We start from the raw sequence: 72,089 nt of genomic DNA, 5'->3' as shown, positions 1-72,089 counted from the left end.
AGAATAGCGTGCTACGGTTATGGCTATAAACATCAATTCTGAAGATACTTATTCATTTCGTGTGCTGGACCGTGCTTGTCCAACTAATTAGCGCTAGATGGCGAGAATTCGCATTAGACTAAAAGGTGTCCTGGGTATGGCTGCGGATAAGCTATAGAATGTCGCGAATGTAGGTTATAAAATGCGAGTTGATTTTTTTTTGGAATTGAAGAGCATGATACAATTGGTTGGGAATGGGAGGCAGACGTCCTGTTACTACCGAGAAAGTACACGACACTTAGCCGGTGCTTACGCCTGTCTGCCAAAAACAAGATAAAAAAAAAACCAAAAAGGTGCCCGTTAGTTTGCGCAGTGTGTTCCGTCTTGCCCAGAGGAGATTTAAAGAGGACATCCTTAGGCAGGCTCAAGGTGATCGTCCAAACAACCAGGATATTTGTCATTTACAAGTACTAATATGTGCCTACGCGAGGAATAGTGAAGCGACACGAACAAAAACGCGTACTAACCTGATTAAATACTTTACTGAACATGAAATTGTGATACCCCGCACAAGGTCTCCTCAGGGCAGCAGGGCATGGCACACAACTTTGGAACTATCAGTGAGTGAGCGAGACCGGCGCGGCATCCACACAAAGAAAACGAACTCGTAGGCATTTTGTAGGACTAGCATCATGCCAATAGTATATTTAAACACACCAAGAAGCGCCTCACCCGCATCCCCCCCCCCTCCCCGGAAAAAGAAACTCGTCCCAGTTTCAATAGCACATTCACGAACATTCGTTGAACTATTCATGTTTGTGTCTGAAAAGCATTCCTTCCAGTATACCTCTGGAAAATAAATGTCACTTCAGCGAACAACATCAAGGCAAAATATGGCAAGCGCATGTCCTCAACTGCGTTACCCTATAAAACGGATACGATTATACCTTGATATTTTTACGGGCGAAGCTCCTTATAGCGGCACCCGTTCCGTCCCCGTCGTAGTAGTAGTAGTAGTGAGTAACCAGTCTGAGAAAAAAATTCCGAAGTTGTGTCCGTAGCGCGGAATCGAACCAGGGACCCCTCGCTTCCGAGCGCGCGGCGTTAGCCCACTACGCCACGAAGCGGACATGGAGAAACGCACCACGATGGCTATAAATACCCAACATTAACGAAAGGCCGCGTTTCTAGCGCGTTTCTAACGCGTTTGTGCTAGCGCGTTACGGCCCGTGTAAGAAGCTGGTGTAAGACGCTGTGGCCTCTCCACCTTACCTTCAACGCGTTTCGAACGTGCTGCCCAAAGCGTTGGCAAGTCAAGTTCAAGTATATATATATATATAAGTGGTTCTTGAGGGAAAGGGAAAGGTTGGCGCTATCTTCTGCAGCCCTTGAGGGAGCACGGTCGAGGAGCGTTTATGAATACGGGGGGTATACTCTCTCAGCAGTCATGTGATGGCGTCGGCAAACGCGGTGCGCGTTCCGGCATGTGTAAATGGCTGCGTAAGACGCTGTGGCCGCTCCCCCTTACTAGAGAGTACTGCACGTTTCTAACGCGTTTGTGCTAGCGTCCCCTTAAGCGGGAGATCCGATGATTCCCTCCGGAGCTTCGCCCACTCATCATCATTCACCCCGTGGATATGCTGTGATTTTTTTTTTCAAATGTGGAATTACAGAAGCGCACATACTTTTTCACGGAAGACAATATGCCGTACGTCGGAAGTGTCATGTTGCCTTTGAATTGGTATGACAACTTATCCCACTTTCATAGCCACAGCCACTGCCATGGAGAGATTAAAGGGCTGTTTCAGGCGATGTGCCACAGAAGTATTCGTCCATAACACGTGAGGCATCCGTAAGCGATAGCCATTCAGAGCTATGCATTTTGTAGCGAAAGTGCTTGTGCTACTTTATCCGCTCCAAAACGGAACATGCGTGTTTTCACCGTTCCCTGTAAGAACTAGATCACACATCTAATGTGTATAAGAGGAAAGGCGTGGCAGGTAAGGGGCGATGTGTAGGTCTGTGCGGTTTAATTAGAGGCTAATGATAATAGCTAAGCCCTCGTTTTCTGCCTGCCCAAAGGCGTTATATAAAAAGCTTACAATGTTTCAACGCTGCCTTGGGATAGGCAAAAGTTTCAGCAGTTTATATTTGGAGACAATGGGGGTCATGATATACTTGATTTACGACGAAATTTTGAAGTGTATATTCTAAATATTTAATTTGTGACGAATCACTTATTACCCGCTTCTTTCCCTATTTTCATGCTTTATACGACGCACGTAAGTGGTTTTCGTGCTCTCATCGGCGAACTAGACGAGAGAAATTATTCTTATCTTGTTAAAATAGGGAGCATGTCGAGGCTCATGTACGATAAAAATTACACTGTGTAGATTTCTTGCAATGCTTGTAGAAAAGTACGCATTACGTAGGGGGGCACTATGGCTGACGTGCATGCGAGTTGAATTGTGTGTTGCTTAAGTGCGGCATTTGCTAAAAATGTCCTAAAGAAGTTCTCGAAAACTCCGTATGCAGGCAGCGTTTTCAATACGTGAGGCATACGTGAGCAACATTTTTAATGTTTGTTGTGTTGTTATTGACCACTAATATTCCTAATGCAACTGCTCGAATGTAATAGTTACGCTAGAAATTTGACTGTAAGCCTGTAAGGCCTCATAATTCCTTTTTTTTTTCTAAGTGGATGGCAGTGGCACAGGACAAATATATTTTCACATATCCAGTCAGCTTACTGCTTATCTGCTTGTGTGTGCTGGAGACAAACTGAACAAAAGGCATAATTTCCCGTCTGGTGGTGCGCTTCTGCCATTCCTGTAGAGGGTCAAATGAGTATTCTCCGCGAACTTGCGATTCGAGGGAAACAGATACTACATTCAAAAACCAGATACTGCATCGACACTTCGCTTCAATGAATAAGCAATGAACGCTAAAATTGCACCGGTTACCATCACCGTTGGTGTATCCTGCATGTAGCGATGGCTGCCAAAATTTTAATTTTCACTCGCAGCATCGAATTGGCACCGAAGAAACTACGATAGAACTGTATCAATGGTGATTAATCCTTATTGCGATGTCGCTATCACACTACGAGTAAATGGCTCTCAGAGATGATGCATATTTTTAACTTGTGAGGTACGAAGTTGTAGCGTGTAGCCATTGCTTCTTGTGAATAGGATTTACGGACAATGACTACACTCAAAATACTAATATACTCATAGGCCATTTCGACGTGTTGTATAAGATACACTTCAGTACTTCTCAAAGAAAAAGCTGACGTTAGGCTATGTGAAACATGCATATCTCGAAATGTGCTTACGAACCTCGTGATAATGGTAACACTAGAAAAAAACGAGACACTTAAAGAACACAGCAGAATCGCTGTGTGTGAAATTATTTCTGCACTTCATACATCAGAAACGCAGGGAACAGAGACAAAAAGCTCGGTAATCATTGCGTTCTGACACTCTTTCACGGGCTGAATGACCAACCGCACACATTCTTCTGCGCAAAATCAGTCGCTTATGCTGCAAGTGGCCTCTAAGCTTGTTGAGGAAACCAGCCTTAACTGGAAATGTGCGCCGGATCAAAGAGAGCCAGGCGAGCAGCACCTTCAGGCTTTCATGGCTTCATTGTTCGCTATGACAGCGCCAGCTTGACAGCGTAACTGTTGAGTTCCCCTCCGAACAAGAGGCCGCTTAACCTCCCGCCCTTCCTCTCACACGCACCTCCTCCCCCGCTGCGTGGTATGGTCCCCTGAAAGCATTACTCCACGTCTGTTTACTTCTCTTAACAACCGTCACTCTCTCTCTCTCTCTCTCTCGTTTCCCTCCTCATGCAGAGCGGCACCGGCGTGCCTCGTTGCTGTTGTGACAGTATAGGGCGATCATGTCCGAAATGCCATGCTCAAATCGGCGTAAACAGCTGTCGCTAAGTCGCTACACTGGAAGTAAACTTTCCCACACTGTTATTTTCCCGACAAAAGATGGCCTATTGTACCCAATAGCGATACCATTGAACCGAAGTTAAGCTTGCAAACAGAGCGAGCATGAAGTAGTAAAGATGAGATGGTGGCAAGGACAGCGGCACGAACTTATGTGCTTCTACTTTATTGCCACTTTTATGGCTACGAATGCGTTCATGTGGAGGTCAAACTAAATGTCTGAAGCGCATTTCCAGAATTTTGCATACCTCCCCTATTACAATAAACAATGCATGATTACTTCATCGGCAAGGGCATGTAATTGCGACATGGCTAAAATGCTGGCATGGAGGCCGCTCCAGTCCACAGCTACAGCTGTATACTTGTTAAAAAAAAGATGATGATGTAAAATATTGGCGGAAGAATTAATTACGTGTAATGATTAAATTAGCAGGTGTCCCTGCCCAAGGCCGTTAATAAAAGAAATACGCAGTAGATGACGGGGCGAGCTGGCCTTGTCATCTTCCACTGAGTTCCTCCCATTTTAATTATGTACGAGCTGACCAAGCCCTCGAAGTTGTTGCTGGGCATTTTCTAAATGACTAGCGGGATGCGATCTGTGTGCGGGGAACAAACGTATATGGCACATAGTTCAGGAGACACCGATATACCAGCTGAAATATTAAAAAGCTCGATCAGGAAAGCAGTATAAAAAGGAGGACAATTATTTTTTCCCTCAAAGGCTCCACATGGTTTCGCGCCATAACATAGGAAACAGGTACCTGTAGCCTGGTTTACTGAAGTACTATGAAAGCAAAGATGACAGAACTCCTTTAGACATAGTTTTCCCATAACGTCGGCTGTGACTTGCGAGAAATACACATAAACAGAACAAAATTATTACGATTCCAATGTGATCGAAATAAATAAATTTCGAACTTTATATGGGACATCATACCTGTTTACCTCTGTAACCTGTAAAGTCAGTCACGAAAAACCAGTACTGTATCATAACTTCACCCTAAACGCATTACCCTTCATGGGATATGAGCTTATTAGAGATATCAACATGACTTGATGACGATGATGATGATTTATTGGCATCTCCTTTGAAACGGGGCGGTGACAAGTAGTCACCTAGCCTGCATGGTTTAACCAGGTGTGCTATATATGCTTTTCATCATAGAATTTTTACATCCGCATAAGCAGCTATCGTTAAGTCGTTATACTGGAAGTAGGCTTCACCCCACTATTATGTTCGCTGCACAAGATGGCCTACGTACCTTACCCTAGAGCACTGCACGGTCTGGGGCTTACCCGAAAGCCCGGGACCGGCCCGGGCTTTTTGAACTGGTCCCGGGCCGGGCTCGGGTATTTCGACGCGCGCCCGGGCGGCTCGGACTTTCTGCTGGTGCATGTAACGTGCAGCGAGTTATGCTCACGCGTCTCGACTCTGAAAAACATGCTGCCCCGGCGCAGCTGGAAGCTAGCAGTGCTACTCCTGCGTACTTCCCTTTTCTTCTTCCATCATATTTTGCGCTGTTTTCAACAAAATGTAAAAGTCCAAAAAGACTGAAGTTCGCCTCAAACCAAAGGATGCAATTGTATTCCTTACCTAAATCAATGTAATTAATGCTTTCAGCGCGTTGTAAGCGCGTTCGCTACTTGCTGATTCGTCAAATGCGAATTGGTAAAACGATGACTGGTAAGATAAGATCATTCGTCACGCGGCTGAAATATGGCACAGCGTCCATCCATGATTGCACGCATGTTCTTAACTGGCCGCCGAGCAGCAGCGCATTACGCTGCACCATGGAGGAACGAGAAGCTTTCTTTCTCCATTTGCTTCATCCATACGCTGCACTCACGACCTGTCGTGGCTGCGCTTCGGCTAGAGTGTACTACAATACGGTTGAGTGGAACGAGCGGCTGGGGTGTCGCATGCTTTGCACTGAGGCGCCCGACGTGGAAAAAACACTGTGGCGGCGTGGCGATAGAAGTGGATTAAGCGGTATCAAAGTCACGCCGTTGGAAACTGCTGGCGATACTGATCGGCAGGGAAATTCGTACTACTTCGCACGCTGGTATTAGCGTTCAAACCACTGAAATTGTGTTCATAATTGCATATTACATGTAATTATGCCTTAAGAATAAATTCCTTTCATGCTATTCTTTATTGTATTTTTTTAATGCCACTCGGTGGTCTTTTTTGGTCTCGGGCTGGGTTAGGGCTGGGTTCGGGTCGTGTTCGAGCAGGGTTCGTGCCGGGTTCGGGCCGGGTTCGGGCCGGGCTCGGGCCTAAGGTAAAGGGGTGGCGGGCCGGGCCGGGCGGGTAAGGTATATATTTCCGGGCCCGGGACGGGCCCGGGTCTCGCCATAAATCTTTTGGTCGGGCTCAGGCGGGCCACCCGATGTAAAATCGGGCCCGCGCCGGGCCCGGGCTGAAAAAATCGGCCCATGCAGTGCTCTACCCTACCCAATGACAGCACCACTGAACCGAGGGTAGGCTTACAAACAGCTGCGATCATGAAGTAGTAAGGATGAGATGGTTCCAAGGACGGCGGCACGAATTCGTGTGCTTCTGCCTTATTGCGACGTGTATGGCTAAATGACTGAAGCAAATTTGCAGATTTCCACACCTCCCCTATCTGAATGTATATTGTGTGGTTGCTTCATCAAAAAAAGCATGTAATAGTGGCGTGGCTGTAATGCTGCCAGGGAGGCCGCTCCAGCCCACAGGTACAGCTATATACAAGGTAAAAAAAGATCATCAGCCCTTCCCCTGTCGATAAAATGGGGGTAAGCTTGCGCAGCTTGTCATGTGTGTCGCGATCGCCAACACAGTCGGCGATCGTCGAAAATCTGATCAACCGGCGGAACGCGTCGTCTTTTATACACGAGTCATCGAAGGTTCGAGATTAATCCCTGGTACCCGGGGGTCTTCCAGAAAGTTCTAGACAACTCGCGTCGCTCATACAATCAGATTACATGAGCGTTGGTCACAGGAGACAACGGATAGAAGCATCGATAACGTTCGAGAAACTACTGACACCTGCAGGCGCGTCCTGCGCCCAGGGATAGCGTTTAACAGATGGTGAGAAGCGGTCACCGGTGAAAGGATAAACATGTATACGTGTCAATATTAACATATGACAGTGACGTCGCGTTGATATATGACAGAAGTTAGTTCTATTTGTTGAAGTAATGCATACCCAGTTAGACAAATATAACGTATTAGCCGTAGTATTACAGCAGCAAAACGTACTGTCGATTGCCGACTCGAACATTCGAAGCAATTAGCGGTCGTTGATTGCGCATAAGAAATGTGTGATGAATACAACCTGTGTTAACGCGAGCTTGTCGCACATAAAACAGTGAATTTTAGCGACGTACCAGCAGCTAAATTTTAGGCACCGATGACGCTTTAGGGCATGAAAAACCATCCTGGTTTGGCTCCGCAAGAAGGGGAGACATATTTACAGTGGTGGGTATGTGTTTCCGATTCTTCTCTGTTAACATCCGAGTGATATTTTTCACTGTCTGTGTCTTACATAGTCGCCCAGAGACAGACTTGGTCCTTTAATGAACATGTCCATTTGGATGTGTGGAGTTTTACGAGCGCAGCCAGTCCACCGCGGTGGTACAGTGGTTACGGTGCTCGGATTCTGACCGAAGGTCGCTGTTTCGATATAGGCGAAATGCTAGAGGCGCGTGTACAGTACGATGCCAGTGCACGTTAAAGAACACCAGATTGTCGAAGTTTCCGGAGCCCTCCTACGGCGTGCCTCATAATCATATCCTGGGTTTAGCACGTAAAACCCAAAATATTCTCATTGTTACAAGCGTAGCCCTCGCACGGGGAGAAGAATTTCCAGTCTGACACGGCTATGTTTGGTGGCAGGAGGGTGCGAATGGTCCTCAGGCGCCTTTATTTTTTTTCTGTCTTTGTCAAATGAGCAGGGCAGTAGGGAAACTTCATCGGCACGGCGTCTTTTGTCAGAGCCGCCTTTCGCGGGCACTCACAAGAACGTGTCCTTTGTAGACTGCTTCCGACGTCTTCGTCTCGCACCTCGGCTCGAAGTGCTTCTCGCACACGTAGTCAGTCGACTGCAACACGCAGTCCTGGCGCGGAATCGCATGGCGCCATATCTTCAGGCGGTCCGTTTCTCGAGGTGCAGCAAAAAGCGACACTTTTTCAGTGCAGGTCTCGTAGCCAGATTTGCACCGTGGCAAAAAAAGACTTCTTGCCCATTTCACGGCTTCTTCACACGAAGAGCACAGCTTGGCATCGCACACAAAGAATAAAAACAAGGGCGCAACGTGGCGACAACTGCTTCGACTAGACGGCGACCGCTCGTCCACAAATGCGCAAGTAGGGGCCGGCTCGCTCGGATGTCGGCCACGCGACCGCTCCTGCCATCTCGCGGTGTGATGGAGTGGAGGTACCGAAGTTCGACGCAGCGAGTGCACGGCGGCGGCGCTCCGTCGTTCCACCTGTACTTCTAACACGGTGTACCTGACCTACTACTTTTCCTTCCCTTTCCTTCTAATTTTACTTCCCTTTCGTGCAACTCTTCCTTCTGGAACGTTGCACGATTCTCTGCTCGTCGCTGTTGTCGCTTCCGTTCGATGTGTCGAGTTTGTTCGGCAGCGTGGTTAGGAGCATTCTCCCGCCCATGGCCGCTTGCGATTCTTCGAAATTACATTGCTTCAAAATTTATTCTGTCCGTCACGTAACACAATCAATGGCTCATACTTCCTTAAGCAATGGCTCATACCCCCGCAAATACGGCTTCCCCATTACGACGACAGAAGAGAAGTGAAAGTCTGCGCTGGAATGATGAGCCGCAAGGGAGCCAGTTGTGGAAGAAGACGACGACGACGACGAACGCGGGAGCAGTGGCACGAGCGCGTGCCGGGCACGAGCGCAACCATAGGGGCGCCAATCAGCCAGCTGCGGAGGAAGACGATGACGCTCGAGTGATTGCTGATGATGATAGCTTTCCGCGTACACCAACCCCGACACAAGTGAGTCATAAAAGCTTCGCTTAATAAAAATAAAAGGAAAACGAGCAGCCACGTTGGTCGCGCCACCTGGTGACGTAGCGTCTAACTAGAGAGGACACCAACCTATTACTGAGGCAATCAACCATATTCTACTTAGTGGCATGTTGTTAAAGCTTGGCAGCAACGTAATAGTTAACATAGAGCCAATTTTTAAATATATTTCAATAGAAAGGAACAGCTACGCAACACGAAAGCGTGCTTACAAGGTTGTAGTTTGACAAAGCGTCAAAATAGGTAATTACCAACGTTTTGGCTGCGACCCACACTTCCGACAACGGAGCGTTCTATGAATCTTAATAAAGTTACGAATAAGGTAAAGCTCTGTAATGAAGTGCTACGTTTCACCACACCACACAATACCGAACCCCGAGAAGTGAGGCGAAGTGATCGCGGGGCTAAGAATAGCGCGGCCCAAAGGTCCGACAGACCAAGCATCGGGAAAACGTTTCGAAACCAAAATGAAAGGCGACGGCTGAGCGTAAACAGCGTCGACAAGCTTTGCGATCGGATCCCACAAGACCAAAGGGGCAGAACGTGCGCTCGCGGGTTTCTCGCAGGTTGTTTTGTGTCGTTGCTACCTTCGGCCGCGGCTTGTCTTGAAACTAGTCAGGCGTGCTTTTGTTACGCATCGCCAACGCAGTGACAAGCAGGACTTTTCCGGAAAGGTAAACACCCCGGCCGGACACGAGGGTCGCGAGAACGTTGCCCGTTTTCCTATATCGTTTTATTTTTTTTTTATTTTATACCGCTTTCTTTCACTTGCGACCAACAGAAACATGCGAGCCCCCTCACTGTTGAAGAAAACTGGGTCGCAGGGACTTTCTTTTGTCCCTGCTTTAACTGCTACGGTTTGTAAGACACTGAAGCCTTCAAAGCTCGCTTGCCGAAAAACTTCGGCGGCCGCATCGCCAAGTAACAATTCGCAAGGCTAGGGCAGCTTGCCCAGGAGGCATCCCCTTAACAAACCCCGATGCGGAACTAAAAATAAAAAAAAAAATCGGGAGAAGGCCCTGTGTCCGGAGAAGTACAAGATGTTCTTTAACGCTTACCTACTTTAAAACTTTCTTCATGTAGCTTGTTTGCAGGTTTTACATGAAAGGAAACGCTTTCAGAGTGGTCCTTTTGTCTGCGCCCGATGCTGGAGGCCCTTCGCGCGCGCGGGATTATAGCGGCCGCTGTTGCGAAGCGAAGATTGATGCCGCATATCGGGTTATCCCGACACTGAAGGAAGCGTTGGGAAAGCCTTCGCATGTTAGGGCGAACTTTGTTATGATTCGTCGTTCGTTCTTGCCTCTTGTTTGCACACGAAGTGCTCGCCGTTGATGGAATAAAGTTGGATGTTACCGAGATAGTTCCCCAATGCATGCAAACAAGGGTTCCCCAAAATTTGAATAACTGCGATTTTGTTTTTTTATTCGGTTTCCTTGAGGCATGGGCTGTGCTCAAGACGCTTTGAAAGGAAGGAGATTGCAACAACTTGCAAACACTCTAATATGCTTATCCTTTTTTCGTGCCTTATACGAAGTTCTTACTTCTTGCTCCGACGATAATAAAGAGTTTTTGGTTGGTTGTGAAAGCTAACGGTGAAACAAAGCATTGAAGCAATGAGCCAATAGACAAAGCTTGCTTCTGTGCACATAAATCCGCACTCGAAGATTTCATTGAGTGCCTGAATAGAGCCACAAAATTGAGGCTAAAGCAGTTATGTATGTCGTCTGGTCAGATACTTATCATCGGTTTATTTACGTCCAGTGCCCGGTGAAGTAATTTCCTAATGATTTCCAATTACCTCTCTCTAGCGCTAACCCATTCCAAGCTGCACCTGCAAATTTCCTAATCTCATCGTGTTGCTTTTCCGGTGTCATTCTAGAATGTATTCTTAGTGAACCGTCAAAATTTATAGACCATTTAGCGAACTGTATTGTGTCCAAAATGCAAAGCGCGCCACGATTTTGTGCACAATCATGGCCGGCGCAGACTATCTGATTCAACGTTTCACGCTGGAATTTTGCATTTTGCAAGTTTTGTCTTAACGTATAAGCTCGTGTTGAAATTTTACTTAATTCCACATGGAGAAATGCAGACAACGCTATAGTACGCTTTCGTCGATGCGTGTCACGGCGTAGTTTTGTCAGGTCAGCAATGAATGACCTTGACGACAACCCTTTTGGTTGGATGACTTTGATTCGATTACTTTTACGATTAATTGCCTGGCAAGCTACCGGTGATGGTGTTTGCGTCCGCTGATCGCGATCGGTGTGTGATGCTTGACGGCGACAGCCTACGCAATGACAGATGGTTGCATAGTCAGATAGTAATTAGAGTTATTTCCATTAATTCAAATTTGCGACTGTTGTTTTGCGCGTCTAATCCCACTGCAGTTTTCGGATTTCGCGCACTCGGAGTAAAGCGCAGAAAAAACAATTCCGCACTACACAGTGGTCTGAAAATGACTGCATGAAATGCTATGAAATGTAATAAAGATTTTCTCGTTGGAAGTTATGCCCACAATTTCAAAATGAGAAATTTGTTTAATTAAAATTCTATAAATAGCCTCGTAAATCGCACACAAAAATTACCATAGCAGCGGAAGAAGACTGGCGACTGAACACTATAAATCTCATAATCACGTGCGGTACCAATTTTATTTTAACAGCATGGCTAAACCAGACTAAAGACACTCAGTATAATGAAATTAGCTCAACTTCTTACTGGAGATTACGTTAAATTATTTTCATTTGCGTTGGAAACACATGGGCAGAGAGGAGCATGTCTAATACACCTTGAAAAACTTTCGTCAAAAAGATCGAAGCGTGAGCAAACGATGCGGCGGCGGCGAGCTCCTAAGAGCTGCTAACTGTACGGTATTTTAGTCAGAAACGCTAATAATACATCGAAGCGAAGATCTGCTTTGCGTTATTTAACTACCAGGCCGGAAGTGAGCAGAAGTAGCCCTAGTGAACACAGAAGTTCCATTAGCGAGCCTGAATTGCTGAATTATTCTGCAGCTGCAAAGCTTCGCAAAAAAAAAAAAAGGCTAGCCCCTCGCACCAGCTCTCACAAAAAGAAAAAAAAAAGAGCGTACAGTACTCATCACATTAGTCTTCCTCGCTTTAATTAGACCCAGAGTCTGAAGATTGGCAACAACCACTCAGCCATAATGCGTAGCTCATCAAGGATGAATAGATAATCAGGGTGGGACACCAAAGTTTAAAGCTAATGGGTTATATATTCTACTTGAATGAGTCCATGCGCTATAGAAAGGGAACTGTTTGCGAGATATTGAATGTTTGACGCTCACACGGCATTTAGATACTCCATCATTTGCTCGATATACCGAATGAAAAAGAGGCTAGTGCTCCTGTTTTTGCACCCAAGATATTCGAGCACCCTAGTCGGTGAAATACAAAGCTGATTCAAGATTGAGAGTGCCTTAAACTTAGTGCACCGATAAACGTTGCCACGCTTAGGAATTTGATCCCATTTCAGTCAATGGCTTGACGAAACTTCACTAATATAATAACTAAAAGTATGTGTCAAGTTACAATATCCCAGGAAATGTTTAAGTATGCGCAAATAAATAGCTGTCGCCCGAGTTTTAGCGCTACAGCGTTTAGGGCCCCGTGTCGCAGAAAATCTGGCGTCGGCAACCGGCGTTTGATCGCGGGTGGCGAAGAAAATCATCCAACCACATCGACCGCGCAGGCCCTCCACGTGGTGCAAGGTTTTGGTGAACAAAAATTGAATTTCTCACAGTGAAATCCGTCAGAAAAAATGGTAAAGTACGACTTTACCATTCGGCATCGGATTCGCCGTCGGATTGTTTACCAATCGGCGTCGGATTGTAATTTGAATGTACGAGAAAACCTAATTCTGCTACGAGGAAACTCAAACACACACCCCTTTTCCGGCATGTCTACCAGACCTGCGCGCATCGGCGCCATAGCAAAGAATTATTAAAATAATAAAAAAAGGTGCTAGGGCCTTGATATTTTAATATAAAACCACTTGTATTGCCCCTGAAAAAACGTCTTTCCAGCAATGTATTTCAGCCTAAAAGTCAAGCCGACTTTGAGGGGACCGGTGTAAGCTTGGTCTTTGTAAGCTGGCTTTCCCACGTTCAGTGTTGGAGTGAATGAAGCATGCTTGCCGTATGCGAACGATGCGATGCGAACGAGTCCCGATAACGCTATAGCGTTTTACTCGTAAAGGCGAAGCTTAAGCGTCCTCCAATTTTTTAACGATTATCAGACTTCATTGAAAATTCGAAGTTCCATGAAAATGAAAATATAGGTTACATTGAGATAGTTCGAGCTTAACACTGCCTTTAATTCTGACAGTTCGCGCTGCTTCTTACAAGCTGTGTTTTGACCAATTGACTGCCGGACGTTTCCTTTAATTGGCACAACCACTACAAATTTAATATTGAGGCTTTATGAACCTGCATGAATGACTATGCTTTGAACTTCATTCACTTAATGGCACTATGCATCACTACATCTGCGTAGAATATACAGCGAAATAGCATGTTTAAGACAGGAGGCTTAGTCAACCTGACGAAACTGATAACTTATTCAATAAGTTTCATGCTAGTGAATCATTCGGAGTTGAATAGAAAGAGGCACGTGCATTAAAAAAATGTCAGTTTCGCCCTAAGGGCGAAGCGATGAATGCGATAGCAACACAGCAATGTCATACGAAGTAAGGTGAGCGGCTTTGGTAGCAATTTGAATTGTAGTAAACATGAGCTGGATTAAGTAAGCAGGTGTGCTGCGGCGTAAGTAGACCGACATGAAGAGAGACTCGATGACCACGAGAAGGCGCGTGTGAAACGGTGGTGTTGATGAGAAGCGCTTACCGTGGGCAGCACGTGCGAAGGGACACACCTGTAGTGCTGCACTGCCGATCTGGGCAGCATTGCATGTGTAGCGTGCGTTGGAAAATGTGGCCCGACTATTACTAACTGAATGAACAAGCGTGGTGTGAGCGCGCACAAACAAACATGAATAGATCACACTGAATGACTGCAGCCAACGACTGTCAAAACGCTGGCAGCGGGCGAAGGTACGTGCGGTCTATCGCTTCAACGGAAACTGAGCGGCGAATGCGCATAAAGGTCAGAGCCGTGTGGAGATAAGAGACGGTGCGGTCGAACGAACGACGAGCGCGGTTGTTGGCAGCGTAGAAGTGCGCCCCCCCCCCCCCCCCCCCGCTCCTTCCGGCGCTGGCTTCCCGCTTCCTTGCTTGCGCGTGGGAGAGATAAGAGACTGTGCGGACGAGCGACGAGCGCGGTTGTTGGCAGAGAAGTGCCCCCCCCCCCCCTCCCCCTGCTCCCTCCGGCGCTGGCTTTCCGCTTCCTTGCTTGCGCGTGGGAGATTGAGTGCGTTCGCTCTCCGTGATAGCGCGCGTCCCCGCACGCTGCCTCTGGGGCATACGGCGCGCGGCGAAGATTTTATCTATACGGAACCTCACGGCGACGCCGACGGCGACGGCGACGCCGACGGCAGAAATCCGGTTTAAGTGTCCATATAATTGCTATCGCAATAAAATTACACCAGCTTCCCGTAGGGGAACCCTGAGTAGTATGCGAAGCAGCCATGGGGTCGACCACGGCGCTGACACTGGCGTTGACGCTGGCGCTGTCCGTGGCACTCACCGCGGCGTTGCGGGAGGAGAATGAGAGGAGCGGGGCGCGCGCGCGCGTCATTATACCGCGAGCTACAGTGTCGCCCCCCAGGGGAGTATCCGTTGCGCCTCTAACCTAAGCTGCTTCGCATTATCGCGCGCGGAGCCGCAGGTGTTGCCATTCGTTGCGCAATCCGGAGAGGAGAGGAGCTTCGGAGAGGAGAGGAGATGAGACAAGGAGAGGAGGGGGAGGAGGATGCTCATGCGCAGTGCGGGTGTCGACGCCACACGGCGGATGGATGGAGGGAGGGAGGGAGAGAGTGACATAGCCCCGACCATAAGCTGCTTCGCATCTAACCTGCTTCGTCCATAAGCTGCTTCGCATCTAAAAAGGGAGGACGACGACGAAGTGATTCTTGTACAGATCAGTGTTCCTTCGCGCTGCAGTATTTTTGGTTATTACCCGTGGTTTAATGGGAGACGCCGCTCCCAGTGCTACGGCAATGGAAGTGGAGTCAACAGAACGCCGACGGGACGTTACTACCACGTCAGGAACCGGCCCGAGGAAGAGAAACTGCCCTCCAAGTCAAGCCGGCAGTGAGGACACTGTGTTGTACTCCTGCTCAAGCGATGACGCCTCAGATGATGAAGGCTTCGAGAGAGTGGTACACCGGAAGGCCAAGAGAAGAAACATCAGCGAACGGTCTTCGTCAAGTAAGTCAACTGTCCTGCCACAGCGAAGGCCATCGGCGCACACACTTCTCTTTATGCCTGACAGGCCTGTGGACAACCTCAACCGCCTTAATCGACAAGCGGTTTCCGTTACTCTGGAGGCTCTTGTCCCAGGAGAGATTAAAGATATGAGGATTAATAATCGAAAGAATGTCCTGGCTATTGATGTTCGCAACCGAAGCGCAATCAATGCTTTGGTGGCCGTAAAGCTCCTGGGCAACATTAATGTCCACTACCTCGTTCCGCAGGACTACAAAACCACGGCTGGTGTGGTTTACGATATTGATACATCGATTAGCGACAGCGACCTGCCAATTTTAATCAAACCTGCGACAGATGGTATTGCCTTACTGCAAGCTCGGCGCCTTGGCAACTCGAGCTGTGTAAAGCTCGACTTTAAAGGTGACTGCCTACCATCGACTTAAAGGTCGGACACTTTCGTCATGTGGTACGGCCTTTCGTACCAAAACCACTTCAGTGCAGAAGATGTCAAAGACTTGGACACGTGAGTGCTGTCTGCCGAAATTCAACGGTATGCCCACAATGTTCCGAACAACACGACGTTGACACCTGCCGTGCAACGGAGCTCAAGTGCACAAATTGTCAAGGATCGCACGCTGCATCCTCAAAAGACTGTCCACGTCTAAAGAAAGAGCAGAAAATCTTGAGGAAAATGGCCAGAGACGGATCATCACACAGATATGCTTCTGCTGCAATAAGGCGACATCGCTCCCGAAAAGGAAAGTCCACGAAATCCTCTTAAGGTTCGAGGGAGATGACTCGTCGTGCAGCGCCGCCTCCTGCTCCATCTGTCTCCAATAAGAGCACGAATGTTAGCGAAAAAAGCAGCCATGGTGTTGATACCTCTTCAAGTAAGGAGTGGCCAGCGCTGCCGAAGACATGCCAAACACCAGAGCCACAGCATATGACTCGCCATTTGCAGTCCAACGTCGCTGCAATTGACCACATCCGAGACAAGGATTTGCAAGTGATTGCTATGCTGAAGTCGCTCATGAATGTCATGCGTCTACTACTGACAAACATGGATACTCCGGCTGCTCGCAGCGCTCTGCAAGTACTGGACACGTTGGCTCCAGTGCTTGAAAGCTTCGTATAGCACTATGGCCCGCTCCTCGCTGCCATTACACAAGGAAGTCAAGAAAGCCCCTCTGTTGCAGTGGAATGCCCGGGGCCTCAAATCAAGAATTTCAGATTTTAGACACCTTGTCTTCGAAAACCGTTTTCCCATCCTTGTAATTTGTGAACCGAACGTTCAAAATGCCATCCGCATTTCTGGATATGAAGCATTCATGTCCTCTACCTGTGGTGATGTGAGCAAGGTGATAGTATATATAAGATGTGAACTGACGTACGTGTTGCACCTAATCCCACCACACGACACCAACCAGTACGTTTGTTTAATCGTAAAGACGAAGAAACTTACGTTCACTCTCGTCGCTGCCTACATTGCTCCTTCAAGTCGCTTCGACTCTAAACGACTGCACGACGTGTTATCCACGACACCCGGCCCCACGATCCTCACTGGAGATTTTAATGCTCACCATCCGCTTTGGGGGAGTTTGAAGATGGACTCTAGGGCTTGTATCTTTTACAACACAGCATGACCTTTATTGCCTCAACGATGGTAGTCCAACATATTTACGAGGGATTACATACAGCAGCTGCCTAGATTTGACCCTGATCTCTCGGCGTCTTGAAAGAAAAGTGCAATGGTTCTCAGATATCGAATCACATGGCAGCGACCATATTCCCACAGTGCCTGAAGATCAAGGGACTATTGAAATACTCCTCCACGACTCTCCAACGAATTGATTGGTCAGCGTTTCGGTCACACATGGAGGAAGTATGTCAGGAAGGAAACCATTCTAGTCTGGAACACGAAATTCACAAAGCCATGAAAGAGACTACGCGCGGTTTTCAGCCGTTCCCGAAATATGAAGAATTTGAAGCCGCATTGCAGCGATTACGAGCGATTCGCCGGCGGGCTGAAAGAAGATACAGGAGAACAAAATCCATCCACGATCTCAGAGAGGCAAGGCGAATGCAAAAGAAGATTCAGCGGCGCATCGATGCGCTCCAATCTCAAAAATGGAAACGATTCTGTGAGTCGTTGGATCCACGTCAGCGCTTATCTCAGATATGGAGGACCGTGCATGGACTTCGCGTATCCCCGCAACAGCGTGTTCCTTTCAAATCTCTCGCTTTGCTTCAAGGTTGCAGAGAGATTGAGATTGCTGAATAATTTTGTTCAAGACTTGCTGGCTTGCAGCCCCAATGTGCACTTACACCATGTGTCACTCCTGCGTCCCGGGACTCCCGTATGGATGTCATGTTTTCGATGGAGGAGCTTGATGCGGCCCAGGCGACTTGCAGGCGCTCTTCGTCACCTGGGCCAGACGGCGTTACCTATACGGCGCTCGGCAATCTTGGCCAGAAGGCGCAACTCGTGCTGCTAAACCATTACAACAAGTCTTGACGCAATGGTGTGGTTCCACGTGAATGGAAATGCAGCCGCTTGGTACCACTTCTCAAACCAGGTAAATCACCGTTAGATTTGTCATCGTACCGCCCCATCGCTCTGGCCAGCTGCATCGAAAAAATAATGGAAAGAATGGTTTTGACGCGCCTGGAATGGTACCTGGAGAAATACAATGTGTACCCAGATGCTATGGCTGGCTTCCGGCGTGGGCGCTCATCCATAGATAATGTCATCGATTTGGTCACATTTGTTCAACATCAAAAACGTCTGAAACGACTCACTGCGGCGTTGTTCCTTGACATAAAAGGCGCCTACGATAACGTAGCACATTATGCCATTATAGAGGCTCTGATTGAAGCCGGAATTGGTGGCCGCACTTTTCAGTGGCTATGCAGCTATCTGACCGACAGACATTTCTTCGTGATGACCGAGGATGGCGCCACGACTCACCACCAAACATTCCGTGGAGTACCACAAGGTGGGGTGTTGAGCCCGACACTATTCAACTTAGTGCTCGTTGGCCTAGTCAGATGCTTGCCCAACACCGTTGGAATATCAGTCTATGCTGACGATATCTGCATCTGGGCGTCTGCTGTAACACGACTGCAGGTACGAGCAAGGCTACAAAAGGCAGCTACGTTAACATCACTGTACTTACGAAAACAGAACTTGGAGCTCTCTTCAGAGAAATGCTGCCTTGTTACATTCACTCGGAAGGCAATGAGGCCTTACTCTGTAAGTGTTAATGGGCAAACAATTGCAAACGCACGGAACCACCGCTTTTTAGGGGTAATTATCGACCGCGACCTTTCATGGAGCCCGCACGTTTCATACCTAAAGAAGAGGTTAACGACCATAACAGACCTCCTTAAATTCCTCGGTAGAAAATCATGGGGCACATCGGTGCGGTCAATGCTGCAGCTTTATAGTGCCTTATTCCTCGGTTTCGCAAGATACAGCCTCCCGGTGCTAGGCAACACCTGCAAAACAAACCTGCGTGTACTCCAGGGACTACAAGCTCAAGCCCTAAGGACGTGTCTCGGTCTTCCGAAGTGTGCGCCTACGGCGGCAACGATTGACATAGCGCGAGACCACCCAATATCAATGTACTTAGCCACCGACGCCATCAGGGCGCATATTCCGCACGTTGCCCGACTACCTTCCCACCATCTTGCATCTTTACTTACAGAAAGGCCACACACAACTTTCAGTCGTATAATTGCGGCCAATCATACCTCGTTGCCATCGAACTACATGCCTGCAGCAAGACCATCTTCACCGTTATGGTGCCTGCACAAACCTGACATACGCCTCACCATCCCAGGAATCACGAAGAAAGCTCACATGCCGTCATCTGCCCTGAAACAGGCCACGTTAGGACTTTTACATGAGGTTCACAGTGGCCGCGTACATGTTTATGTCGATGGCTCAGTCACACCTACAAGTTCAGCTGCCGCAGTGGTGATTCCAGCAAGATCCATCAAGATGCAGAGCTGCCGCAGTGGTGATTCCAGCAAGATCCATCAAGATGCAGCTAAAGACGTCACATGTCTCATCAACGACAGCTGCTGAACTGGTAGCCCTCCGTGCGGCTCTTCATTTCATTCTGGAGGAACCACCCCATCCATGGTCAATCATCTGTGACTCCAAGGCAGCCCTCCAGAGTTTACTCTCAGTACTGCGCCATGGATCACACGAGCAGCTCGTCGCAGAGTTAAGACAAGTACACCATCGCATAGTTGATGAAGGGCACAATATAATATATCAGTGGATGCCTAGTCACTGTGGCATACATGGCAATGATCGAGCAGACGCAGCGGCCCGATCTGCCCATGACGGTGTCAACTGCGTTGCCATTCCTCTTTCGAGAGCCGACGCAGCGAAAAAACTTTCCGCGCTTGCGCGTGAGCTAACATTGATGCAATGGAATTCCTCCGATTTCACAAGTGCACGCCTTCATGCCCTGGACCCTAATTTACAGCTTCGTATTCCATTCAACCTTCCACGACGGGACTGCACACTTCTAATCCGGCTATGGTTTGGAGTAGCATTTTCAAATGCGTACTCCTTTCGTATCGGAATGGCCAATAGCCCACTTTGTCAATCCTGCGGGTGCGACGAAACAATCGCACACGTTCTTTGTGAGTGCCCTCGTTTCAACCCGCAGAGAGCAGCTCTCTCAGCGACGATAGATCAACTGGACAAACGCCCAATAACAGAAAAGAACATCCTTGGAAACTGGCCTACACAAACAATGGCGCGAGCCGCCCTGAAGGCACTGCTGCGTTACTTGAAAGACACCGGACTCAGTGACAAATTGTGACTCTGCATTGTGTTACGTAGGACGGAACGTTCACACTATGCAACACGCGAACGCCTTCGCGGACTTCATGACAGTGCCCACAGAAACAGTTCTGTTTTGTGTGCGTGTGTGATTTTCTTTTGTTTCCTTCCTTTTTGTTTATTCTTTATTTTCACTTATTTTTTTCTCTCTCTCCTTTCGCATCCCTTTACCCCTCCCCCGGTACAGGGTAGCCAACCGGAGATAACCTCTGGTTAACCTCCCTGTCTTTCCTTTACCTTTCTCTCTCTCTCTCTCTCTCTCTCGCATCTAAAATTCGTCGGCCCTCCCACTCCGTGAAGATGGGTGATAAGCGAAGCTTCTCCCTTTCTACACCTAACCGTCCCCTTTGCTATCAACTTTATGTTGACTGTAATGCGCTTTTGTTCTTCATCCTGCCTTAGAATGTCTTCATTCATTCATACTCGTGTCGTTGTTCGTCTGAGCGGATCACACTGATGAGGGACAAGTTGTCAAAACACAAACGCTTGCGTTCAAGTTTGCTCAGCGGTGTGGTTAGCAGCATCAGCCCGCCCATTGCCCCTTGCGATTCTTCGAAATTAAAGTGCTTCAAAATTAAATCTGTCTTTACGTAAGACAATTAATGGCTGATGCCCCCGTAAACGCGGCCTCCCCATTACGATGACAGAAGAGAAGTGAAATTCTACGCTGGAATGATGAGCGGAAACGGAGCCATCTGTGGAAGAAGACGACGACACTCGAGCCATTGCTGATGATGATAGATTCTGCGTACAGGGACGCCACGGGTGCGCTGGCGCACAGCGAGTGTGGTGAATGTAGAATGTGCCGAACCTGTATGTTCAATCGTTTGCTATTATGTTGCTAGACACGTCGTGCCGATGCTGAACATCGGCACGGTGTGCTATGGCAATAATCTGCTGCGTGTCCGGGTAGTACAATAAAGAACTGTCCGCACTGTCGCCCCTGCACGCCATTCGCAGTAGTTCTGCTCGCGAGCGGTGTGATTGTACCGCAGAAAGGATGGGTCCGTTAGCTACGCTTGTGGCAGCCTAACAACGGAATGGCCCATGGGCCAATACTGGAGGGTTTGCCATGCCTACCAACGCCCTGGTGGAGGCAGGAGTAGGCGTCAGTGCTGGCAGCCCCACCATTGATGGATCTGCGCCGAGAGCGTGACCAGGCCTACTTTGCTTCGCTTTGAAGCTATGTTGTCAACGGCGCTTCAAGAAGAACCGCCAACGCTCACAATAAACATTTTTTTGTTACCGTTGTTACCAATTTTCCAATTCCTTGCCATAATTTTACACAAAAAAGGAAATATGCTGATGTCCGCGGCCCCATCTGTAGGGACACGTGCTCAGCCGAGCTGGTTCGCCATACACTGCTGAACTTCGCTTGTGTCGCAGCTTTAGTTCGTGCTGGCCATTTGACACTGGCTATCGCTTGCCAGATCTGATGCGATTTAGCCAAAACTTCATTCTAGCTGTCATTATTTTGCTTGGAAAAGAAGCAGTAGTAAATTTTTGTGAACGTGGTGCTGACATGCTCTGGCCGATCGTCCCGGCATGTCGGGACCTGGCGCTGATATATATATATATATATATATATATATATATATATATATATATATATCAGCCATAACGTTTTCAAGTACTGTGCAGCACTTTCCGGATTTGCAATGCTCTGCAATAACATATTACTTCATAGAAACAAAGAAAAGAAGAAAAAAACGTCCTTGCAACATTTAGGTGCACATCAGTATGTCGTATGGGAATACGCGATTTATTACGTCAACACAAAGCTCAAATTCAAACACAGGCAGAGTGCTCAGCGATTGAAACGTGATAATTGGACCAAATGGCGGCCAGAGCTTTGTGCGTTATTGGTGAGCACTGGGATATTGCTGAGAGGCAGAACGCATGCCACAATGCATCATGAACACCCTAAGTCTCATGTGATACAAAAATGCATCAGCTCGGTGTCCCCAGCGCCCACGGGTGGCAAAAAGAGTGCCGGGCAGCCAAACGCTCAATAGCTACGCACTGTACATCATGAATACCACCGCTATAAAGACATGGTGTCGTAATTTGGGAATGTCACGCTTGAATGCGCGACACCTTTGGCAATCAATTTCAACGCGGTGCATGTTTTCAAGTGTGAAAAAAAAAGATTACAAACAGCGCACTTTCTGTCATCGTTATTTACCTTTACCCCTTACCCCCACACAAGGTAGTTAGGGGTTTATGACTGGCTCTTCTCCCCGTCTTTCTTTCTTGCTTGCTTGCTCTCGAGAGTGGCTCGTACCCACTATGGTGGATTGGCCAAGAATCGGGTGATTAAAGGAAGACAATTATTGGAGCCTAATGAGGATCACTGTTAAAACTTTTGAATAACTAAAGGAATTTATTCATATAAAATTTAAGAATTTAGCAAGGAAATCGTCCTGATTCAATTATATACCCCACAACGGCTACACCAACATCCCTATGACAATGTTCGAGAGAAGAGGCACCAAAGGATAGATTATTGGGTATCGTAATATTCAATCCAGCACTGTGAAATTTTTCTTCTAAAGCGTGTTTTCTTAATGAGGAAAAACGGCGGCATGACAGGAAGGAGCGTTCTATTGTTTCGTCTTCACCCCAGTATCAGCACAAGGAGGAGTGCGCCAGGCCTGATCGATGCAGATAAAAGTTTAATGTAGGAATGCGACATCTGAATTTGGTAAATAGGACTTCAAGTTTTCTATTATGGCAGAATTGTAAGTTCCAAGGAAACAGGAGGTGATGATAATCAGTTAGATTTATTAATCGCAGGTTTCAGGAGTCTTGCATGGATGCCCATCTCCTGAACCTAGCCGCGGTTGTGTAAGCTGATACAGGAAGAATCGGAAGGATTGAACCACTAAGGGCCGCTCTCGCTAAGCTGTCAGCTAATTTATTGATAACTAATCCTTTGTGACCAGGCACCCATACCAATCTAATTAGTTTTAAGTTAGAATGTATTAAAGTGTTAGTTAGAAGGTATTGAAATGCACGTGAAGCTTGCGAGCCACTATTTGCAGTGAGAGCTGAACATAATGACAAAGAATTCGTTACTATTACAACTTCCGAGATTGATGAATGCACCCCGTCTTTCCTGGTCGATTTCTCTTCTTTTCTATGTGTAACCCTGAGACTCAGGTAGGGACCGCAAGTCCCTGTGGCATGGGCAGTATTACCTTTTTGTGCCCCTTTGTGCCTGGGAAAAACGCAAATAAATGCAAATAAAGTATTGGTGTTGGCATGGACTGGTGCATGTAAACAAATACAAACTTAGAAGTGCATGGTGTTCACACAGACAAGATAAGCTTTTTTGACGGCCACAGCCTGTTCAGATTAAAAATTTTAATATTTATGTGGGTTCCAGCAATGCGTTTATTGAAGACTGTTTAGCGGAAAGGCAAATTCGGTTAACTATCGGGCACAGGCGTCATGTCATGTTTTCATTCCTCCCGAGAACTACAAGAAAGACATGAAAGCTTTCGCAAAATGCGCGTGCGCAGCAGGCATGGTGAGATTTATTTGCAGCAGAATGCGACAGCCACTGAGTCGCCTTGGAGGTTTTATGAAAAGAAATTGAATTCAGAAGGCGCAATTGGTAAGATACAGTGATCAGATAAATGAGACATAGCGGGAACAAACCGTAAACTTCATAAGCACCGTATCTGGCAAAAGCGTGAAATCACCGAAACGAGAGAAAAATCAGAAAGGAGAGGAGTTGAGTGACTGCATATTTACGTGGTAAGAGGTACGGGATCAAAAGCAGAACAAAAAATGCATTCTGCAGAGCAAATGAAACACACTCAACGTGAATGATCAACATATTAGTCAGAGATATCTTGAAATTATTGAAAAGACAATGATTATTTCAATATTTCGTTTACTAAGTAATTTATTTATTATAAATTTCTATGAAATGTGTATCGCTCTTCGGCCTCTAAGGGGTAGTGGGTTTGGGCAAACAGGAGATGGCAACAGGGTCAACTATCACGAAATCTTCTTTCAGAGGTTTTACACCAGACCAACGAGCCTTAATTTTTCGTTTTTAATAAAAGTTATTTTCCTAAGGACGCTCAATGATCACCACAGGTACCGCTCGACGCGATCAGCTTCCTTAATAAACGATGTGACTAAACGACAGGACAGCGAAGAGAATCAGGTCGTCCATTGTAACCCTATCCGCAGTTCTTCAAATTTCATGCATTCCTTCGTGTTATCGCCGCTTGTGCTTTTGCATTTATGCGTGAAGTCTTGGAATACGGCCTCTCCTTTCTTGCTTACCGCTGGAATCTCCAATCTCCAGGCTTGTGAACTGTGGGGTAACTATTTTCTGGAAGCACGGATGCGTCGAAAGCAGGCAAAACTCAACTTTCAAGGAGAAGGTTCCGAATTATTCACGTATCACCGACTATAGTAAACGTTATTATTCACACCACTGCGCCACGAGTCGAGCAGGGCGCTTTAATATAAATTTTTAGGATGTCAACACGTGTAGAAACACACCTTCAAATTCTTGATAGCGCGCTTGTGTTATGAAATATTTTATTGTTGGTACGTCTCTGCCCTACAAATCTGTGCACTGTGGGCAATGAGAAGCAGAAATGTGGCCATCTGAGAACTCGGTTGTGAATGTGTTTTGAAACTGCATAAATGTTATGATCATTACAATTATATACTGCAAATATTTACTTATGCAGTTAAAGTCGAAGGTGCTAAAGGGATTCTACGGCTGAATTTCATTGGACATTTTTCCCCCCATGCATGCGCGTTTCTCATGGCGCAGTGTACAGGGTGTTTCATGTAACTTGAACCGAGGGAATAAAAGAGTGGTTACCCGCAGCTGAATGAAACCAATCACATATGGTTTGCCGTCACGTGGCGCTCCTTAGAGTATATTTTTATATTCCGCTTAATTAGTTCATTAACTAAGATCAATTATGAAAATTCACATTAACTTTATAGTTAAGTGCGTTTCATTACGTCAGCGCCTCTTGTATTTTTTCAATGCCAGTGCAAACGCTCGCTCATCAATGGGAGCCGTTGGTCCGCCTTAGTTCAGTGAGTTGCCAGGATGTGACGCTGCCCAGAGGGTACGACTGTTTGCGTCACGCGTGCGTCTGAGCGCGCGCCGCTGCCGTTCCGGAGGAGATGCGGTAGACGCTTCACGCGTCTGTCAGGATTACTTCCTCTGACTTCCGTCGTGAGGCGCCACCAAGAGGATACTCTCCCCCACGACTGTAAAGCAGGCGCGAGCGCTAGCCGACGGGGGAGAGTAGCAAAGGGCGATCGGAGAGGGTGGTGAACCGTTGGATCGGCCACATATGGCTGACATCGAAAAAACAGAGGACGCGCTGGTTACGTTGTACAGGGGATTCGGAAATTACTGATCCAATTTTTTTGTGGCAACGTACATGTTGGCTGGTAATTTTTTTTGGCGTTTACTGAAAGCCCGCGCAGTATGAAAAAGTCGCAGTCTCGCCGAAAAAACGACGCATCGATTGCGATAGTAAATTAGTAGACAGCTATACGAAGTAACAGTACCATTTTTATAAGCCGTGTAAACTTGTAATCATCCGCTGACTGACTAAATTGACAAGCATGGTGTCACGCACGCACAAGCAAACATGAACTCATCTCACTGGATGACCGCGCAAACTCGCTCTCAGAACGCTGGAGTGAGGAAGCATAGCAAGAGCAGCGAGCGAATTGACCGTTACGCTGCCTCTCGCTTCAACGCGAACCAAGCGGCGAAAACGGAGCGCACAGGAAGCTATTAGGACTCGGTGTACGTTGTCCCCCTATCTTTCCCCCAGATAAAGCCTGCGCGGCCGCACGCGGCCGCGCCGTACGCAGCAACCGCCGTAGTAGGACCCCCCCCCCCTCCCCTCCCCTCCTCCCTCGTTTCCCCCCAGTGCCTTGCGTGCGACTGGAGACGGTGCGCTTTCTCCCCACTTCCCTCCGTCGCGCGCGCGAGACTGAGCCGCCGTAGTCTGCTCACGTTCGCTCTCTTTCACTCACACATACAACATACGGCGCGCGGCGATGGTGTTGTCACCCTTGGACTTTGAACGGAACAGCACGTCGATGGCGACGACGACGGCAGAAATGCGCCATGAGTGTCTTTATAATTGCGACCGCAATAAAAGTAAACTGTTCACAAGTGACATCCGATTTAAATTAGAAATCGGTGCCGCATCTTTGGAGATGGTCGCCAAACGCATGACATTTGCTCAGCGGCATGACCAATACTTTATTGCCTATTACTCGCACTTCAAAACTTTCCCTAGTTACGCGAATGGCTGCGATGCCGGGTTTCTTCGTGGCCGATGACATTTCTGAGCGGATAGATTGAGAATGGGGCGCAATTTCAGGGGAGGAGAATGACCAATCGCCGTGCTCGGAACAGGCATCTTCCTCTCGGGCGGTCCTCTTCGGCTCTGGCTGGGGCGGAAAAGGGCACCGGTGGTGCGAAAAGAGGGCTTTTCATGCCACCACTCCCTCATATATCGAACCGGCTTGTATTGTCCCTTTTCGCGGAGCAGTTTGTTTCAGAGAAACGAGATGGCGCTCACGGCGGCGCGCCATACCTCTCCTCAGCGACCGCGCACGAATACGAAACCATTACCGCTTCTACCTTGCTTCTGTGCAATCAGCTGTCTGAAATGCAAATGAGTTTTCGCTAACACACTGTGCTTCAATCATGCTAGATTGAATCACGTGGATTGAAAACGTGTCCAGTAGTTGGCTGCAAAAATAGTGACCGGAATGTTAAGGAATAGAATGAATCTGTGTGGCCAAGTTCGCGGACCGCTGCTGCAACTGTCCGAACGTGTTACCGGCACCTCGTGATGTACGGCTTTCCTCAAGGATACAGAAATTTGCTCATCCCCCAGCCTTGTATCGCTAACCTTCATAGAAAGGGCTTCATCTCCAGAACGTCGGCAAGAGTGAGTACCGCTCGTTAAACAATGATAACGGGAGCAGCGCCACCTTCTGTCATATATATAGTAGGTTTCGCCGAACCAGTGCGGAAACTTACACCCACTTTTTCGCCAACGTGTCAAGAATAAGTGAATGGGTGCACACTTGAATATATGCGCACTGTATACGCACAATAAATGACGGACTGCACCTATGGCGCACGAATGGTCGAAGCTGAATGTTTCGTGACGGTCCACAAGAGTAAGCGAGTTACTAGCTGTAATATATATTTGCTACAAGGTATTACAATGTACAAAACAGCTACGTTTCAAGCATTGTGCGCAGCAAGAACAAATCTATCGGAACTTACCCCACCCGCGAGCGATTAGGCAGAAAATAATCAGATAGTAGCCGCACCGAGGAACTTCACTGAGTCAGAAACTGACAAGCCACTGCTTCAAAATATTTGCCGAATAAAGAACAAAGAGCAAAACACATTAACCCTGACTGAATTTATAATAGGAAAGCTGGGATAGCTTAGAATACATATTTAGCCCCACATTTAGAACAAGCACCATATACGCAGCTTGCGCCGTTTGGACATCGCTTAATCAGCTCCGAAGCTGATTGTTCTCTGAAGCTGTGATGAAAGCTTCGTGTGGTCCACTTAGTCACCGTCTACGATAGTTCCGAAAACAGAGGTTTTCTAAGCCGCGCCGGCGTCATACACTTCCATTGTAAACAAGGCGGCAACGGAGGAAGTTGAGGCAAGCAATGGACGCGTCACCACGTGACCAAACATGGCAGCGCCCATGGGATTGCCGCGAAAAGGGTCAATAGCCACCTATTAGCTACCGCTGCAAATGTTCTGCTTAACGGCTCTGTTCTATACATTAGAACTACGCAATGAAACACCAAACACTACTGAAATTTCCTCATTGCAACTACTTCAAGCTGTCAAGCGCATCATTTCTTTATTGAAGCCAATAGCTTTCTAAAAGATTCGCCGTTCACCTTGCCGTTTGCTTCACCAGCCTTTTCTCGCCTATGAAAAAAAAAGTCGTGCATTGTATTAAAATTTACTTTAAACGTGGCGTTGTAAAAAGTTCCACCCAAGCGTTTCCTCACCAAAGAAAAGCTGGAAGACCGAAGACATGACTGAGTCCAAATGTTGGCGTTCGCGTTCAGCTATTTACTTGCATTGACAATCCCCGTCAATGTGTTTTTTTTTTCGTTCTTTCTCACCTCAAAGACTAAATTTGAACCAAGAAGTTCGAGTGGCAAGACATCGCGATATTAGAGAGCCTTGAGTGCTAGAAATGAGGCACTCGTTATGGAGGCACATGTCGACGCTGTTCCTTAATGCAACGCTACCAAAATACAGGAGAAAGAGCTTCAATCAGTAATGGCGACGCAACACACTTGTAACTTATAACTCCAGGTTCATTACTATGTGAAAAACAGACATTCACGCATTTTCACGAGTCGTGTATACTGAGTGGCCAACAATGTCGTTTATTTCGAAACAAGTTGCAACACGTGTGTTCACTAAAATGAGGACAAAGCATAAAGTGAGACTCGCCTTCTGGGCAAACACGCAGGCAGTCATAAGCGTACAGGGCACCTCATTCACGAAACAACAACAAACAAGCTACCGTTCATCACAGCACAGGTGGTGCGCACTACGTGGACGACTCGTGCTACACAGGAACGCGGGGCAATGGGGAGCTTTACATTAGAAGACGCGGGCGGTTTACGTAGGCAAGAGCTAGGGACTACAGTACTGCGCATGCGCAGACGCCTACGTAGGTTGTCTGGGCATGCGCGATACCATTGAGCCTAGCCATTGCGCTTGCACGCCGCTTGCGTCCCCTAATCTAAAACTCTCTAATATGTACAGGGTATAAATAAAGCGCACAAACACATCCGCGGTACGCGCACATGACGTCAGCTTTCGTTGGGCCCTCAATAACCAGCATCATTGAAACAAAATAAACGCGGCTCATGGAAAAGTTCAGTGATTTATTGATTGCATGGGTTTACGTTCCCCAGGCACATGGGCTACAGCAGACGCCAAGATTCAGGAGTCCGAATCAAGTTTCATCACCTTTCAGTTAAGTAGGACGCACTTAAATTTAAGTACAGGAGTCTGCATTTCGCTGGCATTGAAATGCGGCCTCGTATGCGGGCCATCAAACCAGCGACCTTTTAATCACAGAAATACGGCATTGCCTGTTAATCCCACTGATGGGTCACAATAATGCTCTGCATTTCCTTTGTCCCCAATATACAGGCTAATTTCTATTCAATTTTCAGAAGTTAGTCTTTTCATCAATACGAATTGTTTAAAGCTGAAAACATAGACCATACAACGAAGTAGAACACCTTAGAAAGGTTTCACTTGAATACGCTCCTCTAAAGCAAGATGGCAGAGAAACCAACTGTTTGCGTCGATTGGCCAGAGCAACTGGCATTTGCATACAGTTTGCGTTGAAACGTGAGACAAAAGAGAGCACAGCTAGTTTCATAGCTCCAAGCAACATGCAGGCCATGAAACTTACGAATGCATTCTGGCCTTAGGAGTGAAAGGCTACGCAGCACGCGCATATATTCACAACTCAGATGAAGCATAGTCGTTTTGCTACGAAAGCAAAGAATGCTGGGTTTTGAAACGCCTCTGTCACTAGAATTGATAAGGTCCCCCAGACAAATCCTTCTGCAATGCTGCGCTGCCTGTAGTCCTTGGTGCACATTACGAGAGAAATATTGCTTGTGCATGGCTGTTTCATAATGCAAAGTGTAGCTTAGACTACCAGAGAAAAATGTATTGATAAGTTTTTGCCTGCTGATCTAAGCTCGTATACACAAAAATATTCTTAAGCTACAAGTGTTCGTAATAGCGGCTGCCTAACATTTATGGTGATGGACTTTCTAGTAGCGAGGCCAGCTGGCAAATGGCAAAAAGTACTTATGAATGAAAATGTCTGCACGTTCAAGCCCTGATTATTTCCGTTGTTGCAAGAACAAACGACCTCAATGAAATAATTAAAAGTTTTCGAGGCACAGTAAAAGAAGAAACTTATTCACATTGTGAAGCAGTGTCGCAACAATCAGGTCATATGTTTCACGATTTGGGATTTACATCACATGCCCAATTTATCATATTGTTTACATGCTGAACAAAGTAGGCGAGGCTAACGCTAAATTCGAGCAAGAAGATGAAAAAAACCCTGCAGTAGTTTATTTCTCTGCAAAATTTTTCATTACCTTCTCATCAGAGCTTTTCTTACATAGCGAAGCTCAAAAAGTCAGCGTGCTTAAGAATACCTTTGATATGTGTAAAATAGAACACACAATAATGCCCAATGTGATGAGAATACAATGGCTCAAGCATCATGTCCCCTTGTTTTGCACGGATTGCATTTGTGTAGCAATTCAGCACTCTAGTCACGCCTTTGAGTGCGAACCAGTTTGCCGAACATCACGGCGAGAAGAGGGAAGCAATACGTGAAATGACGGTTGGGGATAAAATCCATATAGTTATGAAAATGGGGGAAAAGGGCAAAATGTCTACATAGAGATGCAAGTTCTTTTTTAATGTCCACTGCATCCAGGGGAAAAAAACGGTAGGTGATATCTAAAAAAGAACCGTAGTCACTGTGTCCACTTCCTCGCCTTTTGAGTTAACATCGTCGAAAATACCAAAGACTTCAAAACACGGCCATTTGATTGTAAAGGCAACAGCACCATACAGAGCAACATCTACATATAGCCAAGCTTCTTATTCAAAGTGAAATGTTTCCATAGATGGATTACCTGTGCTACATTGTGGCTTTCGAAGTGTCCCTTCTCGAGGTATTGAATGAAGTACAGCTCCCTACAGAGGATTCGCGAGAGTTTAACTCCAGTGTCCTCTCGATAACACAGTGGTGTTAAGCAAAGGGCGCTGCTGCTAAGACAACATTATGTGGCCAACATGGCGCCCTGTGAAAGTGTAGCAGGCAAAGAGAAAAGCACCTACTTGTAACACAAAGTTTAGAGAATCCTAAGCAGGTTTAGGCTAACTACAAAAAACATCAACCAAGAATACCAAGAACTTCAACATTACAAAGCGCAAACAATTTACACTTTCCATTCCTGTTATCCTGGGAATGGGGTCATCACGCACTATCCAATGGTATTTATTTAGGTAACTGCACAATCGCAACACTGTTCATAATTTCAATATATAAATTACAATCTAAGATGCATTTCAAAACATGTTCCAAAGTAATAATATCATTCAATTGCCACATACCTAACGCAATACTAAACAATATCTAAGCAAAATAACTCCACTGGCAAGTTAGCAGTAAATGCGAGAGAAATGCGTCAGCGTTATATCTTTGAGGTCCTGGATCTACGATTTAAACATGTTCACCACATTGCAAAGTGTTGTTCATGAGCTCACTTTATACACTTCCTGCCTCTTCGAGTAGCGAAGTGCAAATGATGGTGTTCCGAAGCAGACCACCATCATACACTTTTCTACACTTTCACACTTCCTAACACTAATGCAATAATAAATGCATAATAAATGCAACGTACTGAGGAAACTTCATCAGCGGACACTAGACAAATACAAAAAGCCTCACTGACCGCTACGACCTACAGCCTATATAAGTGTTCAAAGAGCATGACGCCAATGCTTTGGCAATCCGAAATAATACGCTGCCGGTGCTGACCTGCGACAAATTAAACACACACAAAGCTCCTGCTTTAACACTCAGAGGGACTAGCATATGTGAGGACCACAGCAAGAAATAAACTACTCAAACAGCCAGTGGTCACACTTTTCACACTTCACACGGTAGCACGCTCGGCGTCAATTGTTTTAGGCTCACAGGTTCGGCCAAAAAGATTTGTTTCAGCTCAGTTGGCCTATTGAGCTTCTAAATGCATTTCTCAAACTAGGCAATCTACAGAGTAATAGAACAAATTTAACATTTTATCGGATAATGCGCCTTGTACTGTTCTTACACCCACATTACATTGAGTCCAAAAAAGTCAAGCATTGATATGTTTCCCAGGTAAACGGGTTCATATAATACACACATACTGTTTGAAACAAGCACATCTGCTAAAGTAGGTGGCGGTCAATGGCCAAAGCAAAATATATAAAAGAATACACAAGAAAGTCCTTAGAGGACTTATTGCACTGACACTTGCACTGTTACTTCTTGAATTTGAATTTTGATGGTGTACATGGCTATATGTTCCAAGCTGGATGAGCAGTCGCTGGGATAAGCAAGTACTGCACAAGAAGCATCGAACTGCATGCCTTGATACCAGCTCGGTGTCCACGACTGAGATTATCAGCATGAGCAGCAACAATGCTCATGTTGCTTACGAGTGCACGGTGTGAGTGCTATTGAAAAACAAAGGGTCAACGAAGAGCTCCGTCAGCTTTTCCCGAGACACTGTGTTCTTCGTACCTAAAACTCCCACACCAACCTAACACAAATTGACAACTGTAAAGAAAACACGAAAAAAAAACATTCAACTTCAAAGATTCAGCGAATGATCCAGGGCCACAACTATGACTCCTCAGAGGAAAAAATTGTTTAAGGCTGTTTCCAGCCAATTAATTAAAGACGGTGACCCTATTGAACATGGAGACACAATAAAATCAAAGATACAAGTTCGGCTAGCAGGCATCTGATTAATTGCTTGAATTATCAAAATCTGCAATATAATTAATAGGAAAAATCAGAAAATGTGAGCACAGCGTGCAAATGTACTATGGCGTACCTTTGTTTTTCAAGAAAGCTGACAGGTTCACATTCTTCTCATTGTATACATCAATCTGTAAAGGCTACAAAATCTCGCTATGAATTTTGCCTTGGCCAGAGACCCCAACGTTTTCATTTATTTAGAATTTCAGTGCCTGAAATTGCAACGTTCGTATTTTTCCTGTAGTGCTTGGTTTGTCTTGCAGGTAAGTATTAAGTAGTGTTGTACACACTGACAGTAATAATTCGTCATGCACCTGACTATGCTATATATGCAAACACATGTTGCATTACTGCGTGTAGTGGAAGTATACCACCTAAAGGCATTTGTAGCTCAGCCTCAGCTATTTCATAAACAAGCAGCTTTGCCGAAATGCTTTGCTCATGGTTACCAGCCCTTGATTCGAGAAAGTAAGAACATTGGGAACGTATATTAAAATTGGAGAATGCAGTGAATAAATAGGCATTTTTAGACTACTTTGGCTATTTCATTTTTTATTCGCTTTACGTGATACTTGAGGTGAAATGTAATAGGGTCAATGACCATATAGTATGACCATAAGTTCCACACTAGTAGCAGTTCTGAAAAATAATTTACACTAAGAGCAATACTTATCCGCAATCACACTCCCACAGCTCAGCTACAATTGCTAAAGTAGAGCGTTTTCACCACGAAGCTATCTTTCAATGTAAGGAATCCAGTGCACCCTTTAGCAACAGTAACATAGCATTGTGCATGCTGAAATACTCCCATGGTTTGAATGTGGCACCATGCAACAATTGTAGTTGTGGGAAACTAAAAATACCATGATTTGACTTCACATCGCATACATCTTACAATGAAAGACACACATTACAATTGGTATGAGGGAAAATAAGATGAGAAGGGACGGACCCCTGTCAACTTTGGTATTGTATGTCTCATTTGTACAGACCAAAAATACAGACTATCACACTAGGAATAGCAGCTGTGAATCTAGCAGCCGAAGCAGTGACAACACATCGATGCTGGAGAAATGTTAAGCCGTTCTGCACGATCAATTAAATCAGAATGTAGGTAGACGTGGACACAAGGGACACAACTCTCACATTTGTGTAATACTACATTCGTGTACAAAAAGGGAGTTTAAAGGGAGATGTGATTAAAGGGGCGGTCCTACAAGTGTAAAAAACACTTTTTTTCTGGCTGCAGAGTACTTTATGGGAAGCAAGCACCATGCCTGAAGATATTTCGTAACTACATTCGAACATATAGTTGCTCGGCAGTAGGTGTACAGCATGAATTACTGATGTCTACTAGTTATAAGCTTCCTCTAAAGGTGGCATACCACTTTGGTTTAGTGGCAAAGCATTCAAACTGCTTGCAGTGCTTAAAAAAAGAAAAAAAATGTGCTGGTTCTTCGGTATGCCTTGACGGCCACTTTGAGTTGACATAAACCCCAGTCTTAACAGATGAACGGCTTACACACACCTGCACGCAATACAGCAGACTGAAAGCTGGACATTCTTCTGTTGCCGACACGATTCGCTTGCGCGTCACTGCAGTATTTACAGTAGCGAAGTGTTTGGTCGAAAGGACTCGCAGCACACGCTTGCGAACGTGTGACACACTGCCAGTAACACTGTTGTCAAGAGTTCAAAACAGGGTTCATCCAAAAGACTTTGTTCCGCGAGTAAAAGCAGTCAAATGCGGCTAACAATGCGCGCGCTCTGAAGGACTACAGTATGCACCACATTGCACCACATTCTTGCGGAGTATTAAACTCTATGCGGTAGACCTCTCAGGGACAATGAAGAAACAAACTCTGAATATGTACAGTGTGTTAGCTTTGGCCTTGGCTGCACCACGAGGGCGTCGCGCAGAGATCTACAGCGTCATCGTCGCGCAGCTGTGGAGTTCTGAAACACGGCCACTCAGAACCGCGACGGCAGTGGACCGTACGGCCGGTACAGTCTCCTTGTCATTGTCTGCGAAGGCTTCAGGCGTGCCGGCAGATGGCAGTGGGTCCGCAGTGGGGGCTCCGCCCATTCTGTGGAACAAAGCAAAGAGGCGTTGGAGTGGCAGATGCGTTATAGAAGTCGAAAAAAAAAGAAATGGAAAGGGCAAAGCCAGCCGCAGTAAGCTATGCTCAGGCCTACCTTCATGAACAAATGTATATTATTATTATTCGCTGCCTGAGCTCAATGATCGTTGGTGGCCTACAATTTATGTTTTCCTATAAGACATAGATCTTATTATTATTTATTTATTTATAGCACACTGCATAACTTCTTGCTATTGAAGCCACCTTCCGACTGAGTACAGTCATATCACTGTTGAACTGTAACCAGAGACGTAAGTGGTTAAATAATATTTAGCGGCGACAGCTATATGGTAGCTGGTTGCGAAAAACGTATTTCTTTGTTATCTGACATATATTTTTGCTGTGGAATTCACTGTAGTGCCACCATATCTCTAAAGAATTCTGACTCCACCAGATAGTTATGCCAGTTGATAAAAACTGCATGAAACAGAAGGCGTGTTGTTCAGTGAAAGGCTTCCTTGTTCCTTTGGAGCGCTCTTGATTTGGGAGTGAAAGAGAAGTGTTCCATAAGTGCTTACACAGTTTGTCTTGAAACTGCTAGTCCACAAGATATAACTGCACTACGAAAAAAGAAACATACTGATACGAGCGAATTTCCGCCTCAGGTACGCTGTTCAGGATCACTTCGGCAAAGCTTACCAAAAGAAATTTAGTAAAGTTAGCAACGCGTGGCTCTTCTAGAAATTCTGACGATCTCAAGGTTAGTTTCTATTTTCATGTCAACACCAGGTTTCTTCTTTTTTAGACTTGACAGAATTGTTAAGTCACCTGTGTCATATAGCACATATCTCCTCCTTAAGCTACATTGCTCGGAGAGGCGGACATTCTGGGATGACACCAATTTTGACGTACTTGTTCCCAAAATGTGTGACGAAATTCACTAGTGATCCAGTTATTTTCCTCTTTAGAGTCACCCTTTTCACAAGAAATCAAAATGCATAATTGACTAATTAACACAATTTCTATCATAAACAATTTAACTAAATACTTTAGGCACATATTGCAATTTACCAATTGCAGTCACTCAGGTCTTAAGGCACATTCACTTGGAACCTATTTTTAAATACCTCTAGTATTAAGACGAACGCCGTTAAATACGCTGTAAAAAGCAGTGGTACATCACTTATGCTTTTCTAAAGAAAACACCTAATTATTTATTGATGCGCAAGAGGAAAAGATAAAACAAGCAGAGCAAAGATTAAACGGTTAATCAGAAGTGCGTTCCGTTTGCTACCCCACGCGGGGTCAAGGAGTAGGGTGAGTTTAAAGAGTGAAGTAAGTGAATCACTAGTGCATTTCGTCACATATTTTGGTAACGAATGCGTCAAAATCGGTGTCTTCCCCAGAAACTGTTCAAAGTTAATAAGCCTTTAAATGGGTCTGGTTAAAATTCGCAAAATGGAAGCTTGTCCTAAAGTAAATATTTAAAAGGTAATTAGCAAAACTTTGGTCATTAATCAACTACACATTACGTTTTTTTTTGCAAATTATGTCCGTTCTATTAGAGTAACCCAGGTCAAGGAGCATAATCGCGCCATATGCCACAGCAGATACACAGACACATACATACATACATACATACATACATACATACATACATACACACACACACAAACACACACACACACACACACTAAATATTTACCTGCAAAGTCTGCGTCCGTGGCATAGCCGTTATTCTGCATCTCTTCTGCATTCGGGCGTGGGAACCCTTGCTCCCTACGAAAAGCAGGAGTGGGCAAGGTTACAGTGACCATTAGGAAGATTATTCTAGATATGTTGCTTGCGATTCAACACATACGCGTGTGCATGCAACACCACTGGTCCGGATGCCATTAAAAAAGCTGCATGCAAAGGCGTGGAACATATATTTATTGTTTTTATGGATTTATTTTTCTGCTACAACGGTTTCCTTCCATGCAGGGAACAGGAATGCAAACAATAGAACAGACATTCTGTCTATATGAGGAAACGAGCTCTCGAGACCCGGTTAAAATATGGCACAAAGTAAACACGGCACATTCGAAGCCTGGGCCTTTTGAACAGCGGCTGCTTCAAACGCGCCGCATTTCGTTCGTGTCAAGAAAAGATCAGACAGAAACGCGTATTTTTCAGCGTGGACCCACTGTGGGTTGTGTGCATGCGTGCATGCGTGTGTGTGCGCGTGTGTACTTGTGTGTGGGTGGGGGGGAGGGGGTTCACTACAGAGCATTTTGGAACATGCGGCAAAACCTGTGCGCTGCGTGCAAATTGATAAACTTACTCAATTGTAGTGAACGCCTGTTCATAAACACTGCCGTCAAAGTTGCTGTCTGGATACTCGTCTCCGTAAAGCTGCAAAGATGAGAAAAAGAAGACAGCCGACAAGGATATCAACTATTATGATACATGCAGTAGTTCTCGGTATGAAGGCACGACCAATATAAAGTGAGCGCGCTGAAAGTCTTGCGTTATTTTGATCGAGGTCGCTAGAAAAGGTTATGAATACTAAATGTGGGTTCAGTCTGTAGAAAATCGTGGCTTTTCTGGATGATAAAAACAACGATACGAACACGGCAAAATGAAGCAATAACTAAAATGTCGTTTCGGCTATCGCTAATGGAGCCTAGTTCTCAAGATAAAGGTGACATATTATGAACAGTGACAGTGGCAGTGACAGCATGACGAGGCTATGGCTTCTCGTGGCAGCGCTATCATTGCTTTAGTTATGGTTTTATTTGTGGTAGTCAGCGTGGTTCCTTTTATCTGTAGCGATGCTTCAGCTTGACCAGCTGACTTTACGTCGCATCCCGGTTTTCAAAAGCTTAACTTTCTATTAAACATAGAAGTCATGAAACTACGAGAGATATTCCGATGAGGCAATGTATTGCACTGCTCAGACGTCACCAAAGGAAAATTTACCATTCAGTTTCTTATTACGGTATATGTTTCATTTTTTATTGCGATAGCAGTTATCGGGAGTACCGCAAGGTAGTGTACTCGGACCGTTACTTTTCCTTTTGTACATTAATGATCTTGTAAATGCAGTTGACTCCAGCATTAACATCAGACTATTTGCTGACGATTGTGTTTTGTTCAGAGATATAACTTCCCATAACGATCAACTTCAACCTAACAACAACTTAAAGAACATTTCAGATTGGTGCAACATGTGGGGAATGCTCCTGAATACGGAAAAAAGTGTCGTCTTACGAATTACACGCAGAAAGAACCCACTAAAGCACACTTATAAACTAGGTTCGTCAGTCCTACAAGAGGTTACTAACTACAAATACTTGGGAGTCACCATTACTAACAATTTGTCATGGAACATTCATATTGACAACGTATGTGCATCAGCCTTTCGTAAACTATGTCTACTCCGACACAAATTAAGAAACGCCCCGGCTAGTGTAAAACTTTCGTGCTACATATCCTTTATTCGGCCCATACTTGAGTATGCATGTGTCGTCTGGGATCCCTATACTGAAGTAAACATTAACAAACTCGAAAGAATACAGAGAAAAGCAGTTCGATTTATTTTTTCCAAATTTTCGCAGTTCGATTCTCCCACGGATCTTATGCTAACAAATGATATACAGTTACTAGTGTTACGAAGAAAAAATTGCGCCTTGACTTTCTTGCGGCACTTATTAGCAATAAATTAATTATTGAGCCATCAAAAATAATAAACCTTTAACAACTAGACACACCAGGCACCACCAACCCCACACTTTAAATCCATATTTCGCACGAACTGAGGTGTTCAAATATTTCTTTTTTCCACGAACTAATAATGACTGGAACTTGATGCCGTCCCCAATTGTACCTACTACTGATTGACATGTGCTCTTTTTCTTTTTCTTGTTTTTATTCAAATGCTTATGCACACACCCTGCTTGGACATGTGCAGGGTCTGCAGTATTGTATAAACAAAAAGTAAATATGGATACTTCAAGCGGTTTTTTGCCGTTTGCGTCGCCGTCACCGTGACGTTCGCTATAAAGTCCAAGGGAGGTAAAATCGTCGCCGCGCGCCATATGTGCGAGTCAAAGCGCGCGGGGGACGCGCGCTTTCACGAAGAGCGAACGCAAGGCGGAGAGCAAACGCGACTTCTTCCGTCGCGCGGAAGGTCGTGGGGGTACAGGTGGAAGGGAGGGGGGCGACGCTGTGGTGCGCAACCAAATGCGTATCTTCCAACCGGGCGCAAGGGGAACTGGCGACTCAATCCCCGACGCGAAAGGCGGAAAGCAAGAAGGCAGGGCGGGAGAGAGGTTTCTACTCAGGAAACTGCGTACATTTGCGCAGGTGCGGGCTGTCGCGCGCATCGTATCTTGAAAGCGATCTCCACACGGCTCTGATCTTTGTATGCGCTGTGCTTTCGCCGCTCAGTTTCCGTTGAAGTGATAGACAGCACGAACCTTCGCTCGCTAAGGCGTCGCGCTTGCTCACGCCAGCATTTTGACAGTGGTTGTCTGCGGTCATCGAGTGCGATCTATTCATGTTTGCTTGTGCGCTCTGACACCACGCTTGTTAATTCAGTTAGTAAGCGAACGTGTCCAAGTTTATGCAGCCGATAAAACTACTCTCCCTACTCCGTATAGCTCTCTACGAATTTGCTATCGCAATTGATGCTTCGCCTTTCGGGCGAAACTGCGACATTTTACTTTTAAATTGTAACAGCAATAAGCTATTGCTTGCCATTACCTTCTACGAGCACCTACGTGTTTCGCACTGCACATTAACAATCAGCCTCCCGTCTTTCCATTTTCTAAGCCACCGAACCTGATGATAAAACCTTCCTAGTCAAGAGTTCTGCAATAACTCGTCTGCTCATGTAGCATATTAGAAAAAATATGAAGGCTTCTGGTTACTGAACAAATCAAAAGGTAATTGACGTTTCGAAACATGATAGGAGTTTCTTGTTCGAAGTGTCTTGTACACGTTACGTATACGTGTATATTATAAGTGTAAGTGCTGTTAGATAGCGCTTTCAATCTCTGTCTTCCTAATGTGTTCCAGATGATACCTAGGTGGCAACCTAGGCTCCCCCACACAAAACTGCAGTGCACCTGCTTTTCACTTCCGAAAGAAAGCCGAGCCGAATGCAGTCCATTTACAGCTTAATGACTTGCTCTGCTACAGTAAATGCTAGGCCAACTGTAAAATAAATATCGTTACTTGAATGTGAAGTGTTGCCTTTAGCTCAGCCCTGATATGATCACCCACAAAACTTGCCAGGTGCGCCAGGTTTCATAATAAAACTAGTGACACAAAGACGGATATGTACAGAGACAACAGCCGCATAAGACCAGCAAAACAGCTTGAAGTAACGAAAATAGGTGAAACCGATTGGTTCTTTTATATATGCAAATTGTGTGTGAATCGAACCGAGTACATAAACTTTTTTTCTTCTTAGGTTTACACTGAATACAGTTTATGCTTACGCTTTGGTGAAGTGGTGGTGCTGCTGCTGAATGTCAAATGCTGTTACTTTTCTAAGGGCACGGGTCCTTGTCAAGCACTTCTATTGCCTTCCTTCTAAAGTTTACCTATAAAGTTACACATCGAACAAACTTCGCTTTACTTCGTTTCAGTTCACAATACCTTGTTCACAAGGCAGCGTGAACACGAAACCCCGCATGATTTTCGAAACGACAATTAACCTATCGCTTTGTCAGCGACCAGAACCCTTTGCACTTTTCTTTTCAAAACATCTATCTATCAAAGCCGGGATATGATCATTGTTCAAATCTGACGACTCACGAATTCGTCAGCGCAGTCAGCCGATATGAGCTCTACGGCCGCGCCGTGCCTCAGCGCCCCAACCGCGGCCGCACGGCCCAGCGTGAGCGCCGCGGCTCGCAGCGCTCCCTTCCGCGACAGACGCACTGGCAGCACCCGGGAGCCATGCAACAGGTAGGCGGCCTTTGCAGCGGCGGCGGACACAGCTGCAGCCGTGGTCGGAGGCGCAACGACACCTCGAGCGAGGCCCGCCGCCGAGGAAGAGACCTGCAGCCCCGGCGGAAGCTGCGAGAGACCGTCGGCCGTGAGAACCAGGCCGGGCACTCCGGGATGCAGCGCAGGGTGCGTCGGAGGCGTTGGCGGCGAAGAGCGGCAGCTGGAAGTCGCTTCCTGATGCGCAGAAGCCTGCGAGAAGCGATGACCAGGAGAACAGTTAAGCAAGATGAGAGAAAGCTATATATATATATATATATATATATATATATATATATATATATATATACTGTACACGTGTACAGTATATACAGCGCTTGTGCACCGCAGCGCCCCTAGCGGTCTCCATGCACACGAGAGCTACGGACGACGGACGACGACGAGGGACAAGGCTCGGCCCTAAGGTGCTTCGCCCCTAAAAAAGAACACTGACGCAAGAACCATCGCAGGTGATTAACTAAGTTAAGCCCGGCAGGCCGTCGACAAGCTTTCACCCCCCTCATTTGCTGCAGAGGATGTTCCTTTTCTTGTGGCCTTCTATGCACCGTAGCCTAGGACGAAACTGCGCACTTCGACTACAGACGCTCGACGGACAGCGACGAGAGAAGTGGATCGCGTTGTGAAGAACTGTTATTCCTTCTGACAGCTTTTCTTCCCAACAAGAATCACTTCCCTCGTCGCAGTGCGCAGCGCGCTTGTTGTCGACGAACGTGCCCTGCAACTCTCTTATCCCACTGCTCAACCCTTGACAGTCTCCGACGCCGGCGCCCCGGCCCGGTTTTACGAGAAGGGCGCCAGTCGTGACAAAGGCAGTGGTGCAACCGGCGCATGCTCTGTTCTCCCCCTACCTACGGCGCTTTCCCGCTGCCCTTTTCCTCGGACAAGATACCCATCCACTGGTTTTAGGGTTGTTTGATATGAAGAAGACGCATGGCTTCGATATGGCTCTATTCTTTAGAGGGTGAAAAACCGGGAAACAAAGGTTAAGTTTTGTTGCACGTGTCGTGCTTGTCGGTGCTACCGTGCACATACGTGCGTTTGTGTGAGTGTCTTTGTATGCATGTATGCGTTCCTGCGTCTGCGTCCACGCGTCCATGTGAATATTTACTTTCTTTACTTCTGGGTTTGTTTAACCTTCCGGAACCGGAATACAGCTATGGGACATAATCCCTCTGCAAGGTAGTTTTTATTGTGTACTGTTATCTTACGAACGTGAAACAAACATTTTTAAATCTAAATACCACGGTGAGTTGCCAAAACCTGCGTCTCCCGGTACGTACAAAAATTTCATCATGTTTGCTACGGTAAAAACTGCATTTCATTACCTGAACGCCTAGATGGAGATGGAACAACGTGAAGCTCATTATCCCGTTGCTGTATTTCACGCAACCTCGGTGATTTCAAAACACACCTTAAGGTTGCTTTCTGACGTCTGCAACGATACAGAGGTCTAGATCAATTTAGTGTCAAATTTCTCGAAAGCGGATGACAAGAATATGAGTAAACCCCTTCTTGACAGTTACACATGCACCGTACTTCATACCCAGAAAGAATGTGCGTAATAACTTCCGAGTGAATTCCGAAAAAAAGTTGAAATCAATGTGCAATGTATTGTTCAAGGCGTCTGAAGAGGTTAATATACACAAGTGACATCGCACTCTATCGTTGTACGTAGGCTAACCTCTCCAGGGCACACTATTCACCCTGTCTCTCTGCCTGGCACCATTTGCCCAATGCGCATCCTTGTCGATTTTGTCTTGGGCAATGAGCTGTCACTCACGTTGCTGCCGGCGTTGACCACGACCAGTTCGTTTCCGCACGGCGGAGACGCAGTCCCTGGTGGCGCAGCGGGAAGCGATGCCTGCGACGTTGAGGTCGACGACTCGAGGGACGCCGCCGCCGCCACCCCGTTCTTGCGGTCATTCTTGAGAAGCGCCAGTTCACGAAGCTGCGTCTGTCGAATCTCGTCGTAGTAGTCCTGCAGGCGGAGACGACATTTATTGATTGATTCATTCGTTCATTCCTTCGTTCATTCATTCATTCATTTAAAGGTTTATTGATTTTGCCCTCGTGGCTTATTGGAGCTACAAACTGGAGTAGAGGTTTATTAAAAATAAATGAACAGAAAGCAGTCACTACGGCTATATTATACGAAGAAGCTCTTAATTACAGAATGTGAACTAAATTTCACGAAACTTTTAGTTACCATGAATAGCGAGAACATCAGAAGTAAGTCGGTTCTGCTTCTTTCATGAACGAGGTAGAAAAGGAATGAATGAAAAAAAAGGTCGTCTCTGCATTGCATGACAGCATACCTGATTTAGGATGATAATTTCATTTCATTTCATTCATTTATTTCTGAAAGTGCACTAGAACAGCTCTAGGCCTTAGTATTGGTGCACTTTTGTTACACAAAGAAACGAAAAAAAAAACAGCAAACAAAACATGTGATGGCATATTTACTGTGAATGTAGGACTACTTGGTCATGTCCTAGGCGGCGATTCAACTTGTGCGACAGCGTCAAGCACGAAAACACGCGAGGTAAGTATGAAAGAGCTAACCAAACCAAAAGTCACTGTGGGCTAGGCTGTGGTTGAAATAGGTCCTTTTTTTGCACATGAAGTCTGCGACAAAGCCCACCCTGCTCTGGAAATAGGTATACGAAATCCTCACAAACTGTGTCGTCTTGCGTCAGGGTCGGATATAAATTTGTCCGAGCCAAATTCTGTGTAATGAGGGCTTTAGTGCCTATTAAAGAAGCTGTAAGGTATAGAAAAACCATAAATGTATCAATAACAATCTCAACCCTAATAAGAAAGAAAACGATTCAGGGCAAACTTTATTATTATTATTATTATTATTATTATTATTATTATTATTATTATTATTATTATTATTATTATTATTATTATTATTATTATTATTATTATTATTATTATTATTTCAACATTTTATGTCCTGAAAAAGTATCTGTTTGTGATTATCTATCTACGTTGTCCGCTTATGGTCTGGAATGTACAATTGGAGCTCCCACTAGAGCGGAATTAGTTAATAATTGCCTAGTGCAGTCCTGTTTAGATCACATAGCGGTCAGAGCTCCCAACTGTACATTTAGGTCATGTACTATTTTACAAAGGTTGGCTGACCACTACTTTGTAGCATGCCGTCTTGTATTACCGGATGCGCCTGGAACGCTGTCGGTTGGAAATACACCCGGGCAGCGCAAATGCCTTGTCCCTATAGTTAATCAAGCTAAGTTTGATAATCTTATCGTTTCGTTTGATGGGGCATCCTTAACCAAAGAAGATTCGTCAAGCAACGTGTATGAAAGATTCTGTACGCAGCTAAAAAATTTTGAATTACGTTGCACACGGTTAGTAGCTAAACCAATAAGAAAGGGTCACTGCTGGATGAACACGGAAATTCTTGCTGCGATTTCGTATCGAGATACCCTGTGGAAACGCTGTAAAAGAAATCCGAGAAACCAAACACTGCGATTAGAATACAAGTCGGCAAGAAATAGAGCTGTTGCTCTTCTGCGTGGCGCCAAACGCCGTTACTTCTTTCATAAATTTCAGGAATCTTCAAATAATGTAAGCAAAACTTGGTCTTTGGTAAATCATCTCAGAGGGATAAGTTCCAGTAAACGGTCTGTTTTCGATTCTTTTCAGCAACCTCCCACAGCAGTGGCTGATGCTTTCAACAGGCACTTTGTAAAAGCATCCCTAAGCGCTGTTTCTTTATCCACAAACACTCGGTCGTTAACGCATTCCATATCTGAGTCAGCTTTTCTTCCGAAATTTTCGAAGTTTGATCTGGAAGAAATTCTTTTCAGTTTCCGTCCTAACAAGCCCACTGGATATGATGGAGTATCATTACACATCATCCGCAGGAATTTCAATGTTCTGGCAGATATTATTCTTCATATTCTGAATGGGTTTTTGGAAGGTGATGAAATTCCGGCATGCCTAAAAGCGGCAGTTGTTTTACCGCTACATAAGTCAGGGAAGAAAGATAAGATTGAAAACTATCGGCCAATTTCTATCTTACCGGTTATTGCTCAGGTCTTAGAAAAATTTCTTTTCCACACTATGTCTTCTTTTCTTAACAAATTTTCTATCCTTACCGATCGCCAGTTTGGTTTTGTTTCTGGGCGCGGTACTGTTGCACTGCTTGAAGAATTTGCAGACGACCTGTTCTCGGCATTCGATCAGAATCTTTTCGCGTGTGCTCTCTTCTTAGACGTAGCGAAAGCGTTTGACACCCTGAACCACCAAATCTTGTTAAGTAAACTGTATTTTTTGGGATTTCGTGGACCCTTTTACAACATTCTCAAAAATTACTTGAGCAACCGATTTCAAGTGGTCGCTACTGATGATAAGGGCGTTTTCAGTTCTAAGTTGTCGCTGAATGCGGGTGTACCGCAGGCGTCAATTTTATCGCCATTGTTGTTTAACATCTTCGTTAATGACTTTCCTTTGGCGATTTCCAAATGTTCTGTGTTCCAGTATGCTGACGACACTGTGTTACTAGCAAAACATATATCTTACAAAATGTCAACTGAAATGTTGCAAAATGACGTGTACAATGCGATGCTTTGGTTCAGTAACAATGGAATGGCTGTCAATGCCCAAAAAACACAACTGGTATGTTTTCGCTCTCCACTCAAGACTACTGTGATTAACTTGCCTCTCTACTTACATAAGTCTAACTGTGTTCCTTGTAAGTGTACTCCTATTCCATACGTAGATTGTGTTAAATATCTTGGAATATTTTTCGATAGCAACTTATCATGGCAACATCACTTATCACTCATTTGTTCAAAACTGAGGTCAGTCGCTTGGCTGATGTTTAATATGAAAAGTATTGCGCCTCTCTCTGTAAAAAAATTGATTGTGCATGCATTGGGTTATAGTGTATTGAGATATGGTATTACGGTCTTCGGATTCTGTTCGGATCGTTGGAGATGCAGGGTAGACAGGATTATAAAAAATATCCTTATAAATGTTGCCTACAATTCCCAAACAGTAACAGCTGCAAATATCTTCCGTGAACTCGGTCTGCCTAATTTTCATTCTTTGCTCGTTGAAACAGTTGTCATAAAACACTTCTGGACTTCCGCTTTCAAACAAAAAAATACCTCCACAAGGGAACTTCGTAAACACGTCAGCTATATGGTTCCTCGTTCATCCACAAAGTATGGTGCGGCCAGACGCTGTGCATATGTGCCGGACATGTTTAACAAGTTACCGAATGAAATTTTTAACGCTACATCAAAAAGCATGCTGAAATAACTATTGAAGGAGTCATGGTGAAACTAACTTCCACAACACTTTGGCATAATTTGCACTGCTTCAACTTCTGTTTCACGTAGAATAACCAAATGTTATCTTATTTTTTTCTGGTCATTTTTTTCTTTGTCTTTCTGTCTCATCAAAATCTTTTTATTTACCGTTTGTATTATGTTCATGGCACGGTCCTACAAGCCAATTGAGGCTTAGACCGGCCTGTTTGTGTTGCTCTGTATTTTTTTGGTGAATAAACATTATTATTATTATTATTATTATTATTATTATTATTATTATTATAAATATTACTATTATTGTTGCTTTTGTTGTTGTCGTTGCTGTTGTGGTTGTTGTTGTTCATGATGATAATGATGATGCTAATGCTGTAATATTCATATAAAATGCGCCGATAAACCATCCAAATTGCTTAGTTAAGTTTCTACACCAATTTATTACAATGTAATGCTGGCATTTGCCACCACAGTGCGCAGGATCATGGAAGCACGTGCACATATGTGGCTTCGCGGCGCGCCTGCGCCCATCTCTATAGCAGTACCATAGGCCTCGCACAGCGATAAGACTATGCCAAACGCCAAGCATGCTTTTCTGTAAAGCGTGCTTTCCTGTGAACAGTTGTAGCGGTAGGAGAAGCCAACCTCATAAATTGACCTTACCCAAAAGTTTTTTTTTTTTGTTTTTGTTTTTTTTTAGGGCGCATCTCGGCACGGTTCGAATGCGAACTATATGACCGATTTCAATGTGCCTTGCTCAAACAAAACCTTAGCGAGCGGGCTCTGGCGCTCCTGTCGTTTCACTGTTCTTGTCACGCAGCTCTCTGTGCTTTGTGACAACCACGTTTGAGCTGAGCAGAAAGGTGCGAAGACGATGAAAAAATAACTTTATTATATAAAGATTCAAATGGAAGCGAACGGAATTTAGCTTCACGTTTCGGAGGCAATTTTGTCTCTCGGATTGTATGCTATTTGTGCGGGTTTCGTGTGCAGGTTTTTGCACTGCTATATAACGAACATAATCCATCTCACCCGGTGCTATATGGTCAGGCTAGTCCACCTAGGTCACAAGAAGAAAGAAATTTGGAAAAAAATAGGGGAGGGGGATGGGGAGAAAAGCGGTGGCTGATGTTTGGGTAAAAGTGATGGTAGTGCGATGGGATGTGTGGTGATGCCCCGGCATGCTAAATTTCAAATTATGCCTCTACAAGAAAAAACAGCACCAGAACCGCTCAGCAGCTTGTTGTAAAAACTCCCGCTATTTTTCAGTATTTGACAAAAACTAGGAAATAGATACGGAAATGAAACAGCGACAAAGACGAGACACGATGACTGGCAAACAAACACACCGTACGCCAACCTTCAACTTATTTGGTTGCCACTAGGTGACCCGTTTTTAAGCATTCATGAAGAATTGTCCAAGCCACCGTGCATGCATACAATGGGATACATTGCTGCAGCTTTTTAAATGCGAAGCATTTCTTGGCGAATATTTGCTACTTTGACAGTATCTATCTATCTATCTATCTATCTATCTATCTATCTATCTATCTATCTATCTATCTATCTATCTATCTATCTATCTATCTATCTATCTATCTATCTATCTATCTATCTATCTATCTATCTATCTATCTATCTATCTATCTATCTATCTATCTATCTAGCTTTGTATCTAGCCACCTACGGCTTTGTGCTCTCATGGTCGTTTCGTTAACTTGGTATGTACCAAAATTGGCATACTTTGACAAGAGTATATGGTCAACATAGCTGATATGTCGTGACATGAAGGTTATGACATGCGTATCATGTAGGTCATGAAAAAGCCGCCTATGCCTTGGTGCTTTCATGGTCGTTTCGTTAAGTTGGTAGGTACCAAACTTGGCATAGTATGACAGGAGTGCATGACGAACATAAGTGATATGTCTTGACATAAATGTCATGACATGCGTTTCATATAGATCATGACAATGAACCAGCGAAAAAGATTAACACTCAAAAACCACTGAAATGGGTTCGGACGTGAAACGTGAAGGAAACACTAAATGATGATGATAGAAATCATATTCATGAGCATGACTCAGCAAAAATGACAATTACTCAGCGAAAAATAGATTAACACTCAAAAGCCAGTGAAATTGGTTTTGACGCGGGTACTGAGTGAAGGAATCACTGAGGAATGATGATAGAAGTCATAGTCATGAGCATTACTGAGCAAAAATGACAATGACTCAGCGAAAAAAGATTAACGCTCAAAAACCACTCAAATGGTTAGGCTGTGGTTACAAAGTGAAGGAAACACTAAAGGATTGTGGTAGAAGTCATAGTCATGACTATAACCCAGCAAAAATCAGAGTGACTCAACGAAAAAAGATTGACACTTGAAAACCAATGTAATGGGTTCGGATGTGGTACTAAGAGAAGGAAAAGGCTAAATCTTCATGGTCGAAGTCATAGTCGTGAGCATGACTAAGGCTTTCGCCTTAAGGTCGCTTTGTTGTAGCTACAGGGACTCCTGTGGACTCATGACATGAATGCCATGGTACGCGTGTCATGTAGGTCATCAAAGATCCACCTACGTCTTGATGCTCTCATGGTTGTTTGGTTAATTTGGTAGGCTCCCCCACACTGCTTCGCATAACATCGATTCCCACAGGCCGTGGGATCTGCCAACTTTTTTATTATTTCCTTTTTCACAGTCACTTACTAAGGACAATAATCGTAAGATTCATTCACACTCGGGCAGATTTGATAGAACAGGAGGCCCTTGAAGAAAGTGGAAGTGAGGAGCAACGATACATTAAAGCATGAATATACAACCGCAACTGAGATCGTACAACAAAACTTTAAGACCACTTAAGGTCTGCTTTGCGTAACAAGAATTGAACTCTTGTTCAGCTGCCTTCGAGTTCTGCAAAGTACCATTCTTGTAGCAGGCCGAGTAAGCAAGGGAACAAACAACGACTCACACCTTATAGTGCCACTGTGGCGCAGCTTAGATAAAAATTAAGCTCAATGTACGTTTATCTCCAGTCATCAACTAAAAGCCGAGTTAAGAAATTACACCTAATAAAACCTTCCCGTCCCTCGAAGTCTTTCGCGCCGAATAAATGAATTCGGTATCAAAATTACAAGAAGAAGAAAAGCGGGTCACAATATATGCAGAAAGAATTATTCGAATGTTATGTTATGAATATTTCTTTTTCGTGGAGAGTTCGGCGATTCCTTTCCCAAAGACGAATCTTCTTATACAAACACTTCGCTCCCTGCTAAGACGCACCATCGATCGCATGCCGAGAACATTAGGGCATGCCACCAAAGCTAATGCGCGCGCTTTTACCGCCTGCATCTTTAGGAGCGCTTTTGAGAACTACCAACAATAATCACCCGTGCCTAATTAGAGGTTTATTGTGAAAAGCAGGAAAAATAAAATGAAACCCGTTTATTATGCAGAAGGGCAGGACACTTGGGCGGCGTCCACTTGTCCTGCGCAGCGCTGTTTCCCGGATAAAATTGTAGTAAAAAGAACGAAATGCGAAGAATGGGGGCATAATGGCACATCGATAGCGGCAGGGGTGTCACGCAGAATATTACGAACTGCGCACTGCATTGTCGGACTTCGGCGATCAATCATTCGAAAAGAAAGAACACCACCTAGCCGAAGTTTCCTTAAGAAAGCAGGCTTTCGAAGGTCGGTTTTTTTCATTCATCAATATCGACCTCAGTCGACACAAACCATGCTTTTTAAATCACAAAATGAACATAGTTGTCGGAATTTAGAAACTGTTGTGACGCAGGGCCGCCATTATTTGCAAGAAATTGATTCTTGCAGACTGCCAAAGCGATAGGAAAAATGAAAACCTGTCAAGCGAGGGAGCGGACAGGCAGCGTTGACAACGAAAACTCCGAGACGATTTTTGCGCACGACAAGTTTCCAGAACGACGTGCTATCATAAAGAAAATGTGACAATTTCGGGCTCTTCATGCTGGAAAGTGGTCATTCTGTCTTCGTTGTATGGCGGCTGTGTTGAAATAATCGTGATTGCTGCTATCAATATGGAAACGACGAGATTTAAAGCACAGCGTCTGGAAGACCCGTTGAGAAGCCATTGCCTCGTAAACACCTGCTGAACTTCTTCAATTCCTCCTATGTCATAGCATAGTGCAGTATAGCAGCTTTCCTAATTACGGGATTTTAAACGCCGCATTACTCTGGCTGTACAGAAAGCAGCCCCTCAGCTCAAAGCAAACGCGAGGTCATCTGCCGCTCCATACATCGGAGCCATTAACATTATTAAAACCCTAGGTGGCTGATATTGTCGAGGAGGAGGAGGAGGCGGAAAGGCAGCAAAGACAACCAGGCACACGTCTGGTTTGCTACCCTATGCGGGGAAAGAGGTTGAAAGGATGAAAGACAGAGGATTCAGAGAGAGCCACTAGCAGTGGTTACATGTTCGGCCGGTCATCATGCCTACAATACGCCAGTGAGGTCTGTCGGTCTGATGCTGAAAAAAATAACCTATTGCAAAGTATACATTCAAAGAAGGGCGCTACGCTTGAGCTTGCAATATCGAGCACGAGTGCCGGCCATCACTTATATAAGTGCAATTAGTAAAGGCTCACTTTAGAGCGTCTTAATTTTGAAAAAAAGCTCATGCGTTTGCCAAGGTTGTTAATATTGCACCTAGAAAGCTCGGCTCACATCGCGTATCACTCAGCATGCAAATATTCCACAGCGTGCTCAATGATATAAACGTGCTAATCAAGTTTGCGTTAGAGTAAGCTTGAAATACCCTTATTTAATACAACACGACCATTCATATCAATACAATAGAACTTCAATATCACTATTGAAACAGCACGTACAGATCGCTCTGTGAGCGCACGGAGAAAGATGCGAGAAGTCAAAACTTATTCTCCCGCTTTGCATTCTGTCAAAGAAAACATTTCAAATACATTCACCTGATTAAATCACGCGTTTCGCGCAAACCACAAAGGAAATACCGGCTACGAATATCAAAGCCAAAGCTAACCCACTCGTAGAGCAACGCTCTGCAGTGCGAAACATTTTCGATCGTTTCTTTGATCACATGGACATATCCTAAATTATTTCCATGCCCGACATTCATGAAAAAAATGATAAAGCTTCAGCCAGGAGAATAGACACGCGGCTGCTATGACGTGTTTATTTTTTATTTTTTATCAACTGAGAACAGCAGTGAATGACGACGTGACTGAAAAGTGTTACCAAGTTTAGAAACCATAAAACGAGGAGGTCTCTTTGCTCGTACATCAACGCCAGCATTGCACCGAAGTCGTGCAGCTGAACGAACAAAGAGTACCGAAAACGAAATATTGATTGGGCAAGGAGCAACAGCACAAGCAGAAAATTTTAGAGGCTTTCCATGAAAAACAAAGAGAGGCAGAAGAAAGGAAATAATTTGAAAAAAGAAAAGAGCAGCAGCGCGAAGGGCGACTCCGTGTGGCGCATGAACGTGTTTCAGGGAACAGCGTCGACTGCCTCGAGCACGGCACTCAAAATACAGGCTTCCACGAGAACAGGCATTCCATCCGTCAGAATATCTCACAAACCAGCCACGATCCATGCGTTTCGAACAAGGTTCCTCATATAGGGAGAAATATATAAACCCGCACGCAGTTTCTCCTTTAAGAATAAATAAACCGGGCGCGGAGATTGAACGAAGCCTCTGTTTCGTCTCACCACCTCCATGCAGTGCAGGAAAAACTACCGTTCCCGTCAGGCAATCAGAAACGAGAACCAGCGACGTCCCCGAGAGATCGGAGCCAGCCTGAACTATTGTGCGCCGCTACTCCGTCCGGGATCCTTTCGTTCACCCTGGGTCGTGCACGGAATTACTAGCGCTGGAGACGTGAGGTGTCTTTCTTCAGTTTCTCAGTACCGATTACCTGACGAGGCTCGCCGACTTCGTCAACGCTGCACCGAATACGTGAGACGAAGAACAGCGCTCGCCACAGCCGACGGCGGCCATCTTGCGGGAGTGCCCTTAGATGGGAACGAAGGCGAAGCATGTGTGTTTTCTGCGTCGATATTCGCGCCTTTGTTTCGCCTCCCAACGCACGTCAGAAACAGAAACGCTAGAAGTGCAAACAAGTATACTCAGTCCGAGGCCACACCGCGCGCACTGACGTCGAAGACGTGTGCCGTGACACCCCCGTCCATGCCGACGGCGTTCCTGCGAGGTGCATGGGCTATTCGGTTTCTCTATACTTGTGCAGTCTATGAGTTCTCTTAAAATAGCCGGATGAAGAAAGCGCACTCGGTCAAGCGAACGTGTTTGTCTTACTTGTATTTTGTGCACCTACACTCGTTCAGAGAAATAAAGGGTCACACAATAAAGTTCCTTTTCTGTCTGTCTGTGTCACATTCTGATTATTGCTTAAGCGCGCTAAAGTTTTACGTTTCATAAGCCTCGCATTGTGTAGCACATTGTTACATGAATTCAGGGTAATTATGTGACTTATTTAACTAGCATGCATCTTTTCCGATAACTCTGTTACGCGGTTGTTTACGAAGGCTATAATTAATAGCGCTGCAGAAATGTGCAAAAATTCCTAGCGGCCCACTGCGATTTAGTGGCTATTCGCCTGAAAAAGGATTTGTTTTCTGGGTTCTAAACATTCGTAAACATCTTATGCAAAAATAAATTTATAGTACCACGCGGAATCAACGAAAGCAGTTACAACTATTAGGCTTACCACGCATTAAAGAATTTACCTGTATCAAATAAATGATAATGCTTCTTTAAAGGCCTCGTCCCTTTGGCGTCCATCAAAAACGCAATGGGGAACAACTCAAATGTGAATTTCATTGCCACTTAAGCGACGCTGACGTCAAATAGAAGTTTAAATATGGAGGCGAAAGCTACAATGTCCCTATATCGCCACCAGTGACACGCACAACACGCCGGAGGCAACAGTAGGGAAGTTTCAAATAGAAATACTTGAGTTCTTGTTTTACGGCACGGCCACTTCCCTCGGCTTAGTAGGTACCTTGTCGAAGTCCGAGCAGTGAAACTTGCTCGTTGCGTTCAGCTTGCCGGACATAACAAGGGAGTTACACAACTGGCGGGGGACTGAAAAAAAAAAAACTTCCAGTTTTTTATTTCCGGTCCACGGCTCACACAGTTGGAAAGCACGGAGAACGGAAGCAATACGCGCTTCCGGAAAGCAGGCAGCTTCCCGAAGAGTACCTCGGTCCCCGTGTTGTCGGAATTGTCGACGACATGTTTCGAGATGTTGAACGCTCTTCAAACTTTCTAGTCGATAGTGCTTTTGTCATGAACAACATTTTTTTATCCTCTGCGTGAAGGGACGTGAGCTAAGCGCGCTTGAAAGCAAGAATGGCCGGCAGGCATAAAATATGGAATTTATGCGACAGAGGCCACTTCGCGTAGCCCTGAGTTCACTTTAAAGATGTTTTTCGGATCACAAAAAGGCAGTTTAGAGTGGTCCAGCGTTCGATATGGAAGTTGCCGTTATGATGTGCAACACTGAGCTTGACAAAGTCGTGCTTCAGATATCTTGGCAGGATGTCGATCTGTGGCATTTTCTTTAAGTTAGCGCATATAAGGGCTCATTTAAAGGGGCACAGAGGATATCAGTTAAGGTACGCTAGATAATATCGAATGACTCTCCGAACATATTCTCGATATAAGCGCGAAGAAGACACGGACAGAGGCAGAAGAAGACAGGACGAGCGCTCGTCCTGTCTTCGTCTGCCTCTGTCCGTGTCTTCTTCGCGCTTATATCAAGAATATGTTACCGTACCAACTCGCCCAACTATCCATTCTTATGCAGGACTCTCCGAAGTAGCGATAAAGTCAGCTCTACAGAGTGGCCATTGTCTTGCAATGTGGGTTATAACGTGAAGGCGGAATATGCGTTAGAGCATTGAAATATCCTTAAACACGAAGTTATAAATATCTGCATTGTCTTGTCTAGGCAAGGTATTTTATTTTCTCACATCAAATTTAATTTGTTTGAGCATAGAGAAACTTAAAGACACAATACAATATACAGAAGAGGGTCCCGAAATCGAAAATTGCGTCGGGGAATGAAGGATAGTTTAGTCAGATTTGCAAATAAAAAATAATAAAAATAAATAAATATATCTGGAAATAAAAAAAGTAACCGCGAGAACAACGTCGATAATTGTCAAAGTAAGCAAATAGCTTTTTGAATCCGCTTAGTTATTGGTGAAAATCACGGGCGCAACGTTTCTTTGCGTTCCTCTGTGGTCATGATAGTGTCCTCATAGAGGTCTCATGACTTCATGACAGGACATGAGACCTATTCGGCCTGCTGTCGATTTTCCTAAATGTTTATTTTGTGGAGCAGTTATCGCAGGAGCGTGCTGGGCCACGGCTTCGCCAATCCACAAGTTTACCAACCTCTGGTGTGACGTCAGCGCCTCTCCGACCAATGAGCGCGGTCTGGACACACCGGCGCCTTTTCCTCTGACTCGGTGACCTACTTACAGTCTGCTGGCACCACTTTCAAATAACTTTTCCTCATTCCATCAGCGGAAAACGTCCGGCCGTTGAAGAAGAAAACGGTGGAAGCAGCGATTCAAATTAAAAAGTAAAAAGTAGCAGTTTCTCCCAAAGGCCGAAGCATTGACAGTGATGGAAAACTACACGAAATAGGGTTCGTAGTTTTATCCACCGTATAAACTGTAGAACACATTCACTTACTAAGAAATTAACAAGCACGGTGTCACGCGAGCGCACTGACAAGCATGAAGAGATCTCACTTGATGACCGATGTACACTCACTGTTACAACGCTGGTGGGATGAAGAGCACCGGCATCAGCGAACGAACGCATTGGGCTGCCTCTGACTTGAGCGCGTATCTGACACTTGAGATAACGATACCTCCAACACTAGGCGCGCAGCAAGACAGCACACTTGAAGCGACCCGCCGCGTCGGCACTGGCTGCCGATTACCTCCAAGATAGGGTGCGTCGCCCACTTGTGTGCACAGCTACGCCGATAGCCATGTGCAGCCACGGCCGGGGTAAAGGAGGAGACGCACTCTCGCGTACCGCCCTAGCGTTTGATAACGTGAACTCCACCACTGGGCGCGCGGGAGAATGGCTCGCATCAAGCCCCCATATTTTCCTGGTCACCCTCACATGCTTTCCCTCGCACCCACAGCAAACGGTGCATGAAGCGCGACCTTATGGCACTTAAGGCACAGATATAGTCCGACGTAGCGTGAGCGTACGCGCAGCCATTCTTGTCCCCGCCCCATTTCAAAGGGGATGCCACTAAACATAATCATTATCGTCATCATCGTGCGCTTATTTTGTGGTGACGCGACGGTACCATTTGGCGGCTTTCCTGATTTGTGCTGCTGCCTGTGCTGGGAATGAGATTTTATGTAGAAATAAGGCCGTTTTAGTAACTGCCTTTTGCATTCGAATGCATTACAACAGAAAACTTACCCATCGAGAGCGACACTGTACTTACACTATTTATCAGTCCCTGCGCGTGAGTGAATGTGCGAGCTACGCTCGATGTCCCGGGAATGTGCAATGCCCCCCTTGTGGGACTCGAATATTTTCACCATGTGTAGTTTGCTTACCTTTTCCTCGGATACACAGCTACGTCCACCGCCTCGGCTATATACCACGACGCGAGCATAACATGTCGTGCCGGTCGTGGCTCGGCGTCGCATTTATCTACTTCTAGGCCGTGCGCATCGGAATGGCGGACAGCTCCACATGCCACACATACAGCTGTGACAAGAAATTCGCACACTTTATGCGCGTCAGCCAACACCACCGTGCCGAGATGAAAGTGACGTGCGTAACGCTAGGCAGCCTGGGAAATCGTACACTATCAGAATAGGAAGTTCTAGAACAGTGCTCCGAAACGCATCGCGCGCAGAAGTCTTTACAAGCTAAACATGAGTTCCTGAAGTCTATACACGTTACTTCTATGAACGCCAGCTGCTACCAATCTTAAGGTAGGCGGCTTAACTTGTTAGTGCTCATCTCCATTTTCTGTTATGCCCCCGTATGCTCTCCTTCTATGTTTATCCTCTTGCTTTCTCTCATATAGCCAACCAGAATGAATTCTGTAGATAACCTCCTCTGCCTTTCTCTGCATCCTTTCTGTCTCTCTTCTCAGTCCATAGACAGGGACGCACATTTGGCAGTTTAGCGCTGTCGATCGAAAGCAGGCACCCACGTGCAAAGCTCCCGTCAGGCTACCAATTAAGGACAGACCGTTGCGTCGTACTAATCGTGTTCCACCGATCGATCAGACCGCATTCAACCGGTGCCTGTGGCCAATTAGTCGCCCCACGAGGGACTGAATAGTTCAACCGCTGCGTTGCACAAAACGACAGAGACTACAGCAACTGACGCAATCGACAGGGTGCCTTCGCTAAAGTACCCAAGAAAATAAAAACAGGGAGGTGAACCGAGGCGGATTTGATAGAAACGTGCGTATTTGTTCTTTGACGTTGAAGGTAGGCATAATCCCCGAGGCGAGCTTCTTTGTAGACAATCGGATTAGGGGCCAATTAAAGGCGAATAGGGCGACCGCCATGAAAGCGGGAAAGGCCGCTAGCGACAGCCTTCTCTAATGTCCTCAGGAGACTCTATAGCTGTGTGCATTTTACATGCGATGACTCCGAAAATTCTCTGAAAGGCCCGTTGCTTTAGAAGATGTAAAGTAAGTTCAGTCGGTAACAGAGATACTTTGTTTCGAAATACCTTATTATTGCGAGCATTCCAGCCTCGAAGGTATACGCCCATTATTTATAGGTCGCTGTTAATTGAAGCGCAGTTTTCTCTAAAAATACTTTTTTTTTTCTTTTTTCTTCTGAATGACCTCTTTTAAGAAGACGGGAGCTTCGAATAGAGATTTTGAACTGGCGAAGGAATCGATACCGAGCGTTTATTTGGGCATGTCTGACTTGTGTTTATTTTGATGGCTCTTTCGCCATGAAAGCTCAAAAGAGCGTGTCAAAGGAGCCAGAGAAATAATTTCATTGGGGAGCACGTCGTTACGGAGACCCCCACGGGATATCACGCCCCCAACTTCTGTAAAACAGTAGAATACGTTTACACGAAAAAAATTGGATGACACAAGATGCAATTGCGTACTCGGTGTCCTTCCGTACTAAGGAATTTAACATCTCTAATATTCCATCATCACCTACAACGGCCTAATTACGACGAACGAGATTTTGACACAAAGGTCACCAATCACCGCCGTTCTACGTGACGGCAATATTTCTTTTTTTTCTTCCTTTTTTTTTGAAGTCGTCGCATTCTGCCACAACTTGAATTTATATGAAAAACATGCATTTTGATGGAGGCAAAATGCAAAAACGTCCGCGTGCTTGCGTTGTAGTGCACGTTAAAGAACCCCAGGTGGTCAAAATTAATCCGGAGCCCTCCACTATGGCATGCCTCATAATCAGAGCTGGTTTTGGCACATAAAACCCCAGAAAAAAGGTGATGAAAAAGATCTTCAAATTAAATTAACTATCTAATCTGCAAGCGCAATACACGCTTTACATACATCTGGCCTTCATGCACACACACATTGTTGAGAAATTACCAAGGAGTAGCGAAAGAAAGCATCCCAGTTTTGTGCTGCTGTGCTCTGGAAGAACGTCTTCTAAACCTTCTAGCATCACGCGTCCTTTTTTTTGGGGGGGGGGGGGGGGTGGCGGTAAATGAAACAGTTGTAGCTTTTCAAATGTAAATTCGTTTTCAATATTATCACCCTAGATTAAGAGTACGTCTACGCCCTATTCGGCGAAACGTCACGAATACAAAGCACTTCCCATCATAAGGTCGTCAGTGTTACCGATGCGCAATGTTCGGGAAGACATTGACAGCCTAACCTAGCTATTTACAGCCTAGCTATTTTAGAATGAACCGCCCTAATGTTCGGACTAAATATACATGAGATTATCATGCCTTCAGCTACAACTATTTGGTCCATGAACTAGAGCGCATCAAATGCGCTGTTAACATCTTTGAGACACTTGTCCCGCCATGTTTTATAGTTAGTTTCCAAACAAGAGAGAGTTCAGGAGAAGATAAGGGCTTCGAGTGGTTAGACGTGTCAGTAACTTCAAGTACGTTGCTTGTTGCGCGTTGCGGTCAGCTGTGTTCATGTTCTGCGCTTATGTGGGTGAATGCATATGTCCTTCTATTCCTTATCAGCGCCATCTCTGGAGTAGCATGATAGGTACGCCTCTAGGAAACATTCTTCGGGATTGAAGACCATGGAGCCCTGTCGTCTTGCCTCCCAGGCACGTGAGGACAGCTGTCGAAATCACCGCGGACATGCGTCAGCGAGCCGCAACTCCGCGCTTAAGCCGAAGTGTTAGGAAGCTGTCCGTAGCCCAGTTGCAAAAGCGTGGCGTCACGGAGCAACCTAAGCGTTTTCGTCATCTAGCGGGCAGGTCTGTCAGAGAAATCGACTAACGGGCTCAATTTACTTAGCAGGAAAGTTTATCAGGCGTGACAAAATTAAAGAAACAAATTTGCACAGGGGATTGCTGAAAGCGGCGAAGTGCGTCACGCGGCTAGGATGCCGGCAGGCATTCATTGTTTGGCTTTTGCCTTGGAGGTCGTCGTTATTTTTATGGTTGCATAAAATGCGCGCTAAACATAAGATGGAAGAGTGTTTGCGCCGATGTTTACCTTATTGCATGTATTCTGTATACGAAACAAGCTGGCAGATCCTAAGCCCTGTGGAAATCGATGTTATGCGAAGCAGTGTGCGGGGAGCCTACCAAGTTAACGAAACGACCATGAGAGCACCGAGGTGGCTCTTTGATGATCCACATGACACGCATATCATGACATTCGTGTCATGAGTCCGCAGGAGTCCCTTTAGTTACACCTAAGCGACCTTAAGGCGAAAGCCTTAGTCATGCTCCCGACTATGACTTCGATCATCAACATTTAGCCTTTTCCTTCACTTAGTACCACATCCGAACCCATTACATTGGTTTCTGAGTGTTAATCTTTTTTCGCTGAATAATTGTCATTTTTGCTGAGCCATGCTCAGGACTATGATTTCTACTATCACCATTTACTGTTTCCTTCACTTAGTGCCCACGTCCGAACCTATTCCAGTGCTCTTTGAGTGTTAATCTTTTTTTTTATGCTGAGTCATTGTCATTTTTGCTCAGTCGTGCTCATGACTATGACTTCTACCAGCATCCTTTAGTGTTTCCTTCACTTCCCACGTCCGAACCCATTACAGTGGTTTTTGACTGTTAATCTTTTTCGCTCGGTCATTGTCATGACCTACATGACACGCATGTCATGATATTTATGGCATGACCTATCACTTATGTTCGTCATGCACTCCTGTCATACTATGCCAAGTTTGGTACCTACCAAGTTAACGAAACGACCATAAGAGCACCAAGACCTAGGCGGCTGTTTCATGACCTACATGACACGCATGTCATGACATATCATTTATGTTCCGCATATACTCTTGTGAGTATATGGCGACCATGATAGCACAAAGACGTAGTCGGCTAGATAGACAGACAGATAGATAGATAGATAGATAGATAGATAGATAGATAGATAGATAGATAGATAGATAGATACTGTCAAAGTAGCAAATGTTCGCCAAGAAATGCTTCGCATTTAATACAACTCGTTAATTCTGACGAGCGGACGAGAGTGCGGACCACTTCCTGAACCTGAGTTTGTTTTATCTACTGATAGCCATTTGCTTTGGACGGCGTATTGGATTCCGCACAAGGTAACGGTAAGAAATTGAGACATAAAGGAAAAAAAAGGAAGTACAGGTAAGTTAACCAGAGGGTACATCGAGTTGGCTACCCTGCACTGCATGCAACTAAAGCAGCTGCGACGAAACATTCACACACCTCCTTTGTGTCTGCCCGCGTCATAGTGCCGAGAGGCAAGTGATGTGTACAGCGCTCGATACACTGGACAATACTCCAACATCAGAAAATAGACGATTAGGACAGTGCGCCGAGAGGAAATCCGCGAATAAGGCTTCGTCTACGCTGCTGACGTTCTTGAAAGTCACCGCCCTAAATAAAAGACAAAGAACGCTGCATTCTACTGTTGAAGTATGTATGCAATGTACGTCATTTGTGCACCTCTTTCTCTTTTCTTTTTTCTATCTCCAATTGTCGCATGCAAAAAGCCCCAGGGCAGCAAACAACTCTCCGTAAATGGCCTCAATAAATGCGGTAAAACATAAATTCTGCGCAAATCCAACAAACGAATCGAATCAAGCCCCAGTGATACACTGCTTGCGAATCGGGCATGTGTTTTGTGCGCCTATTTCCTGTAATTGCACCATACCTTGAATTCTGTGATAAGCCCTTCATATCCCCGGTCAGCGTCGTGAATAGTTTCTTACACTGGTTTTCTTTTTAACAGACCAGTGGCTTTTGCTGTTCCCCTCTCTGCACCCGCAGGCTGCATAATGTGGCACATTATGCAGGCGAAATATCTCGCCAAAACCAGGGGTCGCTATTGAATGGCGGATCGATTGGCAGCCGAAATAATGAAAGAACCTGCCATTTCCCCTCAAAGCGCAGGTGAGCGCCGACATTCGACGCTATTGACGTTTCGGTGAAAGAAAATGACGGTTTTTACAGCGGAAGGGCACCAACCAGCAACTTCTCATGCAACGCCGAGCTTGCATATTGATCCGAACGGTGCGCTGGGCGCAAAACCGTTGTCGCAATATTTCCGCGCTATTGCTCTCCTCCCTCTCATTCGCCCCCCATCCTGTAACTCTTATTTCGCTTCTCTTGACAATATCGCACAAAAGATATACACAGAGATGACAGATCTGGCATCTGAATGAAGTCTTTTCGGACAACGAAGTAAGAAAATTGCGATTCCTTTCAAAAGGAAGAAGAAACAAAAAAACTAGAAACGTAAACGCCACTGGCATGCTTACACTCGTCTGTTATTGTCATCGGTAACCTATCACAGCCTGCCAGCCGTTCTGGGTTGTATCGATCGCTATACGAAACTTCTGTGATGGCGTTCTCTCGAAAAGCTTGTGAACACGCCAGCCTATAGTGCCCTACGGTGCACGCGTGCCTACATTATGCAATAAAGAGAAGAAAAAAACGGATCTCGATATTTATTGTTTAGATCCAGTAAATCCATATATGCATGTGTATAGAACTGCGAATCAAATACAAAATAAGTGGGACTGTCCTCTTCGGTGACTGTGCAAATAACTGGATTACGCTCAGGAAAGACGGATACGCAATGAAGCACCACGTCACGCTCAAAGCAATGGGAGCTCGCAACGTGTGCATGATAAGTGTCCAAAGAAATAAGACCATTTGTGTTTTAACATAATAAAGTTCCCAAGGCCTACTAAGAAGCAAAGACTGCTCTTTAGTTCATAAATATTTCCTAGTTTTAACATTAGCCCAGAAAATAGGAGATATTTGTGATTCGAGAAATATATTTTTCTATGCGTAATTGCACAGCTTGCATCTTTCCCATACCTGCATTGTCGTACTATCTTGAAAATTTGATACGCTGAAAATGTCTTGTCTAAGAGCTAAATAGACTATTGCAAGAAGGAACAGTCGTACGTTGATTGATACATTTGCACAGCTGCCATAAACTCCATTATTTCAGGCGCATATCACATGTGCACCCACGTTATGGCCAAAATTAACAAATATTTAAAGTTTAGAATTTCGTAAAGCTAGTGATCTATTTTAATGCAAATGAATTCAAAGAAATAGGATTTAACCGATGCGATGAAGCTTTCTTCACTATTCTTTCTTTCAGCATGGCAGACACTAGATAGTTGAGTAGCCGTCGCAGTAAGTAAGATTACCAACTAAGTAACTATGTAAGTGAGTAGCCGTCGTAGTAAGCATCTAACATGTAAGTTCAGTCGAATAATTTTAGGTATTTCTTTCAACGATAACCTTGCAATTATATTACTGGGGAAGGACGCCGCAGGAGGCAATAACTATTCCCGCATTTTTAAGTACTCCATCTGTTGCCAAGATGTCTTTCGTGGACGAGAATTTATTTTTTCCCTCTTCGATTCCGAAACTGGACGTAGGAAGAGTGCCGGAACAGCCCACGTGATGCTTTCCCCTTCTTTGGTTTCAGTGGCTAAACGGGCTGACCGCTGTGCGCGGCTCTTATCATTTTATCTTCTGAAGATATTATCTCCTGAAGATCGAGCGATCTACCGTCGCTCGCAGTACCAACGTGCGACGACGGATTGGACGCCTCAGCCGCGACTTTCTCTACGTCATGATATCGTCAAAACCAACATAAGCAGTGCTGCCACCGCTGTTTTTGCACCCTGTTTCCGTTTTGAAGCGACAAACGGCGAATTTTTGGCTACCAACATCTCAACACAATATGACCGCTTTAAAATCGCGTAAATTGATTTTGTCTCCGGTGGCGTCCTCCCCCAATGCTACTAATGCAATGCCACCGTTAAATCTAGTCAGTACAAAATTAATTAACGTGCTAATACGCGTTCTGCAGGACTGAAGAAATTAAAGTTATTCAATCAATCAATCAATTAAAAAACCCGCTAATTACCGAACGGACTATGACGACTGCTGAACAATCTAGTGTCCGCCATGCTCAAAGAACGGATAGCAAAGAAAAGCACTATGGCATGGGTAAACCCTGACAGTGGCTTGTTGGGCTAGTTGGTAAATGATTATACTTGGAGAATGCCAGCAAACTTGAAAGCTTCAAGCCTGCTAGCTGGCATTCGCCAAGCATAACCATGTACCAACTAGCCCAACAAGCCACTCTCAGGGTTTACCCATGCCATAGGGCTTTTTTTTTTGCTATCCGTTCTTTGAGCATGGCGGACACTAGATTGTTCAGGAGTCGTCATAGTCCGTTCGGTATTTAGCGGGTTTTTAATTGATTGATTGAATAACTTTTATTTTTGGGAATGGGTAAACCCTATTTCTAGAAAATCTGTCTCCGCTGAAAAGTATTACCCGGTATATTCGGGATGGCAAAAGGAGCGTTCCCCCGCTACCGTTCTGTTCTTTGAGTTGGCCTCAATATAGAGAATGGTACGTAACTAGTGAAGTTTTCACTAAAGTCTACTGGCATGGGTTGCAAGTACAGATTACTAACGCTGCCAACGAAACCTTGTTCCATTTGAAGGATTCAAAACTCCAAGCAAACCATTATTTGTTCTATGCAAGATAGCGCTTTTCTCAACCCAATCTCGCCACATCTGGTGTACCATTCGTTGTTCTAAGAGCACAGCTGAAAGTGTCATCGTACCTTTAGTTAACGACTGCTGCGTTAGGAGCGCTTTGCCGTGGGTATCGATGAGATAAATACTAGCGCAAGACGCCTAGGTTTCTAATGCAATTTACAGAGAGGCTAGTAATTGTTATATCAGTACAACTGGCTCTGCTTCCAAGAATCATTAGAGCTAGGAAGCATATCGCGTCCTAAGTCTTCTCCTTCACAGTGACGTAAAGCTTAAAATTTTGTTTGCTCATGCTTCAAAACACTGGCTTAACTCACAAGCTCCACTTGGCGTACATCAACACCATCACCTTTGTGGGACCTGTTTACAGGCCCATGACCATATATTTCCTTGCTTTCCTTTCATTTGCCGTCCTCCTTTCTGTTCCCGATTCCTTTCCCCCCACAATGTAACACGTAAGCAGCTACACACCCGTCGGCAGAATTCTCTGCAATTCATTAAATAGCTCTCTCTCTCTAACCAGTCACAAGCAGAACAGAAAACGGTATACATCTCGCACTTTCACCAAGCGTACGCCTCAAGTGCACCGTGCGTGTATAAATGGCGCTTGAGGAGGATGGTCGGTGTAGCTGCACAGAAAAAAAATGTTCGGCTAAGCATCTTAAGACTTCAGACGCCCGTGATTTCAACTACTGTGGCTTCTATTTAAAAAAGAAGTCATGTGGTGTAACGTTCTTTCGTGATTGGCTCGCGGCTCATAGTTTTTAGCAAACTCCGTTCACGGGTCTCACATGTTGAGCTTCTTTCACGACAGTGAACTAAATTAGACCCAACATAGCACATGGGTTGCCTCTAATCCAAGATAAACCATTGGTAGTCTGTGAAATAAAAAACAAGGGAAGAAATAAACTAGGATCAACGTTTTCGTTGCAGTACTCACGGGCACAAGAAAGGGTTTGAGCTGGGCCAGCGCGAAGGCCATGCGTCTGTATGCCTCGGCCGGCGGTGCGAACGCGTTCACCTCGACGTGCAACTCCTCGTGAAGGTGCCAATACTTGGGGTCTTTCAGCTGCCGCAGGCCTTCCTCCTGGAAGAACACCAACGAAGGTGCAGGTACGACACACCGATGCACGCGCTAGACAAGGCAGAAAAAATAACGCTCAAGAAAATTTGAAGGAATGAGCAACGAGACACTTGCAGGGAAGCCATTGGTGCGGCAGTAGACGATTTCTCCAGCTCCGCTTTGAGTAGCTCCTTATAAATCAATTTCACCACGTCGTCTCCTGCTTCTTGTTTATCAAATTCATTAATTTCACCACATTTTCCCAACCTGCCGTTTCCCTTTACGTTATTGGGGCACAGGAGAGTGACTTATCCCTTTGATCTCAATATAAAGCCTAGGTCATAATGAGATGAAACGTCGGTCGTTCGTGTCAACCCTTAGAACACAAACGTTCTCAAGAACAACTGACGTCTAATGAAATTGCAGCACTAAGGTTTCTTGGAAATCGTCAAATATATCATAGGTCACGCATGCTATGATATACATTACGGTTATAGGTCAAGAACAAGCCATGTAATTTAATAAATAAGGCCACACGTAACTTGGCACTTATATAAATATCGTGGACAAAACTGTTCCCCGAATGACACTTGACAGAATACTCTCCACAGAATGGAGAGTATGGTTCAGCAAGGCTACAAAGACGAGTAATATCGTTAACTTACTTATGTCACATATGAATTTATCTAGGAATCCTGAGCTCTATGACTCCTGCGCGATTTGCTTTCAAGACAAATTGAACTTAGAAGTGTAAGACCATTTACTCTTGCAAAAACAAGCAAGAGGAACTTCAAGGCGGTTCAGTTTAAAGTACAGACCTGCACAATATGGGCTTTTAGTAATAGAGGGACAGAAAGGAGTCATCAGGGAAAGGCAGGGAGGTTAACCCCGTAGGCTACTCCACAATGCGGAAAGGGTAAAGGGCATTGAAAGATGAGAACGAAGAAAGAAACTCACTCTTTGCATTGGTACTCGCGCAATCAAGTGCTCATCGCTGCATCAATCACCAGGGGTCAAAATGTTATACGCTGGTGCATTTAAAGAAAGGCAGCAAGACTTTGTGGCGTTGTAAATAGCAGACACACGAGGTCACGGTCCCAAGATCTTCTCTTCTTTGAAAGGCCTGTCATCTAAGTGTTCTAAAACTGTCCGAAGGGCAATTCTCTCATCTTATAGTATTTTGAAGTCACACAGAAGATGTTTGATCGTTTTTTTTCAACATTACATATGCTTCAATCGGCTCTCTGCTATTCCAATTATGATTGACTGGGCGTTCGTGAAAGAAACTCCTACTGACAGGCTGCAAAGTAACGTTCCTTCCGCTCGAGTAAAACCGGTTAAATGTTGTAAGCTCATATCTGGGTCCTATGGCATACAGGCGTCGGTTGTTGAACTCTGGTGTATTTCATTTTCTTGGAACAATATTATAGGCAACACTGCTGAGTTGCCGCTCTGCATCTGTTCTCGACAATGGTATCAAGGTGCCTTCACATTCTCCTTGTGCCCCCCTAGCTGCTTTGTCGGCACTTTCATTACTAGTAATTTTGCAGGGCCCAGGTAACCATTGAAGCACTATGTTGTGGCCTCTGTCCACCGCTTGATGGTAGTGTAATTGTATCTCTGCCACGGATTTTTCGTGTGGGTCTCGGCGCAGAGCTGATAAGAGTGATTGCAGGGCTGCCTGGGTATTAGATACCTGTTCTGGGAATCATAGTGGCTCACTGTAGTTTTTATTTAAGTAACGACCGGAGAAGTATCGGAAGTATACCATTATGGCACTCATGAGGCATTAGGGGACAACCCTAAACCTTCTACACTACACTGAAGTGCAACACGAAAGGTGTTGTGACGAAGAGTTACTTCATAAAGTAATCCTACTCACGGCACTTTCAGGCATAAACACGTCCTCTTCTTATTAGAAGTACGGCGACGAGAAGAAGCAACACAGAACAAATTAAGGCTTTTGAGGCGCACTGGAAGTATTATTTGGTGTTTTGTTTATTTGGAGTTGCAGTGGGGTCGCCGGGTTTAGAAACAGAAGATGATGTAGCAAGCTTCAGTTGACAAGAACGTGGGATGAAGACAAGGTCACGTAAATAAAACGCGAGTGCACTTACTTTCGCTTTGTCTCTCATGGAGCCTCTGCCGAGTATGGCCATCTTAGTCTGCGTCTCTTCCTGAAGTCGCTTCAGTGAGTTGCCCTTGGGTCCCAGCAGTTTGCCTACGAAGTTGAACTATAGACGCCGAAAAAAGAAAGAAAAGACAGCGACATTGCGAGAAATGCCCTGCGGAATAGAAACAATTGTCAGGCAAATTATGGCATGGCACCGATTTCCGTCGTTACTTGGCAAGCAGCCTAAACGGAACGGCGATTGTTACGTAAGAGAAAAGGAGTGTCGAAAAACCGCGATTTTTTTTCTGAAAGAAGTCGATGTTGTGTTCTGTTGGGTTCTGTATTCCTCCAAGCCTCCTCTATTATGTATCAAAAATCAAAGCTGAGACCCAACTAGAAGTTAGTAAAAAATGCAAGAAGCACTCACGAATCCCGTGAAAGTGCGAATTTACCCTAATTTCACACACACCGCATTTCGCTCCGCGGCGTTGCCTGCTCTTCAGTTTTCACGGAGATGTAGGCCTATCCCTTTTCTCCGAGAGCCCACTTCGGCAGCGGCGCACTCATGCTGATAATACGAAACAAAAATTTTCGCCGCTGAAGTCTAGTGTCGCGACTTTTCTTTTTTAACTTTCAAACATGTTTTTCTCAGTTCGTCAATTTCTAGCATTCATACAGGTTGTGCAATCAAATTTGTGCACTTCATGTAGTATGATCATAATGAAATTTCGCATGCTTATCCTTTAATATCTCCTTAATTCAAAGAAACAACTTTCAGAGCTTTGTACAAACATATACAGTACCATAATTTCAAAAGCTTCTTCGTTGAGAATAGTAAACCTGAAACTCAGCGTTGGAATTTTCTTTCTAGACTAAAACACAAATGTTACGCTGTATTTTTTTTTGCTTTATTGAATTCTAATATTCAGTGGAAACAATATGAGCGGTCTTCCTGAGTTTTCTTGTTCTCAGTGTTATTGCCAAGCTTGCACAAAAATGCATCGTTTTTACAAATGCATAGTGTGCAAAAAAAAAGAACCATATGAGCTATCGAAAACTAAAAGCAGATTTGACAAGATGAGCTCAAACTCTGCAAATGGTGAAAGTTTCATTGAGCGGTCGAAAATATTTCAAGAAAAAGTTTTCTGTGTAGTATCCCCTCTTAGAGACAGGGGGAAGTGGTGCAAATTAACGCACATTTAGAATCTATATAAAGGGAAGCTGTCATGAAGCGGTTAATCGAGTACTATTATTTCGACGATCTCATACCTGCGTCGAAAGCGTAAAATAGACTTTCACGCACTTCATGTGCACTCACGCGCCAATGCTACGCCGTGCGACACATGCGGTGATCAACTCAAAGTCCTAGCTTGTGTTGGCGCGGCTGAAGTTGTACGTGCAGTTGTGGCCTAGCGATTAGAGCATCAGTTTGCTGTGCTGCGGGGCCGAGGCTCCATCCCAGCACCGGGCACATAGTTCAACTTTTTTTAAAGGTATAAGCTTTTGGGCAAGGCAGCAGGCAACACGCAGCAGCATCGAACAGCTATGATCAGGAATGTCCGGAAGGGTTCCCCAAAAAAGTTTCGCCTTAACAAGAGATAACAAATTGGTATACATCGTACGCATCAAAAATGTTCCTTGAGTTTGATTTTGGGTCTACCAAAATTCCTGATATATCGCACTACATTTAGCGCATAAGCCTGTCGGTTATAACCAGGCTCGACTGTAGCACCTAATCATAGTGTACATTAATGCTCCGCGATGATTTCCTTAGTTTTCTGAATTCTCTTCTTAAAGAGACCTGTAGTTGATTTCTCATGCAGTACTTGTTTCTGCTACGTAAAAATCTACCGTGCATTATTTTTTTTACTAAGAGCTGGTGTGCTTACGTTCGGGTGGTCCTTCACGGGCACTTGCACGCGGACCTGGAGTCGCACCGAGCGACCCTTGTGGATGTCCATGAGTGGCCCCGGTGGCACCAAGGTGTGGGATGACCGGGCACTGCTGCCGTTCTGGCTCTGTACACGCTGGATCTCTGCACAGGAAGATCGTAATAGGGAAATGTCAAGTTCTGCCCTACCCCTGACTCTTACACTCTGGCACGTGCTACATCTAGGAGACATTGCATTATAATCTGTTTAGAAGTGGCAACCGAAGCGACCGACTGTTACAACCTTCGTGGTCGTTCATATTCATAGACAGCGGCGGAGCTCAAGAGCGGTGATCCGTGCAAGGCTTCGTGCATTACTAACGACTTGGGAACTCTGGTGGGATTGCAGAAAAAAGTGAGAGTCGGGTAGCATGTTCTTAATCGGGTGAAGAAAACTGCGTCCGCGCAGCTTTTGTCTGTCCGTGAGTACTTCATCAGCCCTGACAAAATATAGCACACAGAGCCTCACCAACTCCCGGGACCTAACGTAAATTCTAGACTACATAGACACCAGGGCCGTATATAAGGAACCGAATAACTTTACGCCATTCGGTAGGCGCCAACTGAGAACGATGTTCGCCATACCGTTTGGGAGCCACGCCATCTAGCAGTGGTGCACAACGCGCGTATGAGTGACCAACGCTCTCAACTGCGGTGCTCACTTGGTCGCCATATTGTATTTATCCGCATGAGAAGATGCGAGAGCTTAGGAGCGAACGAACATAAAAAAATTAATTGTTCAGCTAAACGTACTTGCAATATAAGTGAGTCATGCGGCTGAACTGATAAACATTCCCATTCAAGATTTATCTCTTAGGTAAAGGGAACACGAGTGCCCACAACAGTCCCAAATCCCAAGCACCAAACTTTGGCTGCCGTTGGAGCATGTGCTCCTTTCTATACCATAAGCGCTGACTCGCTTAAAACGTGAAGAGAAAGTCGATGACGAAACATTGCTTAGTCCCGTGAAAAAAAATCACACAAAGGAAAGGTAGATGAGGAGGCGGTTGCGAAGTATCGCAAGTTTACAATGTAACTGAGGCGAGCTATGGCGTACAGTAAGAATTGTGTTTTTGTTTCACAAAGATTGCGCGAGCATTCTTGCAGGGCTTGCGTACAGCAAAACAGGACAACAATCACCGGAAAATTAAAGCAGCGTTATCTGGCAACTTCAGCGCCTCCATTACGCAATGTCAGCCTGCGGCGATGTCTGCTTCTCAAGGTTCCCAAATCACCTGATCCTTCATTCTTTTTCCTTCGAAAGACGCGAAATATCGGCGCTGAGCACCTTTCACGCCGCACCGCGACGCACACCTCGTTAGCATATCATTACGGGCTCAATAGAGAAAGGCACAAGAGGGCAGCGTGCTGAAATTTGCATTGTCTGTCCTTTGCTTCCCAACGTCGATAAAGAAGGTAAATGTTGTTACGGGGATAAGGCTCGCTGTCGCTATCCAGTTTCTCCTTAAAATGCACTTTGTATGCTCGAGGGAAAGAAAAGATTAAAGACAAAATAGCGTGGATGCGCGAAAGCACAGTGAAAAGCAAGAAACTATAAATGTTTCGGAGGCAATCACGAGTCCTATTTGCATAGAAAATCCCCCTCGAAATCCGAAACCCGATTGAGTATTAATGCTTTCTGAAAATCGAACAAGTATTTTCAAAAAGAACGTGTACAAAATTTTTATTAACAGTGACAAAAAGTCCAGAGCACGTAGTTTATTAGCTGCACTTCTCACTCTTGCTACTTTTTTAATTTTTTTCAGTGCTGCTTGTTCCAAGCGTGCTGTTTCTTCTTCTTGCCGCTACGGACAGGAACCCACTCCAGCTACGACCTCCTGTCAAGTGACTCCTTCGCAGATTTTGTGTGTCCACGTGGCTTTAGTAAATGTCGACCTCCGGCATATCAGCCTTCTCTTTCAGCAGCTCTAATGCATTTGCCCCCTTTTATTTTACGTTCCGTCTTCTTGGAGAAAGGTTCAGGTATTCTTGTCAATATATCGCCACTGAGAGAACGTTGGGGAGGCTATCAAGTAGCCGATTCTTGGTGGAACGACCGGAAAACGTCGTAATTGCATTTAGCATTTTGGGGCAGAACTTATTGCGTTTTGTTGCTACCGAAGGTGCTCCAAAAATTTGCAACATAAATGGTTTATAACAGCGTAGAACTGCATAGATTACTCACCGCTGTAGCGCAGTGGCTATGGCATTGCGCTGCTGAGTTCGAGGTCACAGGTTCAAACCCAATCGCGCCGACCGCCATCCGCTGAGGGCGTAATGGAAAAAAAGCTTGCGTACCGGAAATTTGGGGCACGTTAAAAAATCCCACTTGGTCAAAATTACTCCGGAGTCATACACGATGTCATACCTCATATACATATTGTGGTTTTGGCTCGTAACCTCCCTTCTGCTCCCCTCGCCCTGAAGAGAAATAAATGAATTGTATTGATTGTGTTGGTGCTGCAATTTCCATAAAGTTGTCGTACGAAGGTCCAGCAATCCATTAGGGACCCTATAACATAAAACTATTCCAATTTGTTTTTGTTCCAATCTTCTGACGTCAAATTTAGGTAACCGCCCAAGCAAGCATGGGGCGGCTACTCACAGCCTTGTTTGAACAGGCCAATGAAACGTTCGCCTCCTTTCTAGGAGGTGACTTTTCTGTGCTTTCAATGCTAATAGAATTGCCTTACTTGACAGGTTTTTTTTTATCTGTCTAGCTGACCAGAGGTAAAGAGCATGCAGAAGTGGAGAGGGTTCTCACGGGGCTGGGCTAGCGCAGTGAAAGGATGAGGAGGGCAGTGCCGGCGTCGCCGATTGTCCCGCTTTTCGTTGCTTAACTTACGGTGTCTCGTAGAAAATCGCGGCGATGCCCAACGGAAGGGTAAAAGTGCCGCTAAAAGGAATCCTCAGCGAAGAAAAGTTGACAGAGTGATGTCGTGTACGTGCCGAAACGGCTGCACAACGTTAATGCCACGGAAAATAAATTGAGTGCACGCCGATAAATCCAGTCTCCCCGGCAGCTCTGAGTAAACAGTGCCAGTAAACACTGTCTATTCTACTGAAAACGGGCACTCTGCGACTATGCCGAAAAAAAAATCTCAGTTTTGTTCGGCACATGAATCCATTTTAATGCGCACACGTCACTTTAAAGTGGTGAGTTCTCGCGGTTTTGTGACGTCGCGTGACAGACAGGGGAAGTGGGCGCTGCCCGAAAGCTTTTGACCTATTGCGTAGGGCTGATGATGAAAAATACGTAGACTCGTAGATAAATATTTTTAGTTTCTTCGGTTTAAACGTGTATAATGAGTGTGTACACGTCATATCAAATGACGAGCTCTCGCGGTTGTCCTAATAATGTTTTCTATTTTTGCGCACTGCACGCATGTGCCCAGACTTTTTATCGAACCTTTAAATCACGGACACAATGTGATCCTTCTCACTGAATAGATTGGGGTGAAGAGCGAGAAGCTCTTGAACTCGTATGTTTTCTATCGGATTGCATAT

At 45.2% G+C, this 72,089-nt stretch overlaps 1 protein-coding gene across 1 annotated transcript; it reads right to left on the bottom strand.

Moving 5' to 3' along the window:
• Positions 1–28,617: 28,617 nt before the first annotated feature.
• On the bottom strand, positions 28,618–68,775 carry LOC119431686 (KH domain-containing, RNA-binding, signal transduction-associated protein 2-like). The gene is made up of 8 exons (XM_037699165.2): positions 68,542–68,775; positions 66,657–66,773; positions 64,417–64,563; positions 42,698–42,895; positions 40,726–41,109; positions 37,244–37,314; positions 36,626–36,699; positions 28,618–34,926 (listed from the first exon to the last, which is right to left on the bottom strand). The coding sequence occupies exons 1-8, from the start codon at positions 68,773–68,775 to the stop codon at positions 34,811–34,813; spliced, it is 1,341 nt and encodes a 446-aa protein (XP_037555093.1). The 3' UTR covers positions 28,618–34,810.
• Positions 68,776–72,089: the final 3,314 nt, after the last annotated feature.

This window comes from Dermacentor silvarum, chromosome 10, assembly GCF_013339745.2.
Source record: "Dermacentor silvarum isolate Dsil-2018 chromosome 10, BIME_Dsil_1.4, whole genome shotgun sequence".
Classification (NCBI taxonomy): Eukaryota; Metazoa; Arthropoda; class Arachnida; order Ixodida; family Ixodidae; genus Dermacentor; species Dermacentor silvarum.
Note: the sequence above shows the minus strand (reverse complement) of the source record. Positions and strands in the feature narration are given on the sequence as shown.

Bases quoted from the DNA above. Each gene is read 5' to 3' on its own strand.
- LOC119431686 (XM_037699165.2), bottom strand. From the start codon at position 68,775: ATGTCTCCTAGATGTAGCACGTGCCAGAGTGTAAGAGTCAGGGGTAGG. The intron at 41,110-42,697 runs GTGAGTGACAGC...CGCTTCTCGCAG, and splicing joins TGGTCAACGCCGGCAGCAAC to GCTTCTGCGCATCAGGAAGC. The intron at 37,315-40,725 runs GTGAGTCGTCAG...TCATCTTTGCAG, and splicing joins CTGACTGCGCTGACGAATTC to CTTTACGGAGACGAGTATCC.